This window comes from Toxorhynchites rutilus, chromosome 1 (genome assembly GCF_029784135.1).
Source record: "Toxorhynchites rutilus septentrionalis strain SRP chromosome 1, ASM2978413v1, whole genome shotgun sequence".
NCBI classification, from domain to species: Eukaryota; Metazoa; Arthropoda; class Insecta; order Diptera; family Culicidae; genus Toxorhynchites; species Toxorhynchites rutilus.
In genome coordinates, this window is record NC_073744.1 from 36,777,619 (window position 1) to 36,849,707 (window position 72,089).

The 72,089-nt window shown below is 39.4% G+C and overlaps 4 protein-coding genes and 1 long non-coding RNA gene across 6 annotated transcripts in view; 3 read left to right on the plus strand and 2 right to left on the minus strand.

Annotated features, from left to right (window-relative positions):
* LOC129771964 (endoplasmic reticulum mannosyl-oligosaccharide 1,2-alpha-mannosidase) overlaps positions 1–10,917 on the minus strand; it is a 14,489-nt gene extending 3,572 nt beyond the window's left edge. The window contains exons 1-3 of the mRNA XM_055776139.1: positions 10,273–10,917; positions 10,037–10,201; positions 9,477–9,809 (exon numbers count right to left, since the gene is read on the minus strand). Coding sequence (XP_055632114.1) covers positions 9,477–9,809; positions 10,037–10,201; positions 10,273–10,365 — 591 coding nt within the window. The 5' untranslated portion in view covers positions 10,366–10,917. The remainder of the gene's footprint in view (positions 1–9,476; positions 9,810–10,036; positions 10,202–10,272) is intronic.
* Positions 10,918–20,846: 9,929 nt separating this feature from the next.
* LOC129771736 (probable peptidyl-tRNA hydrolase 2) lies at positions 20,847–21,592 on the plus strand. Its single transcript, XM_055775726.1, has 2 exons — positions 20,847–21,100; positions 21,164–21,592. The coding sequence occupies exons 1-2, from the start codon at positions 20,957–20,959 to the stop codon at positions 21,533–21,535; spliced, it is 516 nt and encodes a 171-aa protein (XP_055631701.1). The 5' UTR covers positions 20,847–20,956; the 3' UTR covers positions 21,536–21,592.
* A 456-nt stretch (positions 21,593–22,048) lies between these two features.
* Positions 22,049–35,039, minus strand: LOC129771725 (transcription initiation factor TFIID subunit 1). 2 transcript variants are annotated; one of them, XM_055775705.1, is made up of 8 exons: positions 34,425–35,039; positions 31,495–34,357; positions 27,281–27,839; positions 25,787–27,228; positions 25,608–25,709; positions 25,353–25,542; positions 23,034–23,453; positions 22,049–22,793 (listed from the first exon to the last, which is right to left on the minus strand). In XM_055775705.1, the coding sequence occupies exons 1-8, from the start codon at positions 34,607–34,609 to the stop codon at positions 22,159–22,161; spliced, it is 6,396 nt and encodes a 2,131-aa protein (XP_055631680.1). In that variant the 5' UTR covers positions 34,610–35,039; the 3' UTR covers positions 22,049–22,158. The 2 variants fall into 2 exon arrangements, with proteins under 2 accessions (XP_055631680.1, XP_055631687.1); XM_055775712.1 differs by lacking the exon at positions 23,034–23,453.
* A 4,234-nt stretch (positions 35,040–39,273) lies between these two features.
* Positions 39,274–40,181, plus strand: LOC129762767 (uncharacterized). Its single transcript, XM_055761291.1, has 3 exons — positions 39,274–39,519; positions 39,575–39,824; positions 39,882–40,181. Exons 1-3 carry the CDS (start codon positions 39,393–39,395, stop codon positions 40,042–40,044), a joined length of 540 nt encoding a protein of 179 aa, XP_055617266.1. The 5' UTR covers positions 39,274–39,392; the 3' UTR covers positions 40,045–40,181.
* Positions 40,182–63,987: 23,806 nt separating this feature from the next.
* On the plus strand, positions 63,988–66,083 carry LOC129763194 (uncharacterized). Its single transcript, XR_008740827.1, has 3 exons — positions 63,988–64,995; positions 65,679–65,826; positions 65,891–66,083. It is a non-coding gene; the product is annotated as an uncharacterized LOC129763194 (long non-coding RNA).
* Positions 66,084–72,089: the final 6,006 nt, after the last annotated feature.

The window sequence follows — 72,089 nt, forward strand, 5'->3', positions numbered from 1 at the left end:
TTACTCTGAATTTTCATATACTCCACCTCTATTTCCTCATGAAAATCTTTCAGCGTCGACGGTATAACTATTGAAATGACTGTGAAACTTGATAATTATCCCTTCAACATCTACGGGAAGTTGATCCGCAGCCGCCTGAATTGTGTTGCTGAAGATATAAGCAACGCGTCCTACAACTATTGTCGGTATTTAAGTTGATTCTTAAGCTTGTCATAGACGTCTTGGCCTTCCCTAAGAGGGCCGCCAAAGTTCGTGTTCATATTATCTGCCGAATATGAAGAGCAATGTGCATATAATATTTGATAAAAATTTCAAAAATTAATGTCGCGATGATTTCAGACGTATGTTTTTTTAAAGGTTGTAGTCAAAAACAGAGGAAGAAGTTTTTTTGTCTTGATGAGCATCGGAAAAAAATACGAGACGAGAAATATACGAGATACGAGAAATAGCCCAACAGAACACTGAATCAGAACATTCGTTTCAATCGGTAACGATTCCCAGATTCACAGATCACGAAAAAATTTTGGCTCATAGAGAAAACGATCTAGAACTAGCGACTAACTAAGTTTTGACAAACGCGGGACGTAATCTGACGCGGGACACTTTGCTGAAACGCGGGATTGTCCCGCGAAAAGCGGGACGTCTGGTCAGTTTACATATGAGGGGCTTAGAATGCAAGGGGTGTAAATGACTTGATAGATTCCTCTTAATCAGTTTTTTCTTTAGTTGAAAACTCAACTGCAAAAACGCTCCAATTTAAGTTTGCTATATAATCCGATAGATGAGGTTTTGACCTATCTTCGACATTGTCAAATATAGCTGGGAATGTATTTGCAGCTAAGGTTTAATTTTTATTTTGTTTATTTATAAATATGATGATGTCTGTGAGCCTTTGGCTCGTAAAGACTGACTAACTTAAAAAAATACATTGGCTTTTAGTACTTAAACGAAAAACATTTACAGTAATTGAAAACAATAGGGCTATCTAAACAATTCGTTTTTCTTTTCATTGAACTTCATTTAAGTGGAATTAATTCATTCGAAAGTTGACTACAGTACAAAATGTGTTTCAATTTGAATTTGAAGCAATTCATAGTGGGATATTTCAAATCTTCGCTAAGGTTGTTATATAGAGTAGTTGCTTTGTTCAAGTACGTTGTTCAGTTGTTCAGTACGTACGTACGTTGTTCAGTACGTTGACCGAATTTACTGGTATTACTCTTACTAGTAGATATGTTATCTCTGTTTCTGGTATGATGCTGGTGCCGTTCTGAAATTCTGCTCAGTACGGTGTTAGTGTGGACTAAATTGCGAAGTATTTGATGAATATGCAGGCAAGCAGTGGTGATATAGAGGTTTTCGACCATTAGAAGCTGATGCTGGGTGTGAATATACGCCGTTGATGTTCTCCGAGAGTGGCCAAAAAGGTTTTTGATTGCTTTGTTTTGGATAACATGAAGAGGTTTCATTGCTGTTGTGTTTGCTGTACCCCAAACCAGTATGCTACACACTATGTGACTGTGAAACAGTTAGTAGAGTAATGCGGAGTAAAGGTGCGCACCTAACTGTTCAATAACTCTTGAAATAAAAGCAAATAAAATTCCGTTTGCTTACCAAATGCAACAGAGCCAGTTCGCTTTGTTTTTTGTTTTTATAATACTGGCTTCCTGATATGTTTGAAAATAAATATTATCTATAAGATAAATCGTCCTGCTCAAACCTTTGTAGGGGTCATCATCACCAAATTGTAACTATATATATATATATATATATATATATATATATATATATATATATATATATATATATATATATATATATATATATATATATATATATATATATATATATATATATATATATATATATATATATATATATATATATATATATATATATATATATATATATATATATATATATATATATATATATATATATATATATATATATATATATTACCTTCAAAACGAAGGAGACAGACAATATAAGATATCCGAAAATGTCCAACATTTGAAACAGAACTTGTTTTTAAACTAACAAACTAGCTGACCCGGCGAGCTTCGTCCCACCCACAATTGATATATTGATATGAATCATTTCGAACACTCAAGTTCCCACAGAAATTATTTTTATGTACGTAATCTATACTCGCGAATGCATGGGGAAAATAAAAACATTTTTCATTTTAAATTCATTTTGAATTATTTGAGGGCAATTGTTTATTTTTATTCCTCATCTTGGATTTCGGTCCTGAGGATTCCGACGCTTTGCCTTGGAGCGCTGTTGCTTCGTTGTGCTGTTGTGGGGTTCGAAGAGACAGACGATGGTTCCTCACGAAGCTAGAATCCCAATCTCTCCCTGCCAGTTTTGCAACTTGGTTTAATTCTGTGCTGGAGGTTGTTGGCTCCCGCAAAATCAAACGCCAGACGCCGTAAATCTTTGAGAGTCATACCATAGAAACCTTTGTCCAGTGCCCTGCAGTGGTCTGCTAGATTCTCAGACAGCTTACTCATAAATACCTATCTGAACCGCCCTAGGTACTCGCTGACACATCCCAGCAGAAGTAGAAATGTCAATAAAAGAAGATTCAAATCATAAATCACTTTCTGATATGAGCCTCTTCCTCCGAGCTGGTTCAAAAATACCGAGGTCTGTCGCAATCCGATGCTTCGAGACTCCCTCCCGAAGCCTCTGTCGAGCCATTTGAACATTTCTGGAGTGCATTTTTCAAATCAGTTTTCTTCTTGTGGGTCCGTTAAAAATTTTGTTGAAAACATTTTATAATTTTTTTCAGAGCCAAACGTTAGTGCGAACTTTTACTTCACAGCCACTTCGCACCTTTGCCCCACAAGCAATTTTTGAACTAATCGAATTTTTAAAAAAGCTCTTGAACTTTTTCACAAAAACGAATACGCACTATCATCTACTACAGTTTCCTTGACAGTGTAGTTTCGAACATTCCAATTATTTGAGGTAAGTAAATCGTCAACTCCAAAACTGAAAAAAATAGATCAAAACATCGCAAAACTCGTTTTGCCTCATAACTTTTTGTCACTTTCACAAAATGGATGTTGTTTATATGTGTGAGCTGCTGGTGTAATAATGTATGAAACGACTACACTGTTGTCGAATTTTTATGCTCGTTTGCTTCAAAAAGGCTAATGCGCACTTTTGCCCCGTGCGCACCTTTGCCCCGCACTACTCTAATACAAACTTCGTTTAGTATCCATTGGAACCAAACCATTTATTCTCTTGAAGACTCCTGCGATTTGTGCTAGTTTAGCTCCCAATCTAATGATATGTTCAGTTCAGTTCAGAGAGTCGATCGATGTAGAAATCGATCAAATTACTTACACATTCTTTCATTCCTCATATATAATCAGCAGATTCTGAAAATCTGATCTGTGCAAAATGTGTACACTTGATGGAAAAACATTGACAACGGCTTGATTTTCGAAAAAATGCAGTTTTTATTAAGCTATGCTACCAACGCCGATTGGCGTACATCCATCAAAGTATGCGAGAATCTGTTTTCAATTATTTTCTCCAACATGGCGCCATTGAACATGCAACGTGCTGAGCATGAGGAAGCATCAGAGAGTTCTACACATTTTTGGACTTTGTAGCATGCGTCAACCAGTCTAACATAGTTGAGGACCCGATTGTAATAATTATGGACAGCACCGATTGGAAAATCCAAAATGCAATTGAAACCATCCGTGTTAAATAACATAATGCCGTCCGAAATTATCCGATGTAAAACAGATATAATTTATGCGAGAATGTTTTGAGTTTTGTTACGAGGTGCGTTCCGATGGAGAATTTAGAAGAGTGCAACTGTTCACCAAATCCGACATTCATCCTTCGACCAACACTCAGTTTCAATTAATCCAAAAGAGGAATTGAGCATGCAACAAAAGTACTATTTAGTTACAATATTTATGTGTCATATGTGATAACAGCAATATACTTCAATCTAGGATAAATTCATTTGAGCTGAGATTAATTTGATAAATTTGAATAGATTTTTAAACAGAGATTCTGAATGCATGGTTTGCAGACAGAATAGAAGATGGTTATTATAAATGTGGCACTGCATAGGGATGGACTCTTTTTCATTAAAACATTTGACATGACAAACTTTTTGAAAAAATTATTTATAACAAGAAAGAACGCATGTGACTCGCATTATGCTAAACGTACATCACGAAAAAGTTGTGTATAATTTATTGTCCCAGTTCGTTCATTCTACGCCATTAGATCAGATCAAAAATCACATCGCATTGCAATCAACTTGGTCTTACGTCTCAACATAGTGAAAATGGCGCTTACGCCGCCTAACAGATGAAATGGCGCTTACGCCACTCCGTTTTCAAGCTTCTGTGGGGTCGTTTATTCATATTTCTGCAAAACTTCCCATTTTTTTTCAAAGTATTTGGTATTCTTTATCGATCTATAACAACAACAAAAAATCAATTTTGGCGCTTACGTCATTTTGCGAGATTACGGCAGTGATAATCTCCCACGAACCTGTTTGTAAGTGGCGATAGACGACAGAAGACGATTTGGGAAAGCACTTTGTATGCGGCATTCAAGACGGTGATTGCATGAAAGTTTTCACAATCTAGTTTGTCGCCATTGTTGAAGATAGGGCAAATAACCCCATCTTTCCACTCCTCTGGTAGCTGTTCTATTCATCGACAATCAGTCGATGATAAGTTCCGCTCCGATGCCATCGTTCCCAGTTGTTTCGTTGTTTTTAAGCTTTACGATGGCATCACAAACTTCACCTTCACATCGTACACACATGGTACATGAAAAATGTGTTTTCGATTTTTTTTTTTTTTTGTCAAATACCCTAAAATTGCATGAAACGTCGAGATCTACTGTCATCTCGAAAAATTTTTTGTCAAAAATCGATAATCTGGAACTTTTTTTTTCGGGATACGAGCCAAAACGTATGGTTTTGGGTGCCAATAAAAATAGTTATCTCGATTTTTCGTTCGGAACTTGTTGCGAAATGTTGTTTGCACGATAATATGCCCTATGCTAAATATTAGCACATTCGGATCACGTCGCAGACGTTAAAATTTGAATAATTGAAAGCCGAAATCACCAGAAATCGGGGTTTTCAAACAAAAATTTGATGCCAAATATTTTATAATTGCACGAAACGTCGTGATTTACTGTTAACTCGAAATTTTTTTTGTCACAATTTTTTTACGAGATGACAGTAGACCTCGACGTTTCATGCAATTTTGAACATTTGGCATCAGAAAAAAAGCGAAAACAAGATTTTTATGTACTTTATTTTCTGGAATTTCAAAGTTAAACCTCTTCAAAAAATTGTTACCCAAAGACTCATAATTCTAAAAGAGTCTCGTTTGTCTACCCGTCAGTTCGATTTTTGTCCCAAAAAAAAGGCTAATGATTATCACACCGAATTCGAACATCTACTTGATTCTATCCTGTAAAGTGGCCTGCATAGCAACATTATTTTCTCTAAATCTGTTAAATTATAGCCAGTAAACACTTCAATCCCCTATTAGCTCTATAGCAGATGCGGCAGATGAGAAATCAACTCTCCACTCTAAACCCTCTCCAGTCTGGGAAACACGTGGTCAGTCACCGAAAAAACAAGGAAAGACACTTCCACCAAACACCTTTGGCTCATTTCTATTGGAATTCTGTTATCTATAGTTAGATTTCACAATTGTATCACATATTAACAGAGTGCAAAGCATATGATAATAAACGTGTTCAGCTGATAAATTGAACACCACCCTGAGGTTGGTATTTTCCTCATATTTTGAAACAAGACTGACATTTGGGTTAAAATCCTTTATAGTTCCACTTTTGTGAAATCGTATTTTATATTGTGTCATAATATGAGCTCCATCAGTGGCGAACTTTTCGAGTTTATGAAGCGCACAAAAACAAACAGAACAATTTTATATGCATAGATTTTTTTTTTTATCAATTAAAAAGAATTTCAAGAAAATAAAAGATGGTATAGAGACCATGCACTGATATCTTAAGATCTTCATTTGATAAAGGATTGAGGAGTAAAGGGTCGAAATTTCTAAGCGATTTCGAAACGCCTGTATTTTCGATATAAATCATGAAATGAAGACAAAAAATTCGGCATTTTCAAACTACAAATTTCTGGTTTATGGATATCGTACGTACATATATCGTATATTTAATCGATGATCAAATCTGCCCACTGCAAACTTGAAAATATTCTATACAAGGTCCAGTTGTTGCTTTGACGAATGCAATATTTTATAACATAGCTATACCGTTTCGAAAATCATTCAAAATTTTCGATGTCGCTTTTTGCTCCTCTATTTTCTTTTTTTTTGTCGATTGTAGTTTTTTGAAGAACTCCGGAGTACGATTGGTCACAGGAAATGTCGATTCATTTACACATTCGCTTCACTTTAAGTCATCAGCGCACCTTTTCCGCAATAGTTCCGGGAATTTTCAAAGGGTACTGATAGCGTATTAGAAATATTTTCAATGTATATTTTTTAATTTTTCAACTGCTTATTGACCATTCTTCATTGAGTGTCTAGATGGCTTTCAAAATGCTTGCGGGGAAAAACTTCCAACCCTATTCTGTATTTCGATCGATTCGAAATATTTCGATCGACTTGATAAAATTCCATTCTGTATACCGTTCAAGTTGTTCTTGCATTTCGTTCAATCTGCTTCTCTTTGAACATTAAATGGGCAAAGAATAGGGAATGCAAAATTATATCTCGAACGAAATAATGGTTTCGAACGGAATGCAAGTCCGACGGAATGCAGAATCGGTGTATACATCAGAAAACTCACGACTCATAGATTTTTTTCACTAACCTTGCCCGAAAAATTATTTGTATTGCTCTTTGGGTTTCCTCCGCTAAAATCCTTATCAAAACATCACTTATCAAATTCAAACAGTTTACTAAAGAACAATTCAACGCCAAATTAATCAGACGCTGGCCCGATCCTCCCTTTTTTAAAAAATTTGCACATTTTTGGTTTGAAATCTCCTGCCCGATTGAAAGTTTTTGAGAAATCAATTAATTTAATAGAAAGTTAATTGATTCTTCAAAAACATGAAAAAATGTTTAACCCATTTCAGGCCAAGCGTTCGAAAAATCGAACAGCATCTTCGATAATTGTTCATGGCTTTGGAAAGCTGCCATATGGTAGGGTTTTGGCATCAAATGATAGCTCAATTTATTAGCTATAACTTACCATTAATTTCATTCGATTTTGTATAACTTTATTGGACAATAAATTCAGATTAAAGCAACTATGTGCGAAAAGTACATAACCTCACATAACCTTCTAAAATGCAAAAATATTTAAACTTTCTTACAGTATTACTTTGATTAAAGAACACACATTGTGATGTTGGAAAAAAAAAACAATTGGGTTGAACCTCCTACAGGATCATAAATGTAAGTTTTAGCCATTGTTTTTGTTTGGCGATTTTTCGGTTTTTTGTCATTTTCCGGAAAACAGAAGAACGGAAAAAAATATTTCTTGAAGATTTGGGTTTCTGTAACGCCAATAAACAAAATAACTCCAATGGAGTTCGTTAAAAAAATAATTTTTACAGCTTGGTCGTTATGGGTTAAACTGCTGAGAAAACTTTCTCATAAATTGAATAGAATATCGAATACTATTATATCTGTTTGAAATATTGTTATATACAAGTTGTTAGGTAACTGATCCGAAATATTTCAGGTGATAGAAGATCGTATTTGATGAAAAAATCATCCACGCTTATGGTCAAATCTCATCTACGAAAGAATTATTGAACTTCAGTAGAGGCGAATGAACTGAAAAGTTTAAACCCTCTTAAAGCCAAAAAGAAGAAGAATTATTGAACTTTTCCTTGAGACCGTTTTTTTTTGCCTTAAACTGACTTTAATTCAAAAATAACGCTGCTTAGCACGATTCAATTGCTTTTATTTGAGAAAATTGTGCATAAATTATGTTGTGAATCATTTAAATTTTGCAAGATAAAAAGAAGGATAACAGTTTAGTTTCAAGGAAAGAATTGTAGAATGGTTGTACTGCTTCAATTTGGTTGATAGAAACAATCCAGTTTATCGTGCATTTTAGGAGAATCCAGTTTATCATGCATATAAACATATATAAGCACAAAAATTTAAGTTTCATCTTTACCTCTAAAAGTTACTTGGTTCCATCAATTCAAATGTTTTACAAATACATTCTACGCAAAATTTTCTTATTTTTTAAATGAGTAGCATAATTATTATGAGTAGCGTACTTTCTAAATTGAGAATAGACCAAATGCGTAGAATTTTTTCATCAAATATGATCCTCTATCACCTCCTGAAATATTCCGAATCAGCTACCTAATTCCACGTATATTTTTATCAGAACACAGGTGGTTGTATTTAAAAAAAAATATTCTTCCTGTCCACGTGGACTCGATCAATACCCCATCCCCCCTCTCCGTGGACAAGCGTGGACATTGTGGACGGCCCCTTACATGAAATAATAATGATACAATTGTTTTTGATAGAGGAAACTAAGATTTTGAGTAGCCATCAATGAGGTACATATAGAGGTGGAACAGTAGGCGGAGTATATCTGTATTGGCAAGCAAAATATCGATTCGTAATTATTTGCATTCAATATGGAATGTATATGGAAGAAACAAAACAATGTTGAAAGTTCTCACGGTTGCATAATAATTTGAGCCAATATTCTCATGAAATCATTCAACTGTTTGGTTTTTAACAGATGGCAATTGTATCGTGGCTTATTTCGATTATTCATGTGGTAAAAAGGTCCAGAGAGCAATCGTATACTTAGTTCTTGAAATCAGTAACATTTTTGGTGAGATTTTGATTAATTGGCGATTATTCTCTCATAACATACACACCGACACTGAGAGCCTTTGAAACATACACTTCATAATGTTAGAATAATGAAACTCCATTTGTTTCTATGAACGTGGGGGAGTGAAAATGGCACATGGAAATATCACTTTTATCCGTCTTCTTCGACGTGATTTCACAAATATTCACTGCGCACTTTCACATTAGTCTCATATTCAGCGGGAACATTAAAAAAATGTACGTTTTAATTGATAAATTACTTCCTGAAAATAGCATTTTCACATGGATGCGGTGAGCAATCAAAGATAAACACAACGACTGACGTCACTATTTGAGAAATAGTTATGGCAGCGCATGCTATGTCGCTCGAAACTCTACCATCTTCATTACCTTTTTTTCCAGGACATTGAGTAGCCACCAAGGTACATACAAGTTTTGAAAAATATCGGAGAATGTTGAGTCACAATCAGCTAGCTGTCGATTAAATCGGCGGAGACTTGTAGTCATAAAATTAAAAAAAAACGACCATTAACCAAATTCAACCTAAAGACAAACAAAAGCAAGCGTTGATGGAGCAGAAATAAGGTCCCTTCCCCTTCTCACCTTGAAATCCTTTGCATTATCACTTCGTCGATTTTCCTCCAGCACATTCTCCTCGTTGTCAACGATCTCTTTGAGCTCGCTCTGGATGACCACCAGCGTCGCTGTATCATGTTCAATCTGATCGCCCACCGGTTCCTCAATTTTTTGATCCTCCTTTTTCTCCATGGCCGGTGGTTCATCGATAATGTTCTTGCCCTCCTCTGCTCGAGCCGCTCCCTTCGACGCTAGATTGACTTCCTCCACATAGCCGCTGTTTGCAGAGCGAAACTTCCGTTCTGCCCCGGCTTTTTCAGCAGGCGACTCGGCGGGATGTATCGGACTCAGATTTTCATGCTGTTGAGAGTTTTGATTTCCGTGACCCGACGAGGAATAGACAGAAGGGCGATTTGTTGCATTTAAAAATGTGCCTAATGCGTATGAATGTGTGTGATAAATCGAATGTGTGCCAAAAGAGCGAAAATAGTGTTCTGGCGGTGTGAGGAAAAATGAAAATTGTGTACATATACAGTCGACAAAATATAGAACACAAACCCTGGACCGGATTGATATGGCAAACAAACCTTATTCCTGAACGGCGCAATTTGAATGTGCTCCAGAGGTTGTTCTACTTTGGACTCTCGACTTGCCGCATCATCATAAGGTATCAGAAAGAACAGGAAAACACAAACCGCTGCTAACGCGATGCAGATAAGGTTCTTCTGGAAGCGGGAAAGTTGATTCCAGTGCTGTAAAATAAAATATTCCCATATTCGTTCATTATCCAATTTCGCATCAATTTATTGATCATATCGCTCACCCGTCTCAGACTTTTTCGCGTATTTGTGGAGGCCGTGGACTCACCGCAATTAACGGGAAGCAGCAGTGAAATGTGTTCGTTTCTTAACTCCATCCTGAGCCGTGGAATTGAATTCGTCACGCGTTCGACCGGCACAGTGTCGATCGTGAGCGACGTTCGTTGATTGTAATTTCTCACGGGTTTAAATTATTAAGTAATTTTCCTTAACACGCATCAACTAAGTGAGCTCTCTGTCACCCTTATAACTACTTCCCACCGGGGTGCAAATTCTCGTCTCCACAGACCCTCGTTCGTCTATCGAGCCAAAACGAGCTTTACATCTTCCCGATTTGCATCCTCGAATCTTTAATTCCTAGCAGACAGGCAGTTCTATTTATAAACCTATATTTGATCCGTTCGGTTGATTGGTTTACGTGTGTTGTGAGCGAAAAACTGCTTATCTTAAACCTAAACATTTTCTATTAACATAATAACCGAGTCGCATTTTTGATACCGTTTGGACAATCAATACTTAGCGACCAAGGAAGATATACACAATATTCCGATAGATTTTTCTACAAGAAAACGATCGCAAAACAAGTTGTTATGATATTAACGGAGAACCGAACAACCGAGAGAACAATGTTCTATGATTCTTTGCTTTATGCTTTTTTGACACTTTGCGCTTGTAACGTCATTCGTGAATGAGATGAGCATTTAAAGGTAGGAATATTTATTCGGTTATCAAAATAATATTCAGTTAGGGTGCTCATACACTGTTTGACCGAAGCCAAATATTTGACTCTTTTTGACAGATAAAATTTGGTCAACGTGTACTGATCAAATATATTCTACACAAAACACGACAAGCAAATATTCAATTATTGGATGCCTAAAATATTTTTTCAGTCTGTTCTTCGAACCTGTCGGTACATGGTTAGGTTACCTTGGATATTTCAGTTGATTTTTTTTCATGTGCGGTGTTTGATACTGTTTACTACTTTTTAAAATTGAAGAGTGGCAAACAAAATAGTGTTTGTACAAATATCAAATCAAGCCTTATCTGTCAAAAAATATCAAATATTTGACCTCCGGGCAAACAGTGTACGGCCACCTTTAGTCTCCAGAGGTTTTAGAACAGAGATTCGGCTTCACAAAATTCACTCGAAAATTTATCTAATACGGGCCTGTTACACAATCGAAATTCCACTAATAATATTAGTCTTGTAACATGCAACTTTTAGAGTCTCATATTATAAGTTGTTTACAATAATATTGTTAGCTCAATTTACAAGTGAATAATGCATAAACAAGATACAAGCGCAGATTAATAGTTTGGACTTGTACTTCTTTCTGCAACTTCGAGAGGACACGTAGTATCATATACAGGTTTTTTTTTGGTCCTGGCATCGAGGTTTCAAATCGTGGAGGAGCACTCAAGTCTCACCAATCTTACATTGGCTCGGCGAAGGAAGCCAATACTATGGCTCCAGGCTATGCCACGGAATTTAGAAATCAAAAGAGGGAAGAACCATAATATCCATAAACAAACATAACACACCAATATTAAATCGTATAACAAGCGTGTATACAACATCATTTACACCATATTTTAGGGGGTATATGATGCACCTAACTGGCATATACATGCAAAAGTGGAGGCGGTATACATGCACAACAATTGTTTGTGAATTAGTTTCGTAGAATACACGACTTATACTTGCATCTAGTACGACTATTGGCAGGTAGTAAAAACGTAAAATATGGCGAATTTCTTGCTTTGTGGACTCCATCTTTGACGCGCTATAACTTGAGACTGAAAAGGACAATCACAACACTGTCAAAACGACACTTGTAGCACAGATTGTCGTTTTTTTCCCTGTTGGGTGTGAACAACTGCGTCCTTTATTTTGAACTATTGTGGTATACCCCTTTTTTATACTACACTTCAAGCTTATCTACTACTTATTGATGAAGGAGTAGACTGAAAGCTATAGCGTGATAGGTGCCAATCAGGAATAATCTGTTTGATAAAATTTATAATCCTTATCGGCGACGCAGACCAAATTTCCTTTCGCTCCAAAGTCTGCGTCTAGTTAGAGCTCCGCAGTTACTGAGCAAATGTTCCGAGGTTTCACTTTCGGCATTACAAAAGTGACAAATATCATCTTGTGCTAAACCTATGTTCTTAAGATGGCATCTACTCGGACAGGGTCCTGTTACAAGACGAGTGAATGTGCTTAAGCCTTTCTTATTAAGGCTTAGCAGCTGTTGAGTAATTTTAATACTCGGCGTAATAAATTTTTTACCTGTTTAAGTTTTGCAGCCATCCAATTGGCTGTCACTTCCCGGTCTTCCCATTTTTTCAGTTCGCTTCTCAACACACAGTCGGAGAGTCCACAGAATGGTTCTGGGCCAGTGAATGGTGAGTTTGAGCCGTTCCTGGCAAGTTCATCTGCTCGCTCGTTGCCCTCTTTACCGCAATGGCCAGGAATCCAGTACAATTGTACCGAACTTATCTGACTTAATTGCCGTAAAAGGGAAATGCATTCCCAGACAATTTTTGAAGAGCACTTGAAGGCATTTAGAACTTTAAGTGCCGCTTGACTGTCAGAGAATATGCAGATGTTAGCATGTCTATACTTTCTTTTGAGGCAGACATTTAGACATTCTTTTATTGCAGCTATTTCTGCCTGAAAAACTGTTGGCCAGTTTCCCATAGCCACAGAGATTTTTGTTCTGGGACCATACACTCCAGCACCTGTTCTGATTCCCATTTTCGACCAATCAGTGTAGAACATGATTGAACCATTACGAACGTTGGGGCCACCTTCATCCCATACTGAGCGAGAATGTTCGATCACTCTATATGGAATGTCATAATGGGCCCTAGGTTCCATCCAATCATTGTTCATCTCTGAGGCTGCTCCAATGGGTAAAATATTCAGGATGCTCAAGTGACCAGTTTTGTCCCCGTCTAGTATTTTTTTTCCATCTTTTAAGCATTAGAGCGCTTTTTTTAGCCTCTAGCTGAACATATTGGTTCAAAGGTACCAGGTGAAGGATAGCCTCCAATGCCTTTGAGGGTGTACTTCGCATTGCTCCAGTAATTGCAACGCATGCTAGTCGTTGAAGTTTGTTTAGCTTCTTTGTAGCTACAGTCTCCTTAGTCTTTGGCCACCATACAAGTGAGGCATAGGTTATCCTAGGCCGTACAATTGCAGTGCAAACCCAATTGTCGTCTTTAAATAGCCGTATAGTATGACCCGATGCGATAAGTACAACACAAGATATGTTTATGTGTTGCCAAATATTGACAATATACGACATTTCTTTTTCCCCAACCCAATATATACGATTTACTATAGGCAAACAAAAAAAAACGAATGGCGAAAAATGTTCATTAGGTTAAAATTATTTTTATAACCTCACGAATCGCTGTTTGCATATATGAGAACATGTATGCTTGTGGAAATAGGAATGATTCAATTGACATTTAGTGTGAGGGGAATATAAATATTTGAAATGAATGATGTTGATTGTTGAGAAAATTGCTCCAATGGGATTCGAATACCGGTTGTTTGGATGATAAGCAGCATCTATCTCGCACGGCTATCTGAAATATAATTCTAGAGCAGTTAAAACTCATACATATGATACGAAAAATATACAATTGAATACGTCAATCTTGGTTGTTGATTGTATTTAGTAGAAATGTTATGAATGGAATGAAATGAGTTAGATTATGGTTAAGTAAAGTTCAGCTACGTATTTTAATTAGTCAAATAACATTTAGTTAGCCAAAAAAAAATTCATTCAAATTTTAACGATTTAACCCTACTTTCGGACCTGCTGTTCTCGTAGAGAATGATTTGCCTATCTAAATCATCGACCACCACTAGACGTCGACACTGTACATACGTCATGGCGGATCTTGTTATGTCAAATTCCTAATATGATGTAATATGTTTTCCTATCGATTTTCCACAGCATGTAATAGAATTTTTCGCAGTACTACATTTATTAAATTTATACGTTCATACGTCTCGCAACGTGTACATATGATTTCATTTAGATCGGTTTTACGATAGTGTATATCATGAAATCGATGCTTGTCATATCGAATTACGACTTAACCTGTAGTGATAACTTGAATCAGGGTTTACGCATTTTATACGATTTTATAGACTTCTTCTCAAATGACACTGACGTTCTTAGAGAAACATCGCCATCAGAATTTCTTTGTCGAAGAATTCCCCGAACCAAAACGGGAATCGAACCAGAACCTCCGACAGGTTAGGTGTGACGCTAACCACTCAGCCACGAGAGCACAACACGATTTTATAGACCTGCAATTTATAGTTCGATCGATATTGTATGTGATTTTGATTCGATTCCACTTTATATGTGACTTAGAATATACTAAGCTAAGCGATTTGATGTTTGCTGGGAACTGTACGACAACGGATGTTTTAATACACGTACAGTAGAATCCGTTTATTATGACTCTGATTATATTGACTTACCGCCTATTATCACATAGTTACACAACGAAGTTTGGTGTTCATATAAATTTTTGTAGAAAAGTCGGAAAACGCGTTTTTTTCACAAAATGCTTTGTATGACGTCCGCATATTTGCCTCAGCTGAACAAAGAGCAATTAATACATTTGCAATCTGAGGATAAAGGAAGTAATATAGCTGTGTTTCTAGATTAGAATACCGCAGTGGATACTCCTCGATTGAATGACAACAACGAAGTAATGTGGCTCCAAATAAGAACGATACATCAATTCCATTGTTGTCTGGCGTATCGTTAGTTTCCCAATTCACGGACGAGACCCAGCAGTGCATATTGAAAAAAGCGCGTATTTTCCTTCAACGAGACAGCATTTGAACGATATGAATATTGATTTTCTTTATTTCATTTGTCTACTTTACGACAAAAATATATTATTTTTTTCTCTTTACATTTAACTTTTGAGAGATCAAACATATTAATTACGTTAATGAATGAATTGCATCATGAAACATCATACCAACTTCCGTTGAAATCGCTCCATTCGTTCTTTTTATCAATCACATTCGAATAGTTTTATAGATCGTTAAACCATTTAAACACGCTTAAAATACATTAGTTATGTTTATTTAACAGCCAAATTTTTCTCTAGGAATAATTTATATGGCATAACAACGTTTGCCGGGTCAGCTAGTGATACTATGTATACGTATTGCAAGGTCGTTTCCAGAATAAGATCGTGGACAAAAATTTTATAACTCGTTCAATGCTCAGTTTGGTGCATAGTGCATCGGAAGACTGCAGAATTAAAAAAAACTCGATGTTACCTAAAAAGTTCCTCGTTCACTGTTTGCATCCTAGACACAAAACTTGTTGCATAAATTTGAGATTGTTATAGATAGGAAATTGGTATATTGAATATCATACATCACATTGTTATGTCTCATTTTCTATTTCGTAGAGTGACTCTCTATATAAATATCAAAGAAGTAGCCCTACGTCGAAAATAACTTTAGACCCATAAAGCCGGGTTCAGACGGTGCGAGTAAGCATACGAGTCGGTCTAGTCAGTTACTGCAGTGCAGCTACTCACACCGTGTGAACACATCATGCCCGTTAGTGTCATGTGTAATCCGGCGTGCGAGCTACTTCAAAGTTTTTTGAATTCACTCGCACTCGCATCCCTCAAAACGTCAAAAACTGAATTTAGCGTTCGAATCAGGGATGCCAAATGTAAAGAAATGTCTCTATTTTTAAGATATTTGAAAATATGCGAAGATATTTATAGACTTGAAAATTATTGGAAAAACAAATAAAACCCTCATAGTTTCTAAACGAAATCGTTGTTATTTTGTTACGCACGCTGGCGGGGTACGCTCTCTTTTTGAGATAATTTTCTTGAGAATCTCTAATATCAGGCACAATTTTCATTCAAAATTCACTCACAACCTGCAATTAAGTATTGTTCTAAAAAACAGAATACATATTCGATTTTAAAAAGTACATTTTCATTCATAATTTTATTTTCTGATGCGTATTTATTCCACCTGCAAATCTACTATTATTTTTATTTCACAAATTGGCACACGAAGCTGCCAACAAAGCAAAATAAATAAAATTAAAATCTTAAAAATTTAAAAATCTTTTAGGTTGCCATTTATAGCATCACATACTTCCGGAATTATCTTGGCTATGAATGCTTTCGAGAATCTAAAAAATATCGACAACAATCTGAACGATATTCCAGAAGCAAGGCACATCAATGTCGTTTTTTAATTGCACTCTTGCAGGTATAGCATTCCTCATGAGTGTATCTTGGCGTTGTATTTTTGGACCAATGCAACAATCCAATCCAACAGTGTTTCCACTAATTCAGGTGTTTTTTTCAACACTGCTATGTACTCTAGACGATCATTATCGTAGAGTTCCTTCAAGATTTTATTTGTTGTTCCTTTTTCTCGCATCCAATTCCTGGCCCATATCCTTTTGCCTTTCTGCTTTTTCGGATAGTATCTTCAGTTCGAAGAAAATCCGCACAAAATATTTTTATACACGGTCAGCGTGTATTTCGCAATAAAATTGTGCAACTAAATAAAATAGATGCAACTGAAAACCTGAGACGAATACTGCCAATAGAGAAGTCGATTTCGGATCAATCATCTGTCAAATTCGGACCTGATTGCTGTTTCTGACTATTTGATGGACATTTGAGAAATCATCTGGCATCCCTGGTAAGCCAATGCTGTAGTATCTAGTTTCTCGTCAGCAGCTCACACTGTGTGAACGGACAAGGCGAGTCAACCAATTGTCAAGGGAGTTCACCGGGTCAGTAGCTGCTCATTCTCAAGTCAGTTACTAGCAACGTATAAATGGGCCTTAAGGCAGTATTCGTCTCAGGTTTTCAGTTGCATCTATTTTATTTAGTTGCACAATTTTATTGCGAAATACACGCTGACCGTGTATAAAAATATTTTGTGCGGATTTTCTTCGAACTGAAGATACTATCCGAAAAAGCAGAAAGGCAAAAGGATATGGGCCAGGAATTGGATGCGAGAAAAAGGAACAACAAATAAAATCTTGAAGGAACTCTACGATAATGATCGTCTAGAGTACATAGCAGTGTTGAAAAAAACACCTGAATTAGTGGAAACACTGTTGGATTGGATTGTTGCATTGGTCCAAAAATACAACGCCAAGATACACTCATGAGGAATGCTATACCTGCAAGAGTGCAATTAAAAAACGACATTGATGTGCCTTGCTTCTGGAATATCGTTCAGATTGTTGTCGATATTTTTTAGATTCTCGAAAGCATTCATAGCCAAGATAATTCCGGAAGTATGTGATGCTATAAATGGCAACCTAAAAGATTTTTAAATTTTTAAGATTTTAATTTTATTTATTTTGCTTTGTTGGCAGCTTCGTGTGCCAATTTGTGAAATAAAAATAATAGTAGATTTGCAGGTGGAATAAATACGCATCAGAAAATAAAATTATGAATGAAAATGTACTTTTTAAAATCGAATATGTATTCTGTTTTTTAGAACAATACTTAATTGCAGGTTGTGAGTGAATTTTGAATGAAAATTGTGCCTGATATTAGAGATTCTCAAGAAAATTATCTCAAAAAGAGAGCGTACCCCGCCAGCGTGCGTAACAAAATAACAACGATTTCGTTTAGAAACTATGAGGGTTTTATTTGTTTTTCCAATAATTTTCAAGTCTATAAATATCTTCGCATATTTTCAAATATCTTAAAAATAGAGACATTTCTTTACATTTGGCATCCCTGATTCGAACGCTAAATTCAGTTTTTGACGTTTTGAGGGATGCGAGTGCGAGTGAATTCAAAAAACTTTGAAGTAGCTCGCACGCCGGATTACACATGACACTAACGGGCATGATGTGTTCACACGGTGTGAGTAGCTGCACTGCAGTAACTGACTAGACCGACTCGTATGCTTACTCGCACCGTCTGAACCCGGCTATAGACGTTTCGCGAAAAAAAAAAGACGGGTGGGTAATGTCGGGGACATAACCGGAGTGACGTAGGACTATACAAAGGGGACAGCTTTTGTTAAAGATATATTTTAAATATGTTGTTTTATTTTCTTCTCCTACGTGAATACCTACCTATCTACCTGAAAAATGGATTAGTTTACTGTTTACTCTTTATGAATATGTTGATGGTTCTGAAAAGAACCTTTGGTGTTGTGTTTTTGTTATCACTGGATATTCCCATCTTGTTCGGTTAAACCTTCCTGTTTTGCTATTGCGTTTGCCACTCGCCACAGCTTTCACAGTTGGAAAATTTCTTCCCATCCAGCTTGTGACATGTTGTTCAGTAAATTACATTTAATGCGACGTGCCGGAGAAACACTTTGCCACTCACTGAAACTAATTGTTGCCTTGATGAGCGCCGAACCGAAGCTGCTCTGTTCTTGATGCGGGTTTTTTGATTGTCGTCAGCAGCTTTGCAAGCCAACTCGAGCACTCCGACGGCCGAAACTCTATAATCGCTGTTAGGTATACTGGTGCTCCGGCACCAATCCGTTCGGCCTAGTTACCCTTGCGGAGCATTCAGTGAATGCGACCAACAGGGAACTGGAGACCTGCACGGTTCGAGTGAGACTTTGCCTTTCCCTTAACTTGTCCTCCTTTGTTACGTCCACGATGCCGATGCCGTACAACCACACGGGTTTACGGTTCGAAAGAAAATAAGATATTTTTTTGGGGTCCGCGTGTTTTATACTCTAGCGGTACACACTCACAGGATAGAGACAAATCAGCAGACTCAGCCAGAGGGGCGAGTCCAACGAGACGAACGAATGAGCGTTAAAAGGGAGCGATGGCAAAAAAATACATTCATTACGATTTGTTCGCTCGTTGGATTCACATGCAGGCTGAAAAGGGTCCTTTTCAGGATCACAAGTTTATCTTCAATCTAAAGAGTTTATTGTTTTGTTATCATTCGATATCCCCATCTTGTTCGGCTAAACCTTTCTGTATAGCGATTGCATTTGCCACTCGCCACAGCTTTCACAGTTGGAAAATTTCTTCCCATCCAGCTTGTGACTTATTTTACAGTAAATAACATTCAATGCGACGTGCCGAAGCGCCACTCAGTGCCGCATTGGAGGCGATTTTAACCTGTAATTGAACATTTGCGATGACAGTGGAACAGTGTCGACTTTCAATGTGGGGTCATAATTTGGATCTCTATGTTTACAAAAATGTCCATCTAAATAAGTCGCATTACATGTCCTTCCAATTAGCTAAATGTCGAACTAATTGTAAATTACTGTACTTTCAATCTGGAAACAATTTAAGAATTGGTGAAAATTGAATAATCAGGAAAGTCCCTAACTATCAATAAGCTCAGAACAACTGCCAAATTCACATACTCATCAGATCCTGGCAAACAAATTATGAAAAAATCAATTTGTGTTTTATTATTATTTTGGATAATGTTTTAGAAAACATTGAACTGTATTTCCTAAACTCTTTTTTGGAAGGTTTAATGGCCCTGAAAAGCGCCTTGTTTTATGGAATGGTTCCAATTTAGCAAACTTAGTACTCGTGGTTTTGAAAAAAACCATTTCGATAAGTTAGTTTGTATAAAGAACAAACTTTTTTCTTCTGCTACCTGATGCCGTTTTGCGATTGCGTTTGCCACTCGCCACTCGCTGCAACTGCCTGTTGTCTTGATGTCCACCGAACCGAATGTGTTCTGTTCCGAATGCGGGTTTTCTTATCGTCACGAGCAGCTTTGCTAACTCGATCACTTCGGCGGCCGAAACTATATAACGGCGGCTAGGTGGACTGGTGCACTGGTACTAACGCGCTCGGCCTAGCTACCCTTGCGGGGAACTCCAGATCAACACGGTTCGAGCGGGATTTTGCCTTTCCCTTCACTTTTCCCCCTTTACCATGTCCAGACATGGCTGCTTGGGTTGGTTTGTTGATGTGTTGTGATGCGAACCGATGTGGTGTACGGTTTGAACGAGAATGATCGTTACGGCAGCGGAGCGGGGATTTTTAAGCTGACTGGCTGGCTCGAGAATTACGCATGTGTGAGACTGCGACCAATGTTTCGTTCATTTTTTTCTTTTTCCTTTCCAATCGTGCTTCATTCTATTTCGCTGCTGACAAATTTTGACAATGCTTGATATTTCACAATTATTCAATTATTTATCTCAAGAAAAATAAAATGTTATTCATTATGATAGATGCGTAGATATATTTTCTATCAATTGATGCAAAAACCTTCGCGATCTATTGAGAAATGCTCGAGTTATAAGCGTTCCAAATCTTGCATTTTTTCCTACTTGTTCAGTGCCTAGATTTCCATTTCACTCCCTATATCTTCCGGTTAGACATAGTCCTACGTCAAAAAATTTTAGTTGTACAAACGAAATACAAACTATCAAATCTTTCACAGGTTACATAATCAGAAACAATCTAATTTTACGAAATTTATGAAGATATCAGAGATATTTCAGTTGATGACCCACCTCCATATAACAGCCAAGGAGAAATGCTAAACGCACTCCTTCGGTTTGAAGTCGACTTGTTTATGTAGCTCGATTGCAATCACGTTTTTGTGGCTTGGGCAGTCAGTTCGCGGATTCGGCTGTAACAGTTTTAGGAATTTGCCAATGGAATACACTGGTCCTCGAGCGGTAACATGATGGAATCCGCCCACATTTATACCGTGGTTGCTGTTTTGGGATCATTTCTCATTGGTTACAAGTATGGAAACAGGATGACCAAAAGCAAACCTGGCAAAAAATCTGAACCAGAAGAGAAGCCTCCCAAACAAAATGAAAATGTAAGTCCCTGCTTAATGATTACTTTTGCTATTTGTGATTTTTTTAAATGATTTTCCCCACAGGTCTTCTCCGACTTTGGTGGCGAGTACAAGATGATACTGGTGGTACGAAACGATCTTAAAATGGGCAAAGGTAAAATTGCGGCCCAGTGTGGACACGCTGCCGTTGGCGCGTACGAAGGTGCTTCAAAGAAAACCCCTACGATTCTGCGCAAGTGGCAGCACACCGGACAGGCTAAAATTGCCGTGAAGGTGGACAGCGAGCAGCAGATGATGGAGGTTTACAAGACGGCCAAAGCGAACAATTTGAACTGCTGTCTGATTCGGGACGCAGGCCGCACACAGATTGAACCGAACAGTAAGACGGTTTTGGCGATTGGGCCCGCCCCGAATGAGGTGATCGATTTGATCACCGGACATTTGAAGTTATTGTAAAAAGCCTGCGGGGAATGATTGATCAGTAGTTCTAATAAATTGAACAATACCGAGAAATGTTTGTTTTGTTTGACCTGCCTTCACCTGTCCTGGAAAATGACCGTTTCAAGTGGTACTGGGATCGCATTGTACTGATTGACCTCTCGATCTACCACAGCCGTCTTGATATAAGCGACCGACGAGTCACCCTCATCGATGTCGCTATTCCACTGAATCAAAATCTAGAGAACCGCGGTCGCAAAATTTGCAAGTTGGCAGTGGCACTCAAGGAGCCGTGGTCTCTAGAATTGTTCCAGTCGTTCTCTCTGGAACTGGAATGGTCCCGATGTCACTTCTGGCGGTACCTACAGTGTTGAACATCGAGAATCAACTGGTCGGCACTGGCATCCAAAAGTCGTTAATCCTTAGCACCTGCGTGATTATCAGGTCAGGAAGTAAACAACACGGACATGCAGATTCGTGCATTCCGCAGAGCCTAGTGTGATAACAATGATCAAAAATAAATGGAATATCTGATATTCTATCTATAATTAGGGTATAGAACCACAAGGACTTTTATTCCGTACTTCATAACAGTATAATAAGTATTATTTTCTATTAAACAACATCCACAATCGACTTGCTTAGAACCACAAGTCTCCACCATCGTCATTATCGTCATTCTCATTCGTGTTATTGAATATATCCATCTGCAAATTGTTCTGCTCGTCATCACTATCCGAGATGGCAAGATCCTTATGCAGCGATTGCAACGGTGGCAGGGCCGAAGGTTGCTGTTGCTGTTCCATCGAAGGCATTTGCATCTGCAGCTGTTGCTGGTCATCACCAACCAACATCTGCTGCTGATCTCCAAACTGAAGTTGTTGCTGCTGCAGCTGTTGATGCTGAAACTGTGGATAGTTAGGGTCGAACGCGCTCGTGGCACTTTGCTGGTACTGGAACTGGATCGATTCACTCTGCTCCACCTGGATGGTTGTGTTCTCGGATACCAACTGTCGGCCGGACATGCCCAGGAAATCGCTGGGGTCATAGTTGGGATCGATTTCCATCGATTCTTCCACCGTCTGGGAGAAGTACTGCGTCCCGCTGAGCTGAACCATGGCTTCAGCAGCCTGCTGACTGTCGCCCTCATCCTGCGGGGGCTGAACCGACGACGAGATGGATGCTGCGTTCGATTTCTCCAGCATAACCGAGACGCCCTCGTTGTCGCTGTTGGTGACTTCCTCGAAATCGTCCTCCGACGAATATTGACCAGTTCCTGGAAAAATATTTTGAAAATATCAGAGGAAAGTTGCGCAATACCTTGTGCCTAGGATGTTACGATGTTACATAAAATGATAGTGGCTTTGGAACTATTGAGTAATAAACTAAAATGCGTATTAGCCTTTTTCAGGATTGTGCTTCATGCATCTACAATATATATCGTGTGCTTGGCTAGAGACTAACAATAAATATACAATAGAACGTCCAATCAGTGTGCTAATCTACCGGTACTTACCTTGCTTGACTCTCCCAAAAAGCCCCATGTCCCCTCGATAACCATCACTATAAGAAGTATCAGTGGTGCGCTCGAATGGAAGCGAATTATTAGTAGTATCGGCTAAATTTCTACCATCCACGGAAGTACCCGTGTTAACCATCCAGTTCATCTCGAAAGCCGAGGCGGACGGATCGGAAGCCAGCAGCGGTGTGGAAGCGCTCGAAGGGATACCTTCGAACCCAACGCCTGCCGTCCCTCCGCTTCCAGCACCACTGGCCATCATCATCTCATGAGCATCATCGCGAGCACCGAATCCGTGCTGAAAGCTCTGCGTACTGCTGTCACCGTGCGTACCGTAGCTTTTCTTCCGAGGACGACCACGAGATCTCTTGACCAGCAACTCGTTCATAATCTGTGACATCGTCATACCGGGGAAATCTAGTTTGAAAATAGTGAGTAACTTTGAAGGATTGTTTTTCTGAAGTGTGTTAGTCCAACTTCTGTGGGACGACGAACGGGACACATAATTAGGCGATAGACGTAATCGTACACACATGACACACAAATACATGGACAAGAGAAGGCGCAACGTTGTCGAGAAGATCGGTTGAATGAACTAAATGCTTGCAAACGTGTCGACATGCTGTCGTTTAGTAGTGGTACATGAATAGGCTATTCGGTGTCAGACGTAATTTTCGTTCAAAGATCAAGCTAATAACTCAATGATTAGTAAGTGTAGTTTGTTATCGAAAACAGTTCTCTAAAGCTGTATGTATGAATGAAACGCTCTCTTCTAATAAAAGCAGTGCTCATTGCTCGCTGTGAATGTTACGCTGAAACACTTTTGCTCTTCAGAAGCAAACTAATCTTCAAGTAATTTTCCTACACTTTCATAAAAAATGAAACGCTACTCAAAAAATACTTGTCTCACCGCCGAAAATATGCATTAATAAGATTGAGTCCGAATCTTGCCAAATCTGGAAAATAGTCCGCACAAAAAAGTACAACATAGGCTGAAAAGTCCCGGAATCTTTCAACAGATAGCGCCCCTAAAAATGCACAAGATTCTTTTTGAGAGTTTCATCTGTCACTAGCTCATGTGATAAGTTTCATGACATTTCGATTATTTGTTCACAAACTACAGTTGTGTGTCAGTACCTGAGCATCCGTATTGTTTTTTGATGGAAAAAACTTCTGAACAATCAATGCAGTGGTTGACGAAATGTTATTCCACTTCTGCTCCTTCGAGAACAACAGTTTAGCAGTGGTTTAGTAAATTTAAAATGGGCCGTACAAGCACCGCAGATGCACTTCGCTGTGGAAGGCCAAAAAAGACTACGAGTCCACAAATTGTAAAACAAGTGCATCGACTCGTTTTGAACGATCGTGTAAAGTGAAGTTACGCGAGTTAGCTGAGGCATTTCAAAAGAACGAGTGGGATACTTTTTGCACATATTTGTGGCGAAATATACTGTGGCCGGATAGGACGAAGGGTAACCTCATCGGCTCGGACGGAAAAACTTGGGTCTACGCCAGATAGGCTGCGCTTACATGCCACAGTATATCATGAATACATTTGAGCATGGAGGAGGGAACATTATCTTGTGGAATGCTCCTGCTGGTACGGGGTTGGCCCTCTGATCATGGATTAGTACCTCTACGCCCAAATCCTAATGGATGTTATGCTGCCACACGCCGAGTGGGAGATGCCCATGAACTGGCAGTTCATGCAGGATAACGATTCGAAGCACACCGCCAAGACCGTCAAAAAGTGGTTCCAGGATAACAAAGTCGACGTCATGAAGTGGCCAGCGTAGCCACCACATTAATATTTCTGAGATTTCAACCTCTCAGAAATATTAATGTGGTGGCTACGCTGGCCATAATGATGTTGAACTCCTCTGACGCTGACATTGCGATAACGGATAACCAAATGATCATCGGTATGGAAGAGATTTGCTGATTTTGAGGTTGATATGCTCCGGACACCAGAAATCGATCATTTGGTTCAGAAAACATAAGAAGTTCTCAAAGTTGTTTGGAGAAATCAAGATTAACTTGCGTTAGCAACTATTATTTTTTTGATTACGGTCATCACAGGGTGCTACAAACCACAACCTAGAAGCATGCATTATAATCATCAAGCTACGAAAAGTGTTATCTCAAATATACAGAAAGAAAACCGATACCCGTTTCAAAACAAAGCCTTCCAAAATAAGTTCCGTTTAAAACATATGATTAATGAGAAAGCATGCAGAAAAAATTACGACAAATGACAAAAGAATGCGTTCAATGAAAAAAGTAATGCTTGTTTCGCTTGGTGCATCTCCGACATACCCTCCTCCCGTATAGCGGTCTTCCTTGGCCGACCGCGACCCTTCTTAGATTCAAGTCCCGGTTTGATCAACCCTCTTGGCCCAGGTCTACCGGATGCCATCGAGGCGGCCGACGACGGACGTTCCAAATTGCTAGTATCCACTTCGCCAAAGTCCTGATCCGGAGAGCTATCGCGGGATCCCTGGAAGAACTGTAAGTTTCGCTCGAGTGAACAAGTGTGATCGAATTTAGTTGTAGTGGGTCAGCTCATCCTACCTTGGAATCACGTTCATCATCCTCCCAATCGATGTCGGCCTCGTTGCGCGCGCGTTCCTGAACCAGGGCAATGTTTTTCTCCAGTTGTGCCATGTTGTCCATCTGGATGCGAAAAAGCGATAATTAATTCCAGCGTTACCAGCAACGATTGAATTTAAGCACACTCGATCAATACTCACCGCATCTAAGGCCTGTCGCACTACTTCCACCATATGTTTGGCCTGCCGGGTGAAATTCGCCTCACTTCCGTTATACGTTTCGCAATTATCTGCGATCAGCTGCATGTCCTGCAGGAAATCCACCCGCGAGTGGTACTTATGCGTTGCCACCTTCTTCGAAACTTTCTCCAAATCCATCGGCCTCCGTATGATGGTGTAGTAATCCTTCACCAGCCGCTTGTTAACGGGCTTCAGGAAGGGCCAACTCTCGGGCATCGCCTTCAGCGGACCATTTACGTACTCGCCGAGCATGTAGGACAACGCAACCTGATCGTCATCGTCGAGTAGCGGATTGATACTCTTCTCCAGCCGCGTTAATCGTTCCTCTTTTTCCTGCATTCGATCTTTGCACTTCTGAAGCATTCGCTGTGCAGCCAGGGTGAGAGAACTTTTCGCGCCGTTATAAAGAGAAGAGTTTTCAACAATCTGATTGATATCGGCGATAAATTCGTCCCGTGTTTGGTACTTTTTCTGACGGATGTTCTCACGGATCGACTGCAGATCCATCGGGCGTTGGACAATTTTGTGGTAGTCGACTACCTGTTTCGCATTCACCGGAAACATAAACGGTGAAACGTCCGGCATATCGCGCAGTTCGTTCAAAATCTGCTCCAAAATCGATGACAGCACCACCACCGGATCGGTCCTCCTTCGGTTGGCTGTTTTATTGTGCCTCTTCAGATAATCGCAATTCACATCGCCTCCGCCTCGACGCCGCTTCTTATTAACCGCTTCTTTCGGTACCTTCAGAAGCAACGTTCGTCTCTTCACATCCTCGTGGCGCTTCAGCAACTTACCACTCAACTTGACCTTCGTTCCGTCTACATTGACCAAATCCTCATCGTCCGCGTTCAGTTCTTTTTCGATTTCTTCTTCCTGCTCTTCGGTCAGCGCCACATTCAGCGATGGTGTCGGTATCGTTCCCGTGTACAGCGGACAGGCTTTGTTCGTTCTCATATGACCAACCTGTCCACACGCACCGCACTTCAGCTTCAAATCCGGCTTCAGCTTAACCTTCTTGCGCGTCGATGGGCTACTCTCCTTCATCTGGCCTTCTTTGGGCGTCGAAAGACTGCCGCTAGATTTCGAGCTTCCCAGCGTTTCACGATCACCCAGACTGATGGGCGTTCCGACGCTGTGCTGCTGCTGTTGCTGCATCATGCCAATTTTCTGCTGATTGCGCTTGATACGTCGCAACTGCTCCTGGATACGACGTTTCTCACGTTTCATCTCTTCTTTCTGGGCCTCGTCCAGGGTAGCGAACTGTCGAATAAACGCCTCATCCTTGGTGGTACGAATTTTGACGTACGCATCGATGACCGGTGAACGGCGCACTATCTCAACCCGGGTAAACTCGCGACCCTCGGAGTTTTTGAAAGTGCGCGTGATTTTGAGGATTTTTGCTGAAAAGTTATTTATCAAAATGAGGTTTATTTCAAATAGCTAAACACTTACATGTAGGTGTCTGGGGAAGATCTTTCAAGTCTTCATCCTTTTTCTTGCCACCTTTGGAGCTTCCTTGCTCCTCCATAATCTTTCTCAGCAGCTCCTGTCGCTCCTGTTCCTCCCGTTCGAGCGACAGCTGCGTCGAGGTTTTTTTGTTCGCCAACATGTTCTCCAAATTTTTACCCAACTCCTCCAGATCTGACTCTTCCGAGGCGGTCGATTCGCCCTCATCGGTTGAAAGCACCTCCGACGAAGCCAGCACTCGATTCTGGAGGTCGAAAATGCGCTGACACTCCTCCTTGTAGCGCTCCTGGTGCTCGGCAATCGAGAACCGATTGCCACGCGAGAACTTATCCATCCCCTCCTCGCCGGCTTTGGCTTTCTCAGTGGACAGCGTGCGCACCACGTCAATGACCTCCCAGCGAGAGAGCTTCTTGATCTCCTCCTCGGGCACCTGGAATTTGCGGAGCAGCGCTTTGGCGTTGTTCAGCGAGAGACGACGCAAATCAGCATCGGTACCGGTAACGGTGCGCTTCGGCTGGCTCTCGATTTCCTCCTTATTTTGTTGCTTTAGAAGTAGAAAAAAGATTTCTTTCAAAATACAAAACCCAGAATCTATTGTCTAACAGTGGACTCCCTGATAACATGAAAGATTCTTTTCTGTCTGTTATATTGCCTATGTGGGGTCCTTTCAGATACATCAAGGTAATATTTCTAGGATACTTAAAACTTTAAAAGGAGGTGATCCTGATTTCTGAGGGAAGAAACAGATTTCCCGGACCAAGGCATGGAACTTAACGTTCTCTGTTTTCTCTAAAAACTTTGACGGCTGTGAATAATTTGTGCAGATCAATGATCTTCTTCTTCTTGAATGGCGTTAACGTTCTCTGTGGAACTTTTGCCGTCTCAACGTATGCATTAACTAGCGTCATTTATTAATATTAGTTGAGATTTCTTAAGCCAAATAACACGCCTTGAATGTATTCCGAGGGGCAAGCTCTAGAATACGCGTGACCACAGTGCAAGTCGAAGGAAATTTCTCTGATGAAAAATCCCCCGGCCAGAACGGGAATCGAACCCGAACACCCGGCATGATGGTGTGAGACGCTATTCACTCGGCCATGGGTGCACTTGCAGATCATTGGAACATTTGCTAATTTTATTCAGTTTAAACTACTTTCATTAAAAATCCTTCATTTTTAGGTAATTGAAATGGCAAAATAACCAAGCCGTATTTGTGATTCCATTTTCTACGTTGATGGAAGAAAAATGTAGCTGGAGACCATAGAATGCATGAGATGAGAAGCGTAAGACTGATGCAAGAACGGACACGCTAATCATCCGGGAAATAAAGAAAAACTTACGTACGACCATTCGGGCGATTAAAGAAAGGTTGGATCTGGACATTTCCAATCGCGCCATTCGAAGACGCTTGGTGGAATGGGACCTGAAGAGATATTTCGCCCAAAAGCGATCGATGAAACACTAATTTCAGCATAACTCAAAAACTAATCAAGCAGATGAAATCAAATTTAGCATATGAAGGAATTACGAGACAAAAAATGTTTCTATAGTGCTTCGACACCCTTCCCTCTCTCCAAGGGGAGGCTACCATACAAATGAAACACAAAATTCTACATAACTCGAGAACTAGTCAAGCAAATGGAAACAAATTCGGCATGTGGACGTTTTAGGGGACAAGAAATGTCATACAAATTCAACAAGAAAATTTGCATAACTCGAGAACTAATGAAGCCAATGGAACCAAATTAGGTAGTTGAAGGTTTTAGGGGGCAAGAGATGTTTCTATGGTGGTTAGGCACTATTCCCCTCTCTAACTCGAGGAAGGAATCGTCCGATTTTGGTTGTCTTTAGTTTGTTGTATTTTCCGTATCAAACATGTATTCCTTGTAACGGATGTAATCAACAAGTGATTGAAGAATTTTGTACGAGAATTGTGGCTGAAAATAATTTTATATTGTAATTACGAGTTTTGGTAGAAGAACAAGGGAATTTAAAATAAAAGGAAATTTTGAAGATTCAAATGGTGATCAATCAATGAAGAGTTTTGCGATTGGACCCAAAAACGTTCGCTTGGTTAGAAAATGTCAATGTCTGAAAGTATGTATTCATTTTAAAGAACCAATTATGGACGGGCCAAAGTTTGCCGGTTTAGCGGATCTATATATATAAAAATGGATTTCTGTCTGTCTGTCTGATTCTTATGGACTCGGAAACTACTGAACTTATCAACATGAAAATTGGTATGTAGGGGTTTTTAGGGCCGGGGAAGGTTTTCGTGATAGTTTGAGACCCCTCCCCCCTCTCTAAGGGGGGGGGGCTGCCATACAAATGAAACACAAATTTCTGCATTACTCGAGAATTATTCAAGCAAATGAAACCAAATTGGGCATATTGAGGTATTAGGGTGCAATAAATGATTTTATGGTGGTTAGACTCCACCCCCTCTCTAAGGGGGGGCTGCCACACAAATGAAACACAAATTTCTTCATTACTCGAGAATTATTCAAGCAAATGAATCCAAATTAAGCATATTGAGGTATAAGGTGCAATAAATGTTTCTATGGTGGTAAGACTCTCCACACCCCTCCCCCCTCTCTAAGGGGGGGGGGGGGGGGGCTGCCATACAAATGAAACACAAATTTCTGCATTACTCGAGAATTATTCAAGCAAATGAAACCAAATTGGGCATATTGAGGTATTAGGGTGCAATAAATGTTTTTATGGTGGTTAGACTCCACCCCCTCTCTAAGGGGGGGCTGCCATACAAATGAAACACAAGTTTCTGCATTACTCGAGAATTAATCAAGCAAATGAAACCAAATTAGGCATATGGAGGTTTTAGGGTGCAATCAATGAGGCACATATAGAGGTGGAGCAGTAGGCGAAGTATATCTGTATTGACAAGCAAAATATCGTGTCGTAATTATTTGCATTCAATATGAAATTTATATGGAAGATACAAAACAATGTTGGAAGTACTCACGGTTGCATGATAATTCAAGCCAAAATTCTCTTATGGTGGTTAGAAACCCTTCCCCCCTCCCAGGGGGGGGGGGGGGTGCTGGTCTGCCATACAAACGAAACACAAACTTCAGCATAACTCGAGAACTAATCAAGCACAATTTGGGATATGATTTTTGGGTATGACAAATGTTTCTATGATGGTATGACACCCTCCAAACATGACAATTGAAAATTTTCGGTAAACTCTGAAGGAAAAAGGGAAAATTCGGAAAATTAAATTCCCATATGTTCTACAATTATATAGTGACAAGTGCTGTTAGTCCATTTGATGTTTGCGCTAGCGAAATTGATCTTTGTTCGAAACTGGAAATGGATTTTAATGTGATGAAAGGCACTCCTATATTTTCTTCTATCTATACCAAAAAAAGGATCGCCGGATGTCAAAAACAAATTTTGGGCGGGACGAAGTTTGCCGGGTCAGCTAGTTAACTATAAAAAACAAGATACAATCCATTATTACTTAAATTTATCACCGATATATTCCATTCACACTCCGTATTTTTTCATATGCCTGAATTGCCTTCTTATTCCAAGAATAAATTCAAACTTCAATTCACAAAAATAATGTATCACCAATTACATTTAAATGGAACTTTAACCATCGATAAAATAAAATACTGCACATCTGACTCCTTTATGGTTCAAACTGTGGGAATAGAACACGCTTGACCGTGCATCTTATTCCACATAATCAGAAAAAAAGACACCAGGAATTACGCATAATTGTCGATTCTGAACTTATGATAATAGTGCAAATGATTTTCAAGAGAAATGCGAAGTACATTCTACTGTAAATTTCCTGGTTGACACAAATACTTAAACATCTTATTTTGTCCTCAATTCAAATGTTTTACTCAATTATATAAAAACAAATTTAATTTTCCACATTTTCTGAAAAACAATATAAAAGTTGATGTATTTGATATCTTCAATCCCCCGTTCTTCAATTTAAAAATCTGATACTGTCTTATCCAGACAATAGTTGAACTTGAAGCTGTGTTGCACTATGAACAAGAAACTCAAACAACCCTATAATTAGAATACAGGACGCCGAATAAAAGTGAAACTTTACTTCCTCCCCGAAATACCAACAGCGAACTTATTAATATTTTGAATTTACCGAGCGCATATGAGACATGGGTCTCTGTTGACCCAAAGCATTGAACTCCACTCACCGTTGGTTTGTTCGGCATCCGTACGTACGAGAAGCCTTCCCCACAGCCGGTCGGGTCGGCCGGCCCGTTCAGCTGCAGAATACACTTGCCACGCATGGCCTGAATGTAGGCCCGGGTCGTATTCCACGGTGCAACTTTCACCTCGTCGTCCATCTTCAGCTGCATCTCCTCGTCGTCATCCTCCTGCTGGGCGAAGATAAACTTCTCTCCATAGCCGGCATCCTTCAGACGTTGCTCGGCTGCTATCATGCTAAAATATGCACAGCACTGTTCCGGCGAAACCATAGCCCGAATTTCCTCCTCCGAGGGCAATCGGAACTCCGGCTTGATGACCCAAAAGTTGGAATCCATTCCGGTACGCTTGAAATCGGCGCACTGCTTGAGACGCTTCCGGATGCTGCTCTCCGAATGAGCCGGGAAGGCCTTCTTGATGTCGTCCATCCGAATCTTGCGCGGGTTGTCCCTACTCTTCCAGAACAACCGGTAGATGAACACCTGGAGGAAGTCTCGAACGAAGTTGTTGGCGCGCTTGGAGTTTGGTCCGGGAACTTCATACAATGGGCACTCCTGGCCGGCTGTGAAAAGGGCATCGATCTCCCGAATGAAGTAACTGTTTCGCGTACGGATGACCAGAAAGTCAGTCTCCGGGATTGTGTGCTGGTAGATGGGCGCTCGGTACATATTGTTTTCGATCACCTGGACGCACTGACCCGGATGTAGAATGCCGAGAAAGGGTGAAGTGTGCGCAATATGGGTCTCGCCGTAGCGAAATTCCGGCAGACCGGAATCTTTCGCCGCTTTACGTTTGTAATAGTTTTTGATTTTAGTAGCCATTCCAACTTGGTTCATGAGGGGCGGATGTTCTTCGCAGAATTCCACCAGAATCAGTTCTCCATCGCGGCCAGAAAGGTCGTCCGGGGTACGCATGAAGAAAACATCTCCACCACCAGAAGCAATGCGCTCGAGCTCGCGTTGTTTCGCTTTCTTTTTTATATGTTTCAGCAACGGCAGTACCGGTTGCGGATTTGCCGAAGCCAGCGATCCGTGGGAGTATTTCTTCATCGGCGGACGGTGGAACATTCTCAGCTTCATCGGACCCATATGGGTTGGGATAAAGGGAGCACGTAGTTCCACAACGGGGGTGGAATGCTGCAGTAGATTGCCTCCGCCCACTTTGAGTTTGAGCGTTGCTTCTGACGATTTTGCCATGTAGTACGCATCGTTGGAAATGTTGAAAGGATCCCGATCTGGGCTTTTTGGAGGCGGCGGCGGGGTATCCTCCGCCAGCACATTAATAACCCCGGCCTTACCGAGAAGAATTTTTGACTTTTTGACGTGGGGATGTGGAATTTTCACCTTAGGGGTGGGACCGACATTCCGAATAATTTTCGACGGATCAATATCGTCCGGTATGCCCAGAATGATGTTTTCGTCGTTTGGATCCAGCGTAAGCACTTTTGGCTTTGGAATTTTGGTGACCGCTTCAGCGTCCCAAATTACCTCGTCCTCCCATTTGCTGTATACCAACTCCTCGTTTTCCACCGGGAAAAGACTGTACCACGTGTCGTCATTCTCTTCCTGTTGCTTATTTTGCGCAGCATTGATTATCATCTGAGTTTTTGTCATCTTACTTTGGGCTGAATTGGACATTTTGGAACCGGAAACAGCCGGGGATGCTGGCATACTTTTTCCCGGCTGACTAAATGCTCCCGCGGTACGAGAACCGCTCGAAGGAAGCCACCCGGCAGCATTGATTTTTGAGTTAAGTTTTTGCAAAACTTTGTGCTTTATATCGTTGCCATCCCAAACCACATCATCTTCCCAGTGTAGCTGAGATACCATTAAAAATGCATCATCTGGGACGGGTTCCCCTTTAATTTCCACCACTTCCTTTCTATCGCTTTGTTTGAACCCGTAGTCGAAGTTTTCCCCCGTTTCTGGAACATCCAACATATCGTACCAAACCTGAGCAGGACCAAAACGCCAATCAGCTACCTTTGGTTTTGAATCCCCACCGTTATCCTGTTCCTGCTTCTCTTCTTTCTCTTCCTCCCGGGTGATACATAACAATTTGTCTTCGTCATCGGACATCCATTTGTCTCGGGACGGAGTGGGTGCGTACTTCAAATCGAAACCATGCCTCTTACGTGGTTCATCCGAATCCGAGGTTGAGTCAGAGCCTTCCCGAATTTTTGACTTCTGAAGTTTCTTCCTCCGTCTGCGACGAACGCTTCTCCAAATTTGCGGTAAACTTGAAACTTTACCAGGCCCGAACAGTCGTGAGAATCGCAGCACTTTGTCCGGTCGGAAATCAGGGAACAATTCTCTCACATCGACATTAGCATATTTCGACGGTAACATCGCCGCGAGAGGTGTGTCTAGCTTTCGCTCAGTTTTCGCTTTCTCCCCGGATGCTTCTTCGAGTTCACCCTTGGCATCCGTTCCGCTGACGGGAGCACTGGGAGGAGGCATAAGTGCCTTATCGTCCACCCCCTTGCCTTCTTCTTCATCATCATCATCATCCTCATCACTAGTTCTTGCGCGTCCATCCTCAGAGGTTACCCTCTTCATGCCCACCTTTGAAACGGGTATGGCTGCCTCGATATCGTCGTAGTCGTCTTCCTCTCCGGAACCTCTTTTGCCCTCGGATGGTTCAATCGCAACCGGCAGGTCTTCCGCAAGCTCGTTTATGTCCGAGTAATCGACTGCATCTTCCGCTTTCATCTTGAAACTGTTATTATCATCATCATTGTCGTAATACCTACGGTCATCGCTCGAGGAAGAATCATCGCTGTCGCTGTTCATTATCGGCTTCTCGGCTTCGTCCGGCATCAGATCGGCTAGGAGTGATGAAAGACCCATTCTGTAGAAAAAACAAAATAAAATCATATTCATCCGAACACCAGCATCAGATATCCGATTCCTCAAACCTTGAAAGCGAGGACAGCTGCTGTTTCGCTTCCTCGTCTAGAAAATCATTCTCCAACCGACCATGTTCGTCGACATTTCCGAACAGGAATCCCGCCAAGTTGAGCTCCCCACCCTCATAATCGTTATCGTTGTCGTCATTATCATTATCCTGATCATTCTCATTCTCGCTGTCGTTATCCATCATGGTCGAGCAACAAGTTTACCGGCTGCCGGTGTAAACAAACCCACACGCACACACACACAAGCGCACCTGTAGACTGACCGGGTGCTAGTTGTTTACAAACAATGCGTACCGACTCGTGCTAAACTCGAAGCCAAACAAAAACAAACCGCCAGCTGAGAGCGATTGCACCAACACATACAAATGTCCCTGCGAAGGCAGCTTCGATTTTCTCACTTTTGACAGCTATCCGATCGATGAGTCGGATTTTTCTGCTTCAAAGAATAGCACTTTTCCGCTTGGATTTTACGAATTTAAACAATTTAACACTATCGACGGCTGCAGAGGATGCTTGCGTATACAACGCGATATAATTTTCTGAAAACTTTTTGAGTTTTACAACGATTTTCGGCAAATATATGAAGCGATGACAGAAGCCTGCCAGCACTGTTGTGTGAAGAAAATGTTTTGATGCGAGTGGAAAATGACAAGCCGGAACAAGTGTACCGTTTGATGAGAATGGTCGATCAGGAATTACGACACAAAATTTGTTTCAGTATTTTGAATACCATAAAATATATGGTCTGATATGGAATCTTACAAAACATATTTTATTGCTTGAACATAATTTACTGCATAAAACGGAATTCGTGGGCGACCTCGTTCCCTGAAGCTGAAGTTGATTTTTCACAAAACGCAATGACAGCTTTACAGAGTCCAAGATGGTAGAGTTAACAGGTGGCTCGTAATTTACACCAAGATGCTGAACTATAGGTGTTTCGTTTTTGACACTTTCATGACATGACGTGAGACGAGTAGCGAGACGGTACTTTCAGAATTATTTACTTTTTGTTTGGGTGTGTGGTTATGATTTCAATGTCAACTCGCTAAGGAAAATAATCGAAGGAAAACATAAGCATATATATGTGGAATATAGTACACAACCTCCTTTTGCTCTAGCCAATTACCGTTACAAACCCTTTCCGGATCTCCTTCCCGGTATATGCACAGCATTCTCCTCCTCCCTGAGCGAAATCAGTGGAGCCACAATCAGCGTTATTGTTTGTCACCATCGCCGTAAGCTGGTAGTACTCTTTTCCCCGCCGATGGGAGCCAAACAGAAGTACATTTTGCTTGGAAAGAAAGGCGAAAAGATATACTCAAACATCCTTCTGCACTGTTATGATTCGGCAATAAAGCGCGAGCAGCTATTTTGCCAACGAATGCATTTGTCACCAAAAGACACGACTTGTTTTGTAAACAAATTTGTTTTTTCACGAGCAATGGCCGAACAGCAATTTTGACATTGCGGTCCACCTATTATACAACGCCTTGATTTACACTATTTAGAAAAGACGTTTGAGGAATGGCAAGACGAAAAGTTTGGATTTGTTTATGTTATTACTTACGTTGGTATGGTTACATTTGATTTCGTCGAAGGTATTTGAAGCAGTATAATAAATAAACAGTTGTCGTTGAAAATAGTAACCTTTATGCATATGCTTCTGCCAGCTGGCTCGGCTAATGTGATTCAGGGAGTGCTTTGATCGTGGTACCGCCACTGGCGCATAATTTGCAGCTTTGTTTTTTGTGCTGGTTCATAACGACAATCAACCGTGCCGGCGAAACTGTAGTCAATGTTTAGTGTTGTTTGGATACCATCTATGTAAATAAGTTCAAACTTACGGGATACGTCCGAACGGCAATTCTGACATTACGTTTTACCTTCCACTCTACTTTCCTTGACAGAGTCGACGTCTGGTGGCGACTTTATAGTTCGGGTGAATAATATGGGCCCCAAACTCGAAAGTGTAATCTCTACACTGAGAGAAATAATTATTAAACATAACGAATTTTTCGTTAAATACTACCAATCTATAGTCATTTTCTTCCGTACTAATAAACATATATGCCAAGCACAACCATGATTCGTAAGCCCAATATCGGCTATATTTTCCCGGCGAAAATGCACGTATTAGTATTATATCAAAGCTCTTACCACCGTATTGCCTTATGGCAACAAAAAAGTGGTTAATACGCGATTTCCTCACCAGTCTTCAGATATGACAACATTTAAGTTTACTTTTGTAGGAATGTGGGACAGGTGGCATTATTTGTACATTCTACTAATGTTTGTATTACCAAAGGTATTTGGTAGTTTTCTACCGAGGTTTTTTCTAAGTGTATGAGATTAGGAGACTCGGGGATAATGTTTTGATGTTAAAATCAAAATGAACATTTTTACATCATGTTATTTAATTACCTAAACACGCATTGCTGAATCTTATTTGACAATTTGCCTATTTATGTTTCCGGTATTTTGAATGAAACCATTCATTGTAATTTAAACTTGTCTTCAGACACAATTTCCCCATGAAATTTTTCCACCAAAGTTTCCGTTTACACAGAATACTAATTTGATACGGAGAAGTTAATTTTATTTCATAATTTTTATTTGAAAATCGTGTTCATTCCACTTGAAAATCAATTATTATCTTTGATGCTCCCCGAAATCGTGAACCGAAGCTCAATGCTCAATGGAAGGAAATATACTCTCGGTCAATGTGAGTAACTTGCGTCAATTTCCATTAAGATCATCCTCACTGGTGGGTTTGCTATAAGCATAGGTAATTTCACACCTTCAATCGTTGCTATTCTGGATAGCAACCCATTTCCGCACCGATCTTTGTTATCATGGTTGCCATTTTACTACTTTCTTTGTCGCACCGGTGGTTATTAAACGAGGATGTTTTTTTTATTTTGTTATGATTGTTTGCTCCGATTTTTTAAAAAATACACGCAAAAAAAAAAAAAAGAAAAAATCACTGTTTTATAAAACAACTCAACCGCAACCAACGCAGAACGGAGAGAAAAAAAACAGCATTCTGACGTTTGCAGAAAATTTTGCGTTGTCAAATTTGTGAACCGGCTGCTTCTCTGGGGGTGCGTTGTTATTTTGTTTAACAACCACTACTATTCCACCCTGACATGATTTATGATGCATGATTGATGATTTACACACCTATTCTCTCTTGGTACGAAGTGTACCGAATTCACAAACATGAGAGCGCACAATGAACACGGCGCAGAATTCAGATACTAAATATCGCTTCTCACTTGTGTGAAGCGCACCTCATTTTATACACACACACAGCACCCGTTTTGTCTTCGCTCGTTGTATTCTGAAGACTCCCCACCGTGAACTCAAATATCCATACATACATACATCATACATGAGAGAGAAACGTATTCAGTCTGAGTGGAGTTGCTTCAATATGCCGTGAAGTCCAATTGACGGTAAAGAATGAAATGAGCACGGAGCATCGTAGAAGAGAGAGTAAGGAAAGCCCGAATTAATGTTTATTCATGTTGACAAAGGAACTGCTGGAAGAGCACAAACTCATTTCCAATCCAATGCGAAGGCCGATGGCTTCATATTCCTCGGACTATCCTTAGTTCAATATGCTGTTCAACAGTGGGGCTCGGAAAAGCTGTTTTCTGAATTCTAAATTGTCAGTGATTGCAGTAAAATTCAGTTCGCTCGCAATAAGAAGAAACAGCACTTCTTTCGAATATTTGTCCCAATACTCAACTCAAATTTTTTTCTCTTCAAGATCTCATTGTTCATTCTCAATAGAAACAAGAATAGTCTCCTGGACCGTTATTTTCAATTTAACCTCTATCAGAAAATGAACTGTATTAAAATTTGAGAAACCGTGATTTATCAAACCTCTACTGTTTTTCGTAATTGTAGTGACTTCCGGAACGGTCTGTTTTGAGTTGTAAAAATCCGATAGATGTTTCAATTTCTTCGGCTTCTACATGTTGGGAATTTGAACTGTTCAACACCATCAATAATTAGCGAGTATCCAGCATGCGATACTACCCCGGCAAACATTGAATCGGAAAACGTTTACACAGGCTAGGATGCATATAAATTCGTATCAAAAATTAATAATATTCATCGTATATCATTATATATGGTTTTATATACACATATTATATGACATATTCGTATATCGCCTCCACTTTTGCATCTATTTGCCAGTTATACGCATCATATATCATCCAAATGTGGCTTGGATGTATGTATATCACCTTTAATTATGGAATTTATACGATTTAATGTTTGCTGGGACACAACCCTTGTCTATCAAAAGATTTCCTTCGGTAACAAAATTATAATTCTCTATCTTATCTGCAACTACATTGCGCCAATTTCTCCTGAAAAACACGAAAACCCTAATTTTTATTATTTTCGTTTACGATTTTTTAACTACTTACCCATCACTCTTTCATATAGTTAGTTTTATTCAGGAGTGATTTTCATCATTAACCCATTACTGCCCAGGTGTAGGTTATGTTTACTTTGCGACTTTTGTGGGAAACTCGAATTTTTCAAGTTTCAATACACAACAAAAATGACAGATAAAATGACTCTGACACAAAAAAAGCTCTTAAATTGTCATGTGGTATCATTTAAAATGCGCTTTACACTTTAGTTTCATCAAAAACAGTTTTTTAAAAAAGGACATTTTTGTGCATTAAATTTCATACGTTGGGCACTAATGGGTTAATTTATATCCTGAATTCTGTTTATTTTTCTTCTACGAAATGTTGAGTTAAGTTAGTTCTCTGGCAACCTTGCTTAGTGTCATAGCATGTTTATATGCCCAGTTGCAGGGTTAGCTCAATTCGAAATGTAAACGGTAAACGAAACAGATTCGCACAATTGTCTTCGATAGTGATCGGCTAAACTGAAAGATATATCACTTGTTTTAATTTAGTGTTCCACAATAAACCAACAATGGATAGACCAATGACCCTATCCGAATACAGCAACTGGCAGCAGATGATCTGCGTTGAAAGCGCCAATTGCGCCCGAGCATCCGCCCAACTGACGAGACGTGTTGAAAAAGCCGCCACCTTGAAAGGTTTAATATAACAATTGTTATTTTGTCCGATAATTCATAGCATTCATCAAATCAGAGACCCTCCAGAACAAAATACAGGAAGGCAATCGAACAATAAATCAGCTTGATCAGGAAATCGGCGAGATGGAGAAAACGATCAAACCGGTGCAAGACTGCATAACGGAAGCAGAGACAAAATTGGCCGCACTTGTGGAGGAAAATGAACGACTGAAGGCGAGGCTAGCCGAATTGGAAGCTCCCGTTGAGAAGGTTTCTTGCACTGAAGATACATCCGAAGGCCTTCGGGGGATGTTGGAGAAAGAATGGTAAATCAAATCAAACGGTTTATTGTTTCACTAACTGTAGATGTTTTCATATTTTAGTGCAAAACTTGCATTTTTGAAACGGTGCCTCGTCCAATGTTTAACACCGGATAATGTTTGGGATGCCCTGCCTAGTTTGCTGGCACGTGATAAACTGAAGGAGGTGGTTAAGGCGGCTACCGGTGATCTCTCGGTTTGGCACGAACTGCTGAAGGAAGACTGATGAGATTTTATTGGTTTGTGGAGAGTGGATTTTTTCTGTTGCATAAACACTTATTTATAAGCAGCTCACAGTTTTCTCGAGCATTAAACTTAGATTTGTAACCTTGTTATTATAATATAAATAAATCGTACATAGAATGCATAATGTTTAATCATCAAAGCATGCATGATGTAGTTGTAGTGCAAAAATTGTTGATACGGATTATTGATTTACTTTTGCAGGTAATTATTGTTGACATTGAAAGAGGATATGTCTTACTACAGATGATCGCAAAATTGAACTCAAACATCTAGTTGAATCATTATGTTTGAGTTTATCGCCTAGCACTGCCTGCATGCGCCGTGGCGAGATTTCTGGTCACTGGATGGAATGCTCCTCCAGATCTACTGAATCGTCGTTTTGAGTTTCGCTTTGTTCCCTGGACATTTATTCTTCAGATGGTTCTGGCTCAACCAACGATTCCCCATCAGTGTGACGTTTTTATGGTTTTATTCAGCTCTATGCTTAAGGTGGCATTCTAATGTAGAGACACGAATTTCGAAAGTTTTTTCAAGTTCTGTATAAATAAAACAGAATATTTTTACCATTCATTATAACATCATTTGTTCATCTATCTTTTAACAATGAAACAAAAATTGAACGGAGATAAAATATTCCTAACTAGAATAGTTAAAAGCTGATAAAGTGAGGGGGTTAAAAAAAAGTTGTGTTGCTCGGCCGCATGTCGCGTAACCGGTTAAAATAAACTGACCAGACGTCCGGGACAGTCCCGCATTTCAACAAAATGTCCCGCGTAAGATTCCGTCCCGCGAAACGTCCCGCATTTGGCAAAAGAATCGTAAATGTCTCGCGATATCAATATATTTCAATATCACAATTTGATCATGTTGATTTTCTTAAATGGATGAACCTCAAAAAAACTTTTATTTGGTAGACTGTTCAAGAGCGCTTCTAATGCATCCAAAGATTAATACGTTGAGCTGGTTTCATCGCACCGACATTAGGCTTTTTGTTTAGAGAGTGTCAACTTGAAAATGATTTTTATAAAAGTCCCCTATTGATCCGCAGGGACCAACGTGAGTCAGACAAAAAAATTATCTTTGGTCCCCTACCTCGGTCATGGCTTAACGTTTTTTTACGGAAGTTGGCCGGAACCTGAACCATGGCCGATGAAAAGATGTACATCGGCGTGTTATTTTACTTTTTCGTGGCTTTGGTGGTCGTCTGTCTTTCTATTTTGACCATTCGCCCAAAAGTTCTCTATCGGGCGCAGCTGGGGAATGTTGGGAAGGTTGGTAGTCTTCGCGATAATGTTTATCTCCAGCCGATCCATCCTCCAGTGATCTTTTGGCATAATGGGCTGATCACAGGTTCGGCATAAAGACCACATCACCTTCCCGACTCCGGCAAGCACTTCGTATTATATATCTCCCCGTTCACCATATGACTCGAAAGAAGAGCGGCCTTCACGTCTGTCAGAGAAGGACCTTCTTCGAGAACATGATGTGAATGATATATTCGACGTCATCGCTTACCTGGGGAACGTAAAATACCCGGTCCCCTGCCATTCGTTGAATTCTAGCATCAAGTACGTCTCGTCTTTCATTATGAGTGCGAAAAGAAGTTTTTCACTTCTTTCGCCGAAAAGAAGTTTTTTACCAGCACTCCTTCTGGGCGATTGCTTACTGCTCAGATACGGCCGGTCTCGTCTGACGCTTACGCATAAAAAAGGGTTGCTTCGACATCCCGGCTTAAGGAGCGGCAAAGATATTGTAAATACCAGATCGGCTATATATGGCGGACACAAAGTGCCTCAGGATGTCCAACTCCTTCGCTGTGGGGTGGAGCTTGCAGTATGGAAAAATCATCAAGTTGCTTGACAGTGTTGCTGCTGTGACTCAACATCATTGAATCATTTTTGTTGCAGACAGACACCATCCGAAATTATTCCTTTTTTTTTAATGCATACGTTAACACTAAAATCGATGAAAAATGAATTGGAATTTTCGAGCATTCCATTCGATAACTTGAAGAAAATTGTAGAATTTGAATCGTGCTTGCCAGGCGTAAATGCTCTGATTGAGCGAGTGATTTTCGGGCGTAAACAAAATCTAAACCATCGAAAAATCGCAACTGAGTGCCGATACTCAGAAAGAAATAATACTGATCAGTTTAGACTCGCTAAACTGTGGTTTATGTTCACATAACGTATATACATAACGTTTTGTTTTTGTGTCCCGCGTTAGACCTCTGACCATCTGGTCACTTTAGGTTAAAACATACTTGTAAACGCTGAAAAGGGAGGTCCTATAACATTCGCCGTATTCTCCAGACATTGCTCCGTCCGATTACTACCTTTTTCGATCGATGCAACATGGCCTGGTTGATCTGCACTTCTTCAATTTTGATGAAATCAAAAAGTGGATCGATTCGTGGCCGATTATTTCCGCAAAGGGATCCGTGAATTGCCAGAAAGGTGGGAAACAGTTGTGACTAGCGATGGGCAATACATTGAATATTAAATTTTGCAACCATTTTTGCAGAATAAAGCATTAATTTTTGAAAAGAAACCTACCCTACCCTAACTTACCCTCCTATCAAAATATGTAATAAAATAGATAGAGATTCCTGCAGATTTTATCCATATAAATTCGACATGAATCGGTTCAGTAGAACTTGAGATATCGTGTACGCCAGTTTGAAAAAAATTAGTTTGGGGCTGTCCACATACCACGTGGGCAACTTGAGGGTGGGGGGGTGTATTAGGGGTTACGAAAATGTCCACACTTGTCCACGGTGAGGGGGGAGGGGGTATGGATAATGTCCATGTGGACACGTTAAATACATAATCAAGGGTGAGCTGTCTGATAGTTCTTTCTGTTCGAAAATCCATATTATTTTCATATCGTTGAACTTCTCTGTTAAAATGTGTATTCTGATAGTAACGTACATCAACCGAGAGCGACCGATTTATTTTCATTAGTTTAAGAGGATAACGACGAAATGACGGGATGAAGACACCGTAAAAGCAAGTTAGAATGTTGTAATATTGAAAATACAAGACATTGTTTTCCTAGATGGGGGTTTCGGTACAACTTTCGCTCTTGATGAAAAACCCGTTTCGCTTCAATTTTTTGAAAATTGCCAATGCTCCGCGAAAATGGAATACAAACAACAAATTCTTTTATGGATACACCCAATGTATCTCTCGAGAAGTGTTGTTAGCAATAATGCTCTACTTCGATCTGGAATACGCTTCTATTGCGTTGCCCAGAATGTTCATGCTGTCACTAACAGGGGTTAGACATCAATTGAATATAGGCTACTGAAATTCAAAATCAATATGGCGTCATTTGTTTATCAACATATCATTTACGAGGATTGAAATCGAAAAATGCGCTGTTTCATTCTAACTGCATGAGCGATTTTCATATTTCGGTTTCACATGGAGGTGTTCACATTTAACATGGAGTTTAAAGTTAGCCACTATTCGACTATATAACCGGACCGAGTTGTAAACAACAGTAATTGATTGAACCAAAATGTCAGTAAACCGCAGCAATATTGGGTACACTGACAATATGACTAATGATCAGGGCTCGAAAATTTCGAAACTAAAAGATGAAAATGATTTTTTAACTTCTTCCTTTCTCTGCAGCCAATTCCAATTTCGATTGTGTGTATTCACTACGCATACCGAAACATCGATGCTTCTATTTCGTTTTCGTTTTGCTGTCGTTTTCTTTGAAGCAGACGCTTTTACACGACGATTGAAATTGCCCTATTTATTATCATTTGAATAGCTCATCATGTCACATTCAGTTTCACGTGTAAAAGGATGATCATTGCTTTCCATTGAAAGTATCATTCGATTTCATTTCTCAAAATTAATTTTTTGCCGGACCGTCTTTCAAGAAAAGTGGAAATAAAAGGGTCATATGAGGGTATATTAGTCTTACAACCAGATCCGACAAATGATTACGCCTGCTGGCATACTGCATATTTTATCATATAGTCATTTTCATCACTACTCGTGAATACGATTCGAGCTACAATGAAATTTTCATTCGATACTAGCTGAACCGGCGAACTTCGTCCCGCTTAAAATTTATTTTCCGTTATCACATCCATGTTTTCTTACTAAGCGCATGTTCATGGGTCCAATCGCAGAACCGTTCATTGATTGATCTTTTAATCGACCCTTTAAAAATTTTTTTTGCTATAAAATTTTAGTACTTCTACCAAAACTCAACATTATAATATCAGATTATTTTCAGACACAATTCTCTTGCAAGATTTTTCATCCACTTACAAAAAAACATGTTTCTTAGTTACATGGAATAAATGTTTGATACAGAAAATATGATAGAATGAAGACAGCCCTAAATTGGACAGTTCCTTAACGTTCCCTGTGGAACTTTTGCCGTCTCAACGTATTCATTAATTAGCGTCGTTCATTAATACTTGGTTGAGATTTCTATGCCGAATAACACGCCTTGAATGTACTCTAGAGTGGCAAGCTCTAGAATACGCGTGACCACAGTGCAAGCCGGAAGAATTTTCTTTGACGAAAAATCCCCCAACCAAACCTTCACATGCCAAATTTGGTTTCATTCGCTTGATTAATTCTCGAGTAAAGCAGAAATTTGTGAGACGAGGGAGGGGTATCTAACCAGCATAGAATCATTTATTGCACCCTAAAAACTCAACATGCCAAATTTCGTTTAATTTGCTTGATTAATTCTCGAGTAATGTAGAAATTTGTGTTTCATTTGTCCTTAGAGAGGGGGGAGGGGTTTCAAACTATCATAAGAACCTTCCCCGCCCCCAAAAACCCTACATACTAATTCTCATGTCGATCGGTTCAGTAGTTTCCGAGTCCATAAGAATCAGACAGACAAACAGACAGACAGACAGACAGACAGACAGACAGACAGACAGTAATCCATTTTTATATATATATATATATATATATATATATATATATATATATATATATATATATATATATATATATATATATATATATATATATATATATATATATATATATATATATATATATATATATATATATATATATATATATATATATATATATATATATATATAAATAGAAGATAGATAGATAAGACATTTTCATTCGATATAAGAACCTTTCATTTTCATTTAATGATTTGATAATTTCGCTTCATTATGATGGATGAAGGAAATGAACGTGAAATGAAATGAGACTGTACGAAGCTGAAGTGATATTCTCTTGATTGTGCGTGAAGAGAGAATAGCACTAATTGTAAGGCCCTGCTAATGATAATCAAATCGAGACACTGATCAAGAATAATCCTCAGTAGACGACACATGAATTAGCAGCTTCATTACAAATACAGTAGAACCCCGATTATTCGTGAAATAGTCTGGCAAGGTCAGTTTTGAAGCAAATCGTGACTGGTGATGTAAAATCTAAGCATTCATAACAATATTGAGTGAAACAAAATCTTTGAGCTAACCAAATGACCTCCGTTAGCTATCCTCGAAGGCTGTTTCCACCAGGAGAAAGTCTTTCTTTGTTTCAGATATTGCATCTTCAGATTATCATTTGTTCGGGCCGATGGAAAAGATAACTAAAGGACAAGAGTTTCGATTCATTCGCTATCCAACTCTTGACGAGTAAAGTTCAGTGTCGGTATTGTGCGTTGCCACTTTTGCTATTGTGCTATTGGTACGAGTGAATCGTGTACGAGTGAAGGTCATTGCTGTCCGCTTTCGACCTGACCTTTTGTGAAGTGGAACGAAGGAACAAAGGAAGCAGCGCTCTTGCAGCGAGCCGGATTGCGGCTGTTGAACTGATTCGGCATAACGGGATCGCCATCGCGTGACTATCGCAAACGGGATTCTTGCGCTATTGTGTTGTCTCCGTAGCGCGTAGCCTCTGTCTCTCCCTGATTAGGGCAGTAGTGCGCATTATTGGAACAACTTATATATTAAGGTACACATATTTATTATTAATATTATTATTCAATTCATTTGTTCATTGTTTGATATTATTATCATAATTTTTTTTTTGCTATTTTTTTTAAGATTATTGTTAAAATCAAAAATAATTTAGAAATAAGACAGAAATTTTTGTAAAATGGAGAATAGTGGAGGATCTCCAGAGATGGAGATCTCCGATAATGAATCTCATACAAGATCTGGGAAAAAACATAAACGAGTCCCTCATAAGGAAGATAATTCTTCTGGGGACGAATCCGCTCATCCTACCAAGCCCCCCTCTAAGAAAATTGCAAGCCTCCCTTCTCAACCCACTGTTACTTCCACTCCCCCTCTCCCATCATCGATTTCGCTTCCCCCTTCTGATGCTTCCGATCCATCCCAATCCTCGTCCTCGTCCTCATCCTCATCCTCGTCCTCGTCCTCGTCCTCGTCTTCCCCCTCTGTTGTCTCCGCTCCACGTGTCAGAGTTTATCCAGAAGATGCACCTGGAACTGGCCCTTGGGTTGTTTTCCTCCGGCCAAAACCGAAAGGAAAAAACCTTAACGTGATTCAGATCATGAAAGATCTGGCCAGATACACTTCTGTATCTGAAATTCGCAGGGTTAGACCGAACAAATTGCGAGTTGTCGTGAATGAACGGAAACACGCAAACGAGATTGTTGCTGATCAACATTTCACTCTCGAATATCGAACATTTATACCCTCCCATAACGTAGAAATTGAGGGGGTGATAACTGAAACGGGTCTGACGAGCGAACAAATAAAAGCAGAAGGAAAAGGCAAGTTCAAGAAGCTCCCCTCAATGGAAGTGAAAATCTTGGACTGTCGCCAACTCGGGAAACTTTCCCATGATGGGGACCAAACTAAATTTACGCCGACCGACTCGTTTCGAGTCACCTTTGCTGGTGCCGCCCTCCCTGACTACGTTATGGTGGACAAATTGAGACTACCTGTGCGACTCTTCGTGCCAAAGCCCATGACTTGCAACAAATGCAAGTCAGTTGGTCACACTTCGGATTATTGTGCCAACAAGGAGCGCTGTGCCACTTGCGGAGAGCAACATGAGGGGAAATCCTGCAGTGCGACTGAGCATAAATGTCCATATTGCGGGGGATCCCCACACGAGCTCTCAGTTTGTGAAAATTACAAGAGTCGCTGGGAGAAACAGAAGCGCTCTTTGAAGGAACGCTCGAAACGCACTTTTGCGGATATTTTAAAGGGCGCTTCTCCACCAACCTCCACCAACTCTCCAACAACAACCAATCAACACACAAAATGTCTTCGCCACGTTGCCCGTTGACGAAATAGAAGCGGACACAGCTAACGGGGGCACACCGTTCATTTTCCAAGGGAATCCCCGGCGCAAAAATGTGACCACTCCCAAAGTTCAAGGACAAGCCCCTCCGGTGATACCCCCTGTTAGCATGCCTAAAAAATCGAGTGCAGCGGACAAGCAAAATCAGGTTCCTCCTGGTTTCCGTGGGAATAATTCACCTTCGAATGGCCCAGCACTCGAGGGGACATCAAAAACCCCAACTGTCCCTATTTTTCCGTCCAGTTCAACTTCCCAATCGGGATTTATAAAGTTGTCTGACCTTTTGGACCAAATCTTCAAGTGTTTTAATGTTTCCGACTCCATCAGAACCCTTGTCATCTCAATGCTTCCAGTATTAAAGACAATTTTGCAACAATTGATGCAAACATGGCCCCTCCTTGCAATGATTATCTCTCTTGATGTCTAATTCAAATAGAGAGGTCGGAGATATCACTGTTTTACAGTGGAATTGTCGTAGTCTTATCCCTAAATTGGATACATTCAAAATTTTAATTCATAACTACAATTGTGATGTTTTTGCTCTGTCCGAAACTTGGCTTTCTTCGCGAGATGATATCTCTTTCCACGATTTTAATATTATACGCTTGGACCGTGATGATAGATACGGAGGGGTGCTTTTGGGGATCAATAAGTGCCACTCAGGAGGCACTTATGGAGGGATCGAAGCTGTTGCTTGTCATGCAAACATCAGAGGCAAAGACCTCTGTATTGTCAGCTTGTATTGGCCTCCGAGAGATGCGGTTAGCCGCAAACAACTTGATGACATGTGCTCACTCCTTCCTGAGCCACGATTGATCTTGGGAGACTTCAACTCTCACGGAACTGCCTGGGGGGAACAGTACGACGACAATCGTTCATTGTTGATATATGACCTTTGTAACAGCTTCAATATGACCGTTTTGAACACTGGGGAAACAACACGTGTACCTAAACCTCCTGCTAACCCAAGTGCTCTTGACCTCTCGCTTTGCTCGAATTCATTATCGTTAGATTGCAAGTGGAATGTAATCCAGGACCCCAACGGTAGTGATCACTTGCCAATCAAAATTTCCATCACCATTGGGTCGAATTCTTCTGAATCTATAAACATGGCATATGACCTCACAAGACACATTGACTGGAAAAAATATGCGGACGCGATTGCTCTAGCCATCAATTCCAGAGATGGTTTACCTCCATTGGAGGAGTATAACTTCCTTTCTCGTTTGATCTATGACAGCGCGGTTCGCGCTCAAACGAAACCCATCCCAGGTTCCACCATTTCCCGAAGGCGTCCCAATCTACGGTGGGATAGCCAATGTTCCAAGCTTTATGTAGAAAAATCGAATGCATTTAAAGCTTTTTGGAAACGTGGAACCCCTGAAAATTTTCAAACGTATTTAGCCCTTGAAGATCAATTTAAAAACTTAATCAAAGGGAAAAAACGTGCTTATTGGCGAAATTTCGTGGGAGGTTTGTCACGAGAAACGTCAATGAAAAAATTATGGAAAGTGGCTCGAAACATGAGAAATCGCTCTTCAACGAATGAAAGCGAAGAATATTCACATCGATGGATTTTTAATTTTGCACGGAAGGTTTGTCCTGATTCCGCTCCTGTGCAAAAAATTGTTCGAGATATACCACAAGATAGGTGCGATCTTGATTCCGAGTTTTCGATGGTAGAATTCTCTCTTGCTCTGCTCTCATGTAACAATTCTGCTCCGGGATCGGATAGAATTAAGTTCAACTTGCTGAAAAACCTCCCTGATGTGGCGAAACATCGCTTGTTGAATTTATTCAATCGGTTTCTGGAGAATAATATTGTTCCAGATGATTGGAGACAAGTACGAGTTATAGCTATTCAAAAACCCGGAAAACCCGCGTCCGACTTCAATTCGTACCGCCCAATAGCAATGCTGTCTTGTATACGGAAATTGTTGGAGAAAATGATCTTGTTTCGCCTTGATCGATGGGTTGAAACGAATGGCCTACTCTCAGATACACAATATGGGTTCCGCAGGGGCAAGGGGACGAATGATTGTCTTGCGTTGCTTTCTTCAGAAATTCAAATGGCTTACGCCGAAAAAAAAACAAATGGCTTCAGTATTCTTGGACATAAAGGGGGCCTTCGATTCTGTTTCAATAGAGGTTTTGTCGGACAAATTACACTCTCAGGGTCTGCCGCCTCTATTGAATAATATGTTATATAACTTGCTTTGTGAGAAACATTTGAACTTTTCTCACGGAGATTCGGCAGTAAGTCGGGTCTCTTACATGGGCCTCCCCCAGGGCTCATGTTTAAGCCCCCTTTTGTACAACTTCTATGTAAGCGATATCGACAATTGCCTTACACGAAATTGCAGCCTAAGACAACTTGCAGATGATGGAGTGGTGTCTGTCGTAGGATCAAACGAATCCGACCTGCAAGGACCCTTCCAAGATACTTTGAACAATTTTTCAGCCTGGGCCATTGGTCTAGGGATCGAATTCTCCACGGAGAAAACAGAGATGATGGTTTTTTCTAGGAAGCATAGACCAGCAAAACCAAAGCTTCAACTTTTGGGTAAACCGATCACTCATGCTATGTCATTCATGTATCTTGGGGTCTGGTTCGACTCCAAATGTACTTGGGGGGCCCATATTAGGTATCTGAGTAAAAAATGCCAACAAAGAATAAACTTTCTCCGTACAATTACCGGCACCTGGTGGGGAGCCCACCCAGAAGATCTTATAATGTTGTATCGAACAACTATTCTCTCAGTGATGGAGTATGGCAGTTTCTGTTTTCAATCAGCTGCCAAAACACACCTCATTAAACTCGAGCGAATTCAGTATCTTTGTCTCCGTATTGCGTTGGGATGTATGCCCTCAACGCATACCATGAGTCTCGAGGTTTTGGCAGGCCTACTCCCACTAAAAGATCGCTTCAATTTATTATCTCTTCGGTTCTTCATCCGGTGTAAGGTCATGAACCCATTGGTGATCGGAAATTTTGAGCAGCTGATCGAGCTAAATTTTCACTCCGGATTCATGAGTTCATATCATGAATTCATCTCCATGCAGGTTGATCCTTCTTCGTATATTCCCAACCGTGTTTGTTTCCCTGACTACATCAATTCCTCTGTGCATTTTGATCTGTCCATGAAGCAAGATATCCATGGATATTCAGATTACCAACGATCGAGGATCGCTCCAACGATCTTCGATGAAAAGTATGGGGGTATCAATTGTGATAATATGTACTTTACTGATGGGTCCACTATAAACGAGTCCACAGGATTTGGAGTGTTCAACGAATTTTTTAGCACCTCACACAGTCTTCAGAATCCTTGCTCAGTGTATATTGCTGAATTGGCAGCAATTCATTGGGCGCTGGACAGCGTCGCCTCACGACCTGTTGAACACTATTACATTGTAACGGATAGTCTTAGCTCTGTCGAAGCTATCCGTTCAGTGAGGCCGGAAAAGCACTCGCCGTACTTCCTTGAGAGAATACGAGAAATTTTGAGTGCTTTATCCAGACGCTGTTATGTCATTACCTTTATCTGGGTCCCTTCACATTGCTCCATTCCGGGTAATGAGAGGGCTGACTCATTAGCAAAGGTAGGTGCAATTGAAGGCGATATTTATCAGCGTCAAATCGCCTTCAATGAATTTTATTCTTTAGTCCGCAAAAATACCATCGCTAACTGGCAACGCAAGTGGAATGAAGATGAATTGGGCCGGTGGTTTCACTCGATTATCCCTAAGGTTAGCCTCAAACCGTGGTTCAAAAGTCTGGACTTGAGTCGGGACTTTATTCGGACTTTCTAACGACTCATGTCCAATCACTGTTCGTTAGATGCACTACTCTTCCGTTTCAATCTTGCCAGCAGCAATCTCTGCGTTTGTGGCCAAGGTTATCACGACATCGAGCACATTGTTTGGTCGTGCGAGGTGTATCTGGTCGCCAGATCGAATTTAAAAAACTCCCTTCGGGCCCGAGGAAGACAGCCCAATGTGCCGGTGAGAGATGTGTTGGCTCGGTTAGACCTTGATTACATGTCTCATATATATGTTTTCCTTAAAGCTATAGATCTTCGTGTGTGATTGCCCCTACATCCTTATACCCTCCTTTCCTTCCTTTGGGGGTAATTCGTCCCCTTGCTATAAATAGTAGAATAAGTTGAAATGTAAATACACTATAGATATACGAATAGATTTATAAATTGAGTGTTCATCAACATTGTTACAATTTCCTTATATCCCATCCTTCTCCTAAAAATATGTCACCCTCCTAAACTCGAGTACACCGCGAGTAATCGGTTTTCCACCTTACTAACCATAGAAGTAAGAAAATTGTTTATATATATAGTTTTAAAATTATATTTAAGAATTCGGCTCCTTTAAACTTAAGTAACTGAGCCTATAAAAATAAACGAATTAAAAAAAAAAAAAAAAGAGTTTCGATTCATTGGATATCATAAAAAGCACGTTACGCAGTCTTTTGACGAAAAAAAGTCACATGAGGGTTGTGGCCGAGCCACGACCGCATAGCCGACGTAGGATTCCGTTAGGGTTTCTGTTGATTTTGGATATGTTTGAAGAATTACATCGTTAAACTCTTTGATAACGATTTGGTAGCCCTGAAAAGGGCCGTTTTGTTTGGTTGCTGGGTATTATTTGTTCAGTCCACCACAGTATACCCAGTGATGATGACAGAAGGATGGTAAACAGTCGTTGGATCTTGCGTATCAGATATGAGATATTGAAGTGGAACGAGATATGATGAAAACCGCCCTCTGTGATCCTAAACGAGATACCTCCTGTGATATGTATGGATAAAATAAAGAAAATAACTTACCAATGTAATATAAGATAATTACCAATACCGAACACAATTATCATTTTTTCTCATCAGTAAAAACAGGTTTCTTTAATATAGAGAAAACATTTTTGAATTGAAAAGGAAATTTTCTTTTATAATTTTTAATTTCTGAGTGTTTATTCAACCCAATGCGAATTTTAACTGAACTAACAACACCTAACACTAGAGATGTAGAGCATATGGGAAATAACTTTTTCTAATATTTCTTCACTTTTCCTATTTTTCTCGCCGTATAAACATTCCTTAGGTGAAAATGAACACAACAAAACAGACAGCCTAAACCGGACAATCCGTTCTCGAGCGGGAACACACCTTGGTTTTATATTTGAATAAATCGTTTCATATATCAAGTCATTTTTAACACAACTGCAACCATATACAATTTTACACTAACACTTGTGGTAAATTTTTCACAATACACGATCGGTCATTGATATGAAATTTCACGAAGCAACCAACATTAAAGTTCCGAATTTAAATTTTATTTGCCAAAATTAATCGTATCACTCACCTTACTTGCAATATAAAAATTTCCCCGACTTGCATATATTTGCTATGCCAATTTCCTCCAGACAGCTTGGTTTTGATGTCTCTGTTGGGGAACACATTTCGGCGAGAGCAAAAGCTCCCCCTACTTTTGTGTTTTTGCAATGCCGATTCCCCCCAGGCAGCTTGGTTTCGATGTCTCTGTTAGGGACCCGCCGCATGTGTTGTCAATTTCGACCAATCAGAAGTGGGTATTTAAGTTAGGATAGGGGTTGAGATTTTTAAATTGTTCGATAGTTAGTTTCATGACATATATTATTTTTTTCAATATAAAAAATTGTTATGGAGTGCCGAAATCGATTGACGCGAAAATTTCATCAATCTATCATGAAATGACTGAGCAATAAGCGCTTGAAATTGGAAAATTTTCACGATGTACTCGATTTTCGATTTTCAATTTGTACCCCAATATGTTCCCGAAAGACGTAATCCTACGTTAAAAAACAAAGTAGTTCTGCGATGATGGAATTTTCAAGTTGCGTGAAGGATGACGAAATATTTCATACGATATAGCGCCGACTCGATTATATACAGTCCAGGATTTTTTTACTGTATATAATCGAATCCTGTGTATAATCGTGTCAAAAAACAATTTTTTTATACATATATTTTTCGTTATTTGAATATAAAAGATGAATTTAATTTTTGATTCATCCCCTCAAAGTCAGAAAACACCTTTCTCACATGAAAGAAATTTTATCCAGAATCTCTCAGGATTTGATGAAAAAAATCCTTCCACGCATATGTTCGAATTTCAACAATGACAGAGCTATAGAACTTTTTTTTTGGTTTCGGACTCTGTTGCCTCATACTAGCTCTACATTCAAAAGTACGCAACGGAAGACGATTCTGTTGCTTCCATTTGAAAGATGAGAAAATTTAGTACAGGATATAATTGTGGAACATCTAAATTATTGGATTAAATCCATTTGGAAGTGATAATTTGAATATTAGGAATGTTTAATGTGTTATTATTAATTTTATCCTAAAAATTCATATTAAACTTGATTGTTTCTCTCAATCAAATTAAAGCTCTCTATTAGCTCCGCAATTTGTTCTTTGACACCAAACTTCTATCATTCTTAATTTCGCTGGTGAAAATTAAAAAAATAACGTTTTTACCTCACCACTTGAATTTCATTTTAACGTTGAAAGGTTACATTTTTTTCTTGAGATAAGTCATATTTGAAATGTAAAAAAAAATATTTCAAACTGTATATCATCGAGTCCAAAATTGTAAATAATCGAATCACATATAGTCGAGTTTGTATATAATCGAGTCCAACCTGTATTAGGCACTGACTGAAAAAGCAGGAAGTTGAGATTTCTGTTATTTTTTTTTGTTGACGAGCATAAAAGTCATTTGACTCTTATGAGATTTCTGCCGTCACAATCAAATCGTGTTAGTTGCTTTGTACCCTAACACCACTCAACTTATTCAACCACTTGTTGTGAGCTTTTTGGGCGATTGGAGAGGCACTGGGAAAGCACAATCCTGGAAGAACGTAATAGTCGTGGACAGCGGTGGACTACAAATCGCTTCTATGCAAAACCGGACATCCATTGGCGTTGCATCTAATCCTCTGAAACCTGAAGAAGTCGAGCTTTTAGGAGTGCTTGAAGATTGCTCGACCGTTAAATAGCTGAAACCTCTAAGAAGGCGGCCAAACCAAGGACGCGCCGAAACTAGATTCCTGACTCACCAAAGTTTGAATGATTTTCAAAGAAAATATTCCACAATGAATTTTAACAGAATTGAATTTGATACTTCTTTTTGTAGAACTATAGAACTATTGTTACGAAAATGTCCACACTGGCCACCGGTAAGGGGGGAGAGGTTTTAGATAATGTCCACGTGGACACGTAAAATATTATTTAAAATAAAACATTCATATTTATAGTCAAAATTGAATGCGATCTGTTTTGTGTTTGAAAGATTTCTTAAACTTTACGCCTACCCTGAGTACTCTGGCCTAATTAATGAAAAGACTGAGTTGCCTGAGAGGTCAAACATCCTTATTCTTTCATATGGACTTCTTCCCTGAAATGTATATTCTGAAAGAAACGCAGATGAACTACCAGTGTTATCCGAAAATTGAAACGAACAACATTCTTTCATGGGTGCACGGGCCGTATTTCCGAAGATGTGTTTCTTGCAGTGCAGTTTTTCTTTATTGATATCTGGTAATTTGTGTAATATGCTTCCATTGGGTTGTCTGGAAAGTCCATGACAATCAAACCGAGACACTTATCAATCCTCGATACGCGACACATTAATATATTCGCTACAGATGTCTAAAACCTCCGTTCAGGAGCACCTGGTAAAGCATGGGTACGCTGCAAAGTATAGACTAGATATTAACCCATATTCCCGATCGGATTTGTTACATCGTACTCTGAACGAGATAAACTTTTGCATTCTGCAATCAAAGGTTGCAACATTTGCACAACCCGATAGGATTTGACTCGATCAGATGAAAGAATGCAACATTGTGCTTATTTCGAATCTGAATAGATTCCGGAATAAGAGGTTATTTTATCGAAAAATATTTGAAGGAACGTATCTCAATCTGCGATTCGTTTCATAAACACAACGAAAATACATATTTGTTGCGGAATGTGAAGGAAATCATTCACAATAATGTTAAGTTAAAAAATAAACTTGGTAAGCGGATAGAACCCCAAAGCAGGATATCGCCTGGAGGAAGTCTTGGTCTGGGTCTGATGGAACAGGAAGATAATCTGTATCATGAGCTTCTACCAAGAAACTAGTATCGATGAATTCCAACAAGTACTGCTCGCAGCTGAATGTATTAAAATCCACGATCCAGAACGCTTCTAGAGTGCTTCTAAAACTCCACCAGCCTTACTCAACACATGTTAAGATTCCTGTAAGAACTTCAACCAGCCCTGCCCAGTTTTTGAAAAGAAGTTCTGAGAGAATGGAATTCTCAAGTTGCTTGAAGGATGTTGAAATATTGTGGAACAAAACGGTGCATCTATAATCGGATACATGTATGTCTAGAAAAAATAAGCTTTTGATTTCATCCTCAGAATCGGAACGAATTTTTCCGGACAATACTTAGCATGATTTAATAATCAAGGGTTATACTGCCGTTCTACGCATGTTCGTCCTATATTACTTTTTGATCATTTTCACTTTTCTTTAAAAAACACTAAAACGTCGCATTATCTTCCAGAAAAACACAAAAAAGTTATTGTTTGTTCCCAGCTCTTAAAAAAACAACATTTTGCTCAATTGTCCCATGTTGATATTCTAAGCATAACTGTCCCACCATGTTTTTTTTTGTAGATCCATAATAAATGAATCGGTTGAATGACAAGAATTTTATGTCACGCTTTCAGCAAAGGTAATGCACTCATTCCTGGTTCGGATGAACGAACTAATTCTCAATCAAATAGAAAAAAGTTTAACAGAACACGTGTACACCTTGTTAGCGAATGCCTAATAACAATGAGATTTATATTCTGCAAAGGTGTTGCAGATCACTCACTTCTTCATAAAACGATGTTTTTGTACATATTCTTTCGGAAAAACACAAAAAACTAATTCTTTGTTTCAAGTATTTTGAAAACAACATCAAGTTCAATTGTCCCATGTTGATATTCTAAGCATAACTGCCCCGCCATGAATTTTAAACCCGTAATTAAGTTTGATTGATTCAAGTGAAGATATCTTGTGACACTTCATTAAACAATAGTTTACTACATATAAAAAACTCGGTGTATTGCTGAATTGAAATATTTAAAGCTTCTGGTAGACAAATATGATTCGTTAACTTTATTGCGTTTTCTCAGTTGCTGATTTTGGAACATGGGACAACTATGCGTAGAACAGTAGTATAGGTCAACGTAATCGTCGATCACGATGGTTCTGCAAGTGTTTTGTTTTGACTGGGTTCATTCTAGCCGCCAGGCACTACCGAACCGGTAAAAGGGAAAGCCATAGACGATAAAATATTTTGCAATCCGCGATCACGAATGTACAATATCGACATCTAGTCGCGACATCCGTGTTTTGAAACAAAATACTTTCTATTATATTAGCAGGCTCAAATCCAATATGAAATTTCTCAAATTTGAATGAAAATTTAGACTTGGTGTTATTTGAGTACTTGAAACACGTAGTTCTGATCCCGACTTATCTAATTCACTATTCCCGCTGAAATCGATCATTATAATATGAAATAGCCAGCCAGGAATAGAAAGTAGAAACAAACTTAAAATGAAATTTAAGCTAAAAAAATGAGTTTTCTTGATTTTTTTTTTAAACTGAAGGAATGTCCACGTGGACAGCAGGGGGAGGGGTGTAAGGAATGTCCACGCTTGTCCACGGAGGGGGAGGGGGATGTCTAAAATCATGCTTTTTCTGTCCACGTGGTATGTGGACAGCCTTTAAGTTTTTTTTTTTCTGATACTTATTCTTATATCCGAATCATAAATTCACTGTTGAACTGCCAAGCTCACGTATTCGCTTTCGAGTGCTTGAACGGACACCCTGATCGATCATCGGAATCTGTCAAAGGATTCTACTCACGAAAACAAACATCAGTTTATTCCCTCGTCTCGCTCAATGAAACTCGCAGTCGAATCAGTGATACTAGCTCACACCTCACATTGTATTTGTTTTCGTCAGTTCGCAGCCTTGGTTATCAGACCATCGCGAGGCGCGATGCGATGTAGAACCAAGCGCGCGTGGGTACCACACTCAAAAACCATACGCTGATGGTGACAGTGATGGTATGTGTTCAGACCATCGCTTCGCGCTCCACTGTAAGCAAAACAGTCACTCAGTCGAGGTTTCAGTACGCAATACAACGGAGGTTTCTTTTTTTGAAAAGACGTAAGTTAACCCAAAATTTTGTGGCGCGTTTGTCGTTTTGTGATATTAACGTAGAAAAACAATCAACAGTGATTCTGATCTATCATACTTATATCGTGAAATCAACTAATAAAAACACATTCTCCAAATATGTACATAATTTCTGAAAAAATGGTTTTAGGTCAAAGCCTGGAAACGTGAGATCGTTGGTTGGAGTCAGCACTGGGAAATACTTATTATTTATACACCTCTAAACTATAGTGCCGAAGGTAAGTACAATATATTGTAGACCAAACTTCCAAATTTGGTAACATTCCACGGATGACATCACCGTCTTATCATAGTATAAGCAGGCATATCTACATACTTTGTGTAGGTCGCTCAGCGTAGTTACGGTGGATTATCAGCGTGTCAAATTTTCATAACTGCTGGGCCTTCCACTAGCGTGTGCAAAATTGCAGCGGTTCAGGTGTTGCACCACCCGCGCAAGTGTAGCACTGCCCTCGGTGTGTTTTGTTTTTTTTGTGAGTGTTTTTTGGAATGCGTTTCATTCATTGACGGGTGGGGTTACGGTATTGTGTACCTTCCCTCGCACAAAAACACAATCAAATCGTGGATGCATCACGACGCAGGTTATTAATAGTAGTTTTATTCGTGCGCACACATAGAACATAAGCTGTTTGCGCCTCTGTTACCGCATGGTGTTGCGCATGTGCGCGTAGGTTCACCCGGTTTTGTGTTGTGTTTACAGCAAGTGGCCCATAAAAACTGGTTTCCGTAGAATGGATTTCGAGACCGCGCAACACTGGGGTGTTTATCACTTGGGCACCTTTGTGGGTGTAAGTACGTGTGGGATTGCGGCCAACAGGTACTCCTCGGGAACATTCTTTCGGTAGGTCCAATGTTTCGATCTATGCTTGTTTTTCATGTTTATGATTGCGGATTGCACCAGCCATTCGCATGCAGTCTTTGGCGGGAAAGAGGTTATCAATGTCAATTGTTTACATTAGAAAGTCTTAAAACATTCCGGACGAGATAACGGCAATTAGAAGAATATTTCTGCCGAAAAGCTTGGTTCGTTGCGAGATAAGCAAATAACATTGTGTATGTCATTTCTTCCTCTTTTCCTCGGCATTCAGTTGGCACCCCAATGCTAATTAATGGGCGATGATGTGACGACGACACTATCTATTGTGATCTATCACGATGAAAAGGAGGAGAGATCTTGCGGTGTCCCCTTTATAGCATCCCATACGAGCAACAGATGGGTTGGATCGGTTCAGCTTCAGTGATGTCAACGATGATGATCTAATGTTTCCTTGCTATTATAGGAGTTCATCGAGGCTGTCTATTTCTGGTTCTTAACCGGTTTCGTTTGCTGTTTGTTCCCTCGTAGAGTTTGAATGTGATCATTGATTTTACGATTGCTCGCAAATATGTTGTGATAATTGTGATGCTGAGAACAGTTAAGGTAGCATCATGTTCAATATCACTCATATGATCGTGATTGCTGTTGCAAAAGGTGTGATCATCGTTGGATGTACAGAGTGGGTCAATTGTGTTTCGAAAGTGATAGTGAAAATGAACTTTTAACAAGTTATTCCAATATTTGTGGTTTTAATTATTCCATCAATTTGAATTGAAATAAAATTAAATATTTTACATCAATTCAACAACTTCAACGACGCTAGCGCTGGGGTTAGGTTTTCAGAGTCGTTTATTACTTCTGCCAGATATTTTCCAATATCTTCTCTAGCAAATAAGACCACTTCTGATCGATCATTTGAAATTGACGTTTTTGACTTTGAATCATCAGTTGAAGTATATTTTATAGTTGAATTCCCTTGTTGTCAGTCCCATATTTTTGTGACGTGACAACACCAGACTTTTTGCGGATTCCGACTGTTGAACATTAAAGTTGTATTTTCAGTTCCATTTTAAAACATACAAATGAACTTTGATCTATAATGTGTCATCAAAAGATGAACATGATTTCCTGTATATTTAGTTTTTCAAAAAAAACTCACAAAAACCCTGCAACAATCGGCATGCATTTTGTGACATTTTGTAACAACACGCTCTGTGCGAATAAACAGTCTCCTCAAAGCGTCGTAACGTCACAAAATCAATAAAGTGTATTGAATATGAATTTCACCGTATTGTAACTTATTTTTTATGTTAGTTGTTCTTCTTTTTCGGTGGCACTAACGTTCCAGAGGAACTTCACCGTCTCAACGTAGTATTATGTATTCTTGAATGTATTCTGAGTGGCAAGCTCTGGAGTACGCGTGACCACATCGCAAATTGTAAGAAATTTGTTTTGGCTAAAAATCCCTCAGCCAGAATGGGAGTAGAACCTCCGGCTCCAGCTCCGACCGGCCCCCAGTTTTTACTTCGTAATTATTTAACACGTTAACTCTTGGCTCGCACAAGCCTGGCTCATCGGGCAGCGCTCAGTACCAAGATAACGCATTTGATGTTGCTATCAGAAGCTATGGGTTACCTCTATGTATGCGTTCGTGTGTGCATATGCGCGTACCTGTTCAAAGCCGTTTATGTTTGTGTGTTGACGATGACACTGACGTTGATTTTGACCGATGACCACTGACGTTTGCGTGTGCAATTGTATGTGCACTTTCTTCGTCCTCTGTTTTTTTTCTGTATGTACTTTCATTTCGGAAGGATGTCGGGAGTGAGAATTGAACTCGTGACATTTAGCGTGTACCTCTCATGTTAAGTTACTACTACGCCAGATGGCCTCCCTCATATAGGACCTAGATTTACTTTGTAGTTTATGAGAAACAACCATTTGAAAAACAGGTGTTTTGAAGGGTGTCATGTCACAAAAATAGAGTATTTTTGGTTCATCACTTCAAATATTTACATTTATACTTGGGCTTCTCTTAGCGCACAATGATGGTCAACAAACCACAAAGTTTTGTTTGAGATCGGTCCACAAATATAGGAGTATGTACTGTCTCAAGAAGTTGTCGGGTCATGAGTATCTAGGTATCTATTGTGTAGTATAGGCCCAAAATAATAAAAGTACAATGTTACAATCATCCGAATTCTCGAGCGCAATGTCTTCTATAGACAATATGTATTCAGACCGCTGGAAGTTCTCCAGAATTTGAAGTAAGTTTGAAATTGAATTAATTAGAAATTGAATTCATTTTATATGCGTGTGGATGTTTTGCTGGGAAGTGAATGACTCCGAGACAAAAGTCTCCGTTGATTACTAAGAACAAAAGTAAACAAGTGACACTGATGATACAAGCGAGCGAATGACCCTGAGACAAAAGCCCTACTTCGTTTGACGATATTTTCGGCCAATAGATAGAATTTTATGGGATATCTCTCAAAAACCCATGTACGATATCATACTGAAATATGTTTACATATTTCATGTCTTCAGAATGTCTTCACAAAATCAAATGTCTTCACAGTCAGTCAAATGTCTTCAAAATGAAGGCATGTCTTCAAACCACGTATCTCTGCCCACCTGTACCATCATAACGAGCAACTAATACATTCGTGTCTATCCATTCGGAGACGAATGAAGTCTCCGTGGACAAAGAAAAGAAGAAGAAAAAGACGTCGTTCGTTTCCAACTTATTTGTATAAATACGCCATCTGTGAATAAAAACCGTTTACGTTTTGCCTCGCAATCCGAAAAAAATACTAGTCCAAGAGACCACATTTTTTAATTTTTTTTCGAGATTATAAAAGATCTCTACTTTAATGCAATTTGAAGACATTTTCCGGTTTATAAAAAAAATAAAATAAAATAAAAACACAGCCGTCAATGTGTAACACTTGTAAATGAAGTCCGATTGAGTTGAAATTTTGATTAGGGTAATTTTACGTGGATTTCAAGAAAGTCACGTTTGAAAATTTGAAGGTCACTTTTTCCTCATACTACCATTGATACTTTCATGGACATATATATATATATATATATATATATACATTTATTAAGATACAACGCCTTCAAATCCCAGTAGAGAAACCTTACTGTGGCATGTACCGGGCTTCGTTTCCACCTTAAGCGAAATAGGGGATCAAAAGTGTTTATAGTTTCTGGTCGATGTGGGAAGGAGAAAGTCGGATGTCAGTTGGCTGGGTAGATCAATCGCAAGGTGAGGACGTTTGATAGTTTTGCTCATACGATGAGAGCGAAAAAGCAAAATTTTCAGCTTCTATTAACCAGTCTTGTTACTTCCAGCGAACGGCCAATATCACTTCGAACACTTCATAGTCCCCCTTATTCCGCGCGACGAATGAAGTGAGATCGGTCAAGTCACTGCATTCACGTAGGCGAATGGCGTGACTATAGTTCGTCACTAGGTTAGATTTGAAGTCTTGTCCTTATTGGTTATCGACTAGGGTATCAAAAAGGAGCTAAGAAGCAATGTGCCTTCCAGAATAAAGTGGTAAACTTTGCTATCTCTCGTCACACGCCGCGTGGAATAAAGGGGATTGATTGGAGATCGATTAAAGATTTTCATTGGGAAGTTCTAACATGTTCTGCTCGAGTGTTCGAAGGCCTTAGTAATTTTCAAATGTTCCTCAAAATGTTTGTTTCTCCACTGATCTAGCCTGGATCACTATGGAAAGCTGATTCGTCTCCAACTTTTTTGACATAGGACTATGTCTTTGATTTTTATTCTATTTTTCTTTTGTGAATATAGTAAAAAAAAATTAACAATTTGACGGTTTAAATGGGTATGTTTTCTTGCGATTGCACTAACCACTCGCTTTCCTCCCCGAAGCAACATGTTTGTCTAGATTCGGGCGTTAGCTCACAATGTGAGTTGATGCGTAGTATGAGTTATTCTCCATTTCCCGATAATAGGCATTTATCAGTTATTGTATTGTATGTTGCCCAATCAATTCGCGGTCAATTTACATTTTTATCGCATAGGTCTTGCTACTAACAATTTATGCAATTGTGGTCCAGGATGTCATAATAGCGAGCATGTTGTTTGGCTATGTAAAAATTCAATTAATGAATTTAACTGGCTGCTGATTTAGAAGATCGAAAGGATATACTCACGTATATCAGATTACGATAGCTTGAGTAGTCGCGATCTTACAGGGCAATAAAGTTATAACAAACAATGTTCCGGACAACGTGGTAACGAAGGAGATAATGCTATTTTTATCTATGATATATTTTTGTAGTCATAGATTGATTTGACTAAGGCTCATATGTATGTAGGTCTTAGCTATTTAGACTTGTGTTTAAAAATGATACATGAATACTCTTTGTCTTCATCTGCATAAACAGAAGAAAAGAGTAGTAATGGCTTTAATGGTATTTTTGTGTATATTTTTGAACAGAATGTGGTACCGAATTCTACCACGTTATGTCCTCTAACCCGTTTGAAGGATACAAGTACATACAGGAAACGGTTTTTCCAGGGCATCCATTTGATGTATCAAAAGAAAAAAAAAACAGATTTTGAACAATAAAAAACACAATTTAAACCCAATTACTATACCCAAACTAGCGTTGGCAGAAAACATGTCATCTTTGGCAGAAATGATTCCATTTAGTGTGTTAGAGAGTCAAATGCGCAAACCAGTATTCATGAGTCATGACATTTTCTGTTATGTTATGTCTAATTAAATGTCATAAATCGGGATGACAAAACATTAGCTAAAAATCAATTTTGGGTGTACATAGTCCTATGTCAAGATCCCGTCTGTGCCCTTAGGCTCAGACCCATCACCTTTTTTTTCTAGAGATGAGTTGGCTGGGACTGCCAACCGGAAGCTAAATGACCAGTGTCCAGTGTCTGCTAGCTGGAACTCTAGGATTTGAGGGCCTGGAGTGAGATCATAAGATTGGTTTTAGTCGTTTTCTGGAATTAGATCTGTTTCGAAGCTACTACTGGAACAGCTGAAAGTGTTGAACATAGAGAAAGAATTGGCATGTAGATTGGAATTGACTGCTCTGAAATGAAAATGATGTGATCAATTCAAATTACTTTTTCCTAATTAATGTATATATTTGTTCCGTTCATGGTAGTAGTTCACCATTTTAACAACTGTATTTACCTATTCATTCATTTCAGTAACACTTAACCGCTAGAAATGGCAAACCTGGTGTGGTCCCTCATTTGGTTGATCGTAATGATTATAGTTGGTTTATGGGTGGCGTTCTTCTGTGCTGGTTGGTATGTGCTTATCTACCCACTGACAGTTTGTATACCGGACATTGCGGTAAGTGACACACGAAGTGACGAACGAAGCAACATCCAACGAATTCTCTATTTCATAGGTTGTATCCGACTTCCTGCTGTTAGGAGCGCAATTCGTACACTTTTGTGCAAAAAACATGATGGAAGGCAAATCATTATTCTAGGACACACGAATCATCGTATTTTATTTTTTTTTGTATTTTACAAAAAAAAAAACAGGAAACAGAAAAAAAACAAACCAAACAAATCAGTTTTCATATTAAGCTTCATGCAACGAGCGTGTAGTTTTTCAAACGTACATACAAACGCAAAGCTTTAACTCAAAATATAAACTCTAGTTTTCCGAGGAGATAACAACAAACATGACTTTTCGTTCCATGACTCGTATTCGTAAGTCGATATGTCAATCTGACAGAATGTCCATTACTTATGCATACAAATATCGATGCACATCCGCTGCATGAAATCAATTAAAAATTTGCTAAAAGTTGTCCGTTTTGATCCGATAATTATTCACCGGTACCCCCTCCGCTCCGCCGGTCAGCGCCGCCCGCCTCCGTCGCCAATGTGGTTTGCGCCAATGGTGATGTACTCCCATGTGCCGTTCATCTTTCTATGTACGAACTCCGGCAAGCGTATGAATATATATTCGAAATAATTAAAATTCATCACTATGCTAAATTTATTTCACTCACTTTTGGGCAAACTTTTGAATAAATTACATTAGATATGCTGAGACTGTTGTTTGGTGCGTTGCTCTCCTGCCCCCGAGCGCCATCGGCCAAAGGTTGGATCTCTTTGAAGACACTCTCGCCTCACTCATCTCCCGTGTCATCCGGAGGTGCCAATGTACCATCGGGGGAGTTTTGCGAACCGGAGGTAAAAGTTCATTATGCCAAAGAGATCCGCTTCTGTTTCCAAAACGCCATGTTTCCCCCGCTTCTCCCCCCGAGTTGTATCGACAAACGACGAACTACGGCGGGGACGGAAAACTGTTCAACGCATCGCATATTCCAGCAGAGTACGTTCATGGAAGAAAATCACTTTTATTGGTGAAAAGTTGCTCTTGGGTACGTACCCCGAGGGGTTGAGAATGTCTGCGCCACCTCAGGGGTTTCCCCTTCCGTGGTGGAACCAGAGTGGGAGCTTATTTCGGCGACATACCGCATCATCAACAATGGTAAGTAACAAACTTGTGCGGGAGAGAATAGCCAATGAATAATTTTAATTAAACCGAAAAATCACTAACGAGTGTACCAGTTTTGTGATAATTTTGTTTTGCACATCCTTGTGGTGGTAAGCAGAATTTTGCAGTGCCAACGACAATATCCCATTCGTAGAAGTGGGAAGTTCTACAATATATTAAAATGGCTGAAAGTTTGCTAGTTTAGTTCAGTTCATGAAGGGACAGTCGGAATGAGGGTACTTTGTATCGTTTGAGGGTCTCTTGGAAGAACATTATCACAGTAATTGTAGGCTACAGTGATTTGTCTCTTGAAATGGAACCTGTAGAACATTTTGTAGATTTTACTTGCAAAGTTGATTATATGTCGACAAAACATTACGTTCCGTAATGACTTTACCGTGATTGATTCACATTACCAAAATTGTACAGAGAAAATACCTACTGGTGCACATGTATGACAATCATTTTTCATCATTCAAGTTTCTGTAATTAATGATTGAAACAGTCGGATGAACACTCTGTCCAACTTCTATAGGACCAGGTGCTGCTTTGTGTCATTGTAAACAAACAACGCTTCAATTTATATTCTAGTGTATTGGGAACTACCATACACTGCATGATTTTCATATATGTATGTGTGAGCGCTGAGATTACACAAATATTTTTGTATTTTTCAGGTGTCAAGTTTGTATTAGATCAGTTGTTGTTTTTATCAATAAATCTGGAAAATGCCGAAGGGAAAGCTGCTCACGGAGAGAGAAAAAGGACAAATCGATGCAATTCACCAAGAGGAATGTTGGTATCAAGACGGGTTTATGGTACTAGGTGAGGCCGTTTCGTCACTAAGTGTTAATTTAAAATTAATAAATTGTTTACAAACAAAACACAGTAGACTTCCAAGATGGCTGAAGAGTGGTTTTAGCAAGTTGGCCCACCTTAGGATATACTTCTAGGCGCCTTGGTTGGTATCAGAAAAATTGCTCATCGGATTGGACGATTCCATCAAGTAGTTCTCAATTATTTGGCGAATCCTTAAGAATACGATAAAAAGAAGAGAGCTCCACGTAAATTGAAGCTCTCTAACCGAGATAGGCGAGATATAGTTAGGACAGCTTCGAATACCTCAGAATCGCTTATGCAAATAAAGCAATCTTTGGATTTGAATGTTTCTCGGGAGACAATTCGTCAAGTTATGGTTAGAAGTCCTTACATAATAGTCCTCTTTATGTAAGGACTTTTAACCAAAACTTACATAATAACAGCGTTGTGCTTGAGTTTAATTTTCATCAGTGCGAGTTCAAAATAAAACGTATTCTCTCTCGTGCGAAGTGCACAAAATTCATAAACACTGCAGCGCAAAATGCGCATGTGTACACAAGGAGTGGGAGCTCAACTGGGTACAAAAATCTTGTTACACATCAGCATCGGGTTGCATTCTGAAGACTGGTTGTACATCCAGGTTTTTTTTGCGCGGTTTTTTTACGAGGTTTTTTTACGCGGATTTTTCAATTAGCGCGGATTTTTTACGCGGATTTTCTAATTAACGCGGTTTTTTTCACGCGGATTTTCCAATTAACACGGTTTTTTACGCGGATTTTTCAATTAACGCGGTTTTTTACGCGGTACCCGCGTAAAAAAAGACCAGTGCAATATCACATCCCCCCCTCAGCTCACATTTTTCTCTCATGTTCCCTCAGAGCAAATTAGGGTAATTAGTGCTTGTAATGGAGTTTGGCGCTTAGTGCCGCACCTTATCACGATTCTTACGTGGATTTTGGGTAAGGTGTTGGGTAACGGGGAGCTCGTCGGGCGGTAACGAGACGGGGTTTTTACGGGCAGCTATTCGTGAATGTCTTTCCCTGTTCACTTAGCTCTGGACGGTCCAACAGTGGTACTGCACGTGCATCGGCAGAAGAGTGTACAAATTACTAGGGAATCTTCTAGTAACAGCAGATGACCTCATTCGTGAAGAAAACCGAACTATAGTTACCAGTAACCAAAGAAATTGCAGGAAAAAAACTACGGGTTTTCGGAAGCGAGCAACACTTGACTTTTTACTTCCGTTCTACGTGAAGATAGTCCCATTTGATATCTATCATTAGTTGACATGTTTTTTTTACGCGGATTTTCCAATTAACGCGGTTTTGACGTAGGGCTACGTCTAACCTTTCAATATAGGGGCCCATTTCAATATTTCGATGTGAAAAAGTGTTCAGTTTTTGAGCGTTAATACCTCTTTAATTAATTGATGGATTTTGATCCCAAATACACGAATTAATAGGATATATCCTCAGCAATTTTTTATATGCTCTACATTATGATTTTTCAGTTCATATACAGCTGAAATTGATGAAAAGTGGAAGGAAGGAATTCCTACTTTCCCATACATTTTGACTGCGCTCCCGCAGTAAAGAGCTATTCATTACAAGCAACCACGGGTACGGACGAAACGTAGGGACAAGGTGAAGACGAGTGGGGAGCGTAAAAGAGATTATGTATATAGGCGTTCACTACAACGTTAACTATATGGCTATATAAAGAGAGCGATAATGGCGGTTGGCCTCATTCCATCGTCGGACACCAAGCTGAGAATACACCGAGGAGCAGCTATATTGATTTTAGAAATAACTGTTTAGTAGAATGGTTTGGTCGCCATGAAATGGTTTTTTATCGTAGAATCAGTTGACGACAATTGATTGATGATTCCGTATCTCATAACTACATCAATCTTTCTTTGGTACCGAATGGAAACAAAAACAATGGCAATACTTGCAAGTATGAAATATTATGCTACGTGTTATTTAGTATTGTGTCAGTGGAATCACACCTCTAGACATCGTTCGTACAACGGAAATCAACCAGCACCAAACAAACGTTCAACATAGCATGCATACAGAGTTATACCTTGGTGGCTTGAAACGACTAAGAATATAAACACTTCTCATCATTTTGCGCTATTCTCAAAAGAAACGCTTATGTTAATAATACTGGTCTTCGAAAAAGTTGCAGTTGCTTTCTCATGCTCAAGATAAGCATACAACATTCTAGAACGACATTTACTTTCTTGGTGACTAAATAAACGAAACAAATTCTGTCTGTTAATCTCAATAACCTCGAAAAGAGTTGCGTTGTTTCATTATAATAAAGATTAGCGCAAGTGCTTTGATGAAGGCAGATTTGCGATTGGCCCGCGAGCCCGAATAACTCACAACATTCCAGCACGACATTCACTATAGTTTAGCTTGATATTTCTCAAATAATTATTTGGCGCATAACCTTATCGCCTGCTCAATAAAAAAGACTGAATATTTGCTTCAAAGGCATATATCGATGGCTTGAAGCAACTAAATATACACACACTTATCTTCGTTTTGCGCTCTTCTTAACAGAAGCCCTTTCAATTAATACTTCCGGTCTCGATTAGCTTAGCTGTCATCCTTGTTGGAGATAGTTTTGCTACTGTCATGCGAAACCAAATCACGTACAAAATTCCTGAACAATTATTTTCTTGGTGAACCTAGTTTGATGATATGGGGAATCATCAATTGTGTAGTTCAGAACCTTAATAGATTGACATCCGTTTGATTTATTGATTGCAATGCCAGAGACATCAGCGGGTAAGTCATTTGATCGCGTCAACAGTTCAATCTGGAACGAAGACATGTGATTAAATAAAACAAAGGAAGAACAAGAACAAGCGATGTTCATTGCTTCGTATCTAGAACGATACTGAAAAGTTTGCCTCAGCGAGATCCAATATTTATGCTCTAGGCACATATTCCCCTTCGTTCTTCTTCTTCTTTTCTTTGTTCACGGAGACTTCAAAACATTTCCCTTCGTTGATCGCCGATAAATTGCTCGTTATTGACGGCATGGGTAGGAAAGCTCACAAATGAGCAGAACAAATGTATGGGAAAACGGAAATGCTTCTAGTCTTCATCAATTTGAACCATTTACACACCAGGGGATTATAATATACAGGGCGATTGACACTCGATTATATACAGTCTCGGATTCCTTTTCATTGTATATAATACTGTATATAATCTGTATCTAACCGAGTCAGAAAAAAATTATTTTCTTTGCATATATTTTTATTTTGTTTATTTTTAATTTTTAATTCATTTCCTTAAAGTCAGAGAACACCTTTCTCGCATAAAAAAAAACAAATCCTTCTATGCATATGTTCGAAATTCAACGATTACAAAGCTTGTTGTCTCAAACTGGTTCCACATTAAAAAGTACGCTACGGAAGACGATTCTATTATTTCCATTTGAAAGATGAGAAAATTTAGTATGGGATATAGTAGTGGAACATCTAAATTAGTGGATTTAAAAAACATTTTGGAAGTGAAAACTTGAAAGTTAATAATTTTCAATGTGTTATTATAAATTTTATTCTAAAAATTCCTAAAAATTTTTTCTATCAATTAAATCAAAGCTTTCTAACCGCACTACAATTTGTTCTATGACACCCACCTTCTATATTTCTTAATTTCGATGCAATATCGAATAAACAATTCCTGGTGAAAATTCAAGCGAAATCTTCAAAAACCACGATTTTGTCCTCACTGTACATATAATAGCCACTTAAATTTCACCTTATCGTTGAAAGGTTACATTTCTTGTTGAAATAAGTTATATTTGAAACATAGAAAAAAAAAAATCCAAACTGTATATAATCGAGTCCAAAATGGATATAATCGGATCACATATAATCGAGTCCGACCTGTTTAGCATAGAAAATAAATCTTAGGGAATTTCCGATTCGTTTGGTATGTGAATCGTCAAAATCCGTTCGCGGCAAAAATAGTTATTAACGTTAACTTTATTTCATAAAAACGTGACCTATTTTCTGGTTTAGCACCCTTAACGAAAAACGTAGTTCTACGTCAAAAAGCATTCTAAATATATGCGCCGCCCATGGCGAACTTTAGATGGATTTGGTCCATATCCAGGAAAAGAAGTGCAAAGGGAAATGGGTACATCTAGTGCGGCTCGTGGTCATCCAAATGGATATTTCCAGCATAGCTTAGTGTCGAGTATAATAGCGTATAACAAAAGCTTAGGCAGAATTGTTGAACAAACATAGCATGATTAAAGGAAAACGGATATTTTCTTGGTGATACGATTGGACCGAATTTGAGACAAACATTTCTCTAAAAATATCTATCGAGTAAAACATCGCAGCAGTGGCGTCGAGTGGAGCCTTCGCACCCGGGACGGAAGTGTCTGGTTGCATCCACTCGCGATTCGCTTTCTGTATATGATGTATGCCAAATGATGAAGTATTTTTTAATGTAGGGGGGATGTTTTGCACCCCTAATATCATGTAACCGGGGGCGGTCCACCCCCTTCGCAACCCAGTCGATGCCACTGCATCATAGAACTCAATTCTCACTACAACATATGTCTCGCGTATGTGTGGTGAGCTAATTTACTATACGAGTGCGATAGAGATGACAGCTCTCTACAACGAATCGGTAGAGCTATTTTAGCACTCATCTTTTTGTGAATATTGGTGTTGTTGGTTTGCTCACATCGTACCTAAACCATAGTGAGCTTGTCGTAAAAGCGCGCGTCAGTTGGATTTATTTTTCTCGTTCGTGAATATTCAAGTTTATTTTTCAATCGTCTGAAAACGCTTTGTTTTTCGAGATACTATAATAAAATGAGTGGAATATTGAAAGAAAGTGCGAATGCGTCATCGGGAGACAACAGCGATGAGCATTACGGAGGGAGATTTGTAAGAGCTCCAGAGATAACCCCAAAATATCGTATTAGAAACACAGAAGCAGTAAGTGTTTCCAGCTCTCTTAATCGCTATAGAGAAGCAGGTAAATCTGAATGGCTGTCCGGATCGTGGCCATTGAAACAATTTGATGGTTTGGTGCCTTTTGAAGACCGGAAAGCAGAATGGATGTCCCGTGATCAATTCGAGCATATTGCTTCGTGCAAATCATCGATCGAGCAAAGAACAAAGCTAACATGTAAGGAAATCTTCGCGGAGGATTATTTACTGAATGTCATGAGAGAATGGTTCCTGATAATGATAACTTTTATGAGATAACGGTTCGTGGAATAAACAAGTTTTTGAACTTCGAAGAAGATTAAATCAGGTGAGGATGTGGTATTGTTGAGCATTGACAGGAGTGTAGAACAAGAGAGAAGAGAATAGCCATGTATTGTAGACAGCTCTAACAGGGTGTGTTGAAGTAGTGTTATTAAAGTGAAAATAAAGCAGGATATTACATCACTCTGTCTACGATCGCATAGAAAGAGAGAATCGCAACGTTCAAGAATGTTAGCAAACGATCTAATTTTCGATTCAACGAGTTACTGACTGCCATGGGTTATCATCGCCAACAATGATAAGGAATATGGCATATTCGAGTAGTTTCAATCGACAATGGAAGCTTTTGATTTCCAATATTGTAAACGATAGTACTTCACCTCGGTAGAATTAAATGTACCAATCGAATCGAAAATGACTCTGAATTAAGTGGAAGGAACTTGTTTTTTGACGTCGAACTACGTCTTTCATTAAGGGTGCCAAATCAGAAAACAGGTCACGTTTTTATGAAATAAAGTTAACGTTAATAACTATTTTTGCCGCGAACGGATTTTGGCGATTCACATACTAAACGAATCGGAAATGCCGTAAGATTTGTTTAATATGCTATACATTAGAAACCCCTGGTTTGTAATTGGTTAAAATTCATGAAAACTTGAGGCGTTTCCATTTTCCCATACATTTGTTCTGTCCATTTATGTGCTTTCCCGAACAGACCTGTCAATAACGAGCAACTTATCGACGGCCAACGGAGGGGAAATCGTAGGATTCAAAGTCCCCATGAACAAAGGAAAAGTAGAAGAATGAAGGGGAATACTTGCCTAGAGTATAAACAGTGGATCTCGCTGAGGCAAACTTTCATTCGGCATCGGACTGTTGAACAATCCAGTTCACTTTGCTTTCGCTGCGCTTCGATCTAAGATTGGACCCCACCAGTGGTAATCCAACTTGGATATCGTCGTTTGGTTTTTCTGTTCGTTTTTCGCGTTATTCGTATCGTGTGTTTTTCTCTCCG

Bases quoted from the DNA above. Each gene is read 5' to 3' on its own strand.
- LOC129762767 (XM_055761291.1), top strand. From the start codon at position 39,393: ATGGATAGACCAATGACCCTATCCGAATACAGCAACTGGCAGCAGATG. The intron at 39,520-39,574 runs GTTTAATATAAC...TCATCAAATCAG, and splicing joins AAAAGCCGCCACCTTGAAAG to AGACCCTCCAGAACAAAATA. The intron at 39,825-39,881 runs GTAAATCAAATC...TTCATATTTTAG, and splicing joins GGGATGTTGGAGAAAGAATG to TGCAAAACTTGCATTTTTGA.
- LOC129771736 (XM_055775726.1), top strand. From the start codon at position 20,957: ATGATGGAATCCGCCCACATTTATACCGTGGTTGCTGTTTTGGGATCA. The intron at 21,101-21,163 runs GTAAGTCCCTGC...TTTTCCCCACAG, and splicing joins CTCCCAAACAAAATGAAAAT to GTCTTCTCCGACTTTGGTGG.
- LOC129771725 (XM_055775705.1), bottom strand. From the start codon at position 34,609: ATGATGGATAACGACAGCGAGAATGAGAATGATCAGGATAATGATAAT. The intron at 27,840-31,494 runs GTGAGTGGAGTT...CTACTTCTAAAG, and splicing joins GGATGCCGAACAAACCAACG to CAACAAAATAAGGAGGAAAT. The intron at 27,229-27,280 runs GTAAGTGTTTAG...ATAACTTTTCAG, and splicing joins TCTTCCCCAGACACCTACAT to CAAAAATCCTCAAAATCACG.